This window comes from Sycon ciliatum, unplaced genomic scaffold (genome assembly GCF_964019385.1).
Source record: "Sycon ciliatum unplaced genomic scaffold, ocSycCili1.1 SCAFFOLD_624, whole genome shotgun sequence".
Lineage (NCBI taxonomy): Eukaryota > Metazoa > Porifera > Calcarea > Leucosolenida > Sycettidae > Sycon > Sycon ciliatum.
Genome location: NW_027044667.1, coordinates 7,501 through 71,000, shown reverse-complemented (window position 1 = coordinate 71,000; position 63,500 = coordinate 7,501). Strand labels below are relative to the sequence as shown.

Here is a 63,500-nt window from a genome sequence, read left to right as displayed (position 1 = left end):
TGGATTAGTTTCGAAGAGTTTGGAATAGCCACGTCACGTAGTACGTGGAAATAGTCGATCTGATCGGACGTCATCATCGCCATGACAATTCTACTGAAAAACTCTAAAATGATAGAAACCGTTCTAATGGGACACTTCAACTAATCTCTTTATAAAATTTGTTTGAACAGTTGATGAAGACAATTCGAACGCGCCCTTAGTGAGGATAAGGAAGGCATGCTTGTCTACATGTATGACTGTATATTCTTGGTGGACACGTTGTAGAGGTTGAGAGAAGAGTACAAGTACTTTGAAGTACGCGTGTGGATGGAGTCGTGGGAGGCTACCCTTCCTAGAGCTACATGACTGTATGTTCTTGGTGGACACGTTGTACTTGTAGAGGTTGAGAGAAGAGTACGAGTACTTTGAAGTATGCGTGTGGATGGAGTCGTGGGAGGCTACACTTCCTAGAGCATTGCTAGAACAATAAACAATACACGCTAGAAGTACATGATTGTACTCGGAACAGCGCAGCGGGAATCATTACAGTGAACCCTGTCTAAGACGACCACTCATGGGACCTTCAAAACGTGGTCTCTGTTACCAGGTGGTCTCCCTATCCAGGGTCATTTTCACGTAACTGGAAATAGCGTGCGTCTCTTGATCCTGGTTTCAGTGGTCCTCTTGGACTGGTGGTCGCCTTATCCGAGTGGTCGCCTTGACAGGTTTTACTGGACCCATGATGTGTGAGGTATTGTGCTTTTCTCCAATGTCATGCAGTCGTATTTATTCAGCTTTTATTTCTTGTGTACTTGCATACTGGTATTAGTTTAGTCTCACAACCTGCGATGAAATGATCCGCTGTAGCACCTACTCCACTTTTATGTTTATGTATCTATGTCATTCGGATCTTCCCAAGTTGTACAATGTACTGTTGAGATACCGAATTCAAATAAATCAATACCAAAAAAAAATTGAAGGCAAAGGTCGGGCATTTAGACCGCCAAGTACTGTAGTACTTGAAGTAAGTTGAAGTAGAGGAGTTGACAACTACTGTGTGTGGCACTGGGGGTGGGGGACAGAGAAAGCGCACTCTCGCGAGTCTCTGCAAGCTTGCACCTTAGGTGAAGCCAACGCAAAATCTTTTGAAGCCTGCAAAGGCTGCATGTCACGTGAAGCAACGAGCCAAGCGCAAGCATACGGTTTGTGCATGTACATGAAAGTGCTACGTCACAGCATAGCAACAATTTCAAAAATTCAAGGTGATGTAGCCAATGAAACTGACTGATTTGGCTACTGGGGGCGGGGTGACAACTGGTGGCGAAGTAAAAGTCACACCTGCATGCGACACGAGTGGGTTGCACCCACATACTGAGGCAATAGCAAAGTCACACCTCCTTACTTAGTGGATCCAAAATAGAAATCTGATGTCAACTTACTACTCCCTTGCCGATTTTGACGTCATCACTTTCAAGCCCACCTAATCCAGTACTACTAGTACTAGTACTACTATCAAGAGTACATAACCCCTGGGTTATGTACTCTTGATCTTGCTACAATGTCTATGCATTAGAGGTGAAGTCGCATGACCTACCACTGCCACTGGCACTGGTGACAGTGGTGTGTAGCGCCTCTTCAGTGTACTTAGTCTGAAGAGGCGCACCAGTCACCATGGTCACCGGTGCACCGTGCATGCAGGGCCTGGGCCCTGGTAGTGGTAGACTAACTATTGAGTATTGACTATTGTAATGTACGCGCTGTACACAGTCATCATGGTCATGTATTACCAAGAACATCGGTGAGTTTCTTTCTAGAGTTGACGTCACTCGAGTTGAACCGGCTTTGAACCTTTGTGGCTTCGAGTTCGAGTTTTGGGTTGAACTATACTCAATCTGCGGACAGCATGCTGTTTCGTTCTTTGTGAACTCATCAGCGCAGCACAGAGGAAATGAGGCCGAACCTGACATGATAGCAATGGAAATAAAAACTATAAGTATTAATATTAGTTGAACTATTAATTATTTGTTACTTCCTTGGTCAAGTACAAGTTGGTGTGAAAGACAAGTAAAACAGTAGTTACTTGTTACTTGTAAGTTGTAGCGCGGTACGGTGCATGCACAGGTACTACTACTAGGTGACCAGGCGACTGGGACCATATCCATGCTGTAGATCTACGCTGGAGACGTGGAGTTGTCGAGAGAGCAGACGTTGCTTGTGTAAAAGAAGCTATCCTTTGCTTTTGTCCATTTGCCTTTCGCAACCACTGTGTCCTTGGTGGTGTAGGCTTGAGCACAGATTTTCCGCCGCTAAATATATTGAAACGGTACGGTCCTTTCCAAGCTCTCCCGCTAGCCAGCGGGTGCAATGGAGACTGAAGAGAAGCTAGACTTGCAGTCCAGCGAAGGAGACTGCGCCGTGTTGTGTGCGCAGACCGAGGCTGAAGCCAGCCTGGATGCAATGCTAAGCCTGGCGTGTCGGCAAGGCAAGCAGGACATCGTGGAGCTTCTTCTGGAGAGCGGTTCTCTTGTGAATCACCGAAACAAGGCAGGGAATACTCCTCTGCTCGAAGCATGCAGCCAGGGTCATGTAGACGTGGCCAGGCTGCTTTTGGACCGAGGTTCTGTGATTGATGCTCCAACGGAGTTGAAGTCAGACAGCGCGCTAACTTGGGCGTGCACGCTTGGAAAGAAACTAATCGTACATTTGCTTTTGACTCGCGGAGCGAACGTTGAGCACAGGACCAAAGATGGTTGCACAGCCCTGATGTGCGCTGCGTTGGCCGGACACGAGCAAGTGGCTAACCTGCTGTTGGACTACGGCGCTGAGATCAACGCGCAGTCCGACTCGAACAAGGACAGCCCGCTTACGTTTGCCTGCAGGAAGGGCCATCATGATGTTGTTGAGTCGTTGCTGAATCGCAGCGCACATATTGAGCATTGCACGAAGGAGGGCTTCACTCCTTTGATGTTTGCTGCACTCTGCGGTCATACCGCCGTCGCCGATCTGCTGCTGGTTCAAGGTGCCAAGGTGAATGTGCCGTCCGGTTCCAACAACGACATCCCGCTGACACATGCGTGCTGTAAAGGCCACCACTCGGTCGTCAAGTCGCTGCTCGAGTATGGAAGCAACTTGGAGCACCGCACCAAGGATGGCTGCACGCCGCTGATGTTAGCGGCACGCGAGGGTCACTTGAGCGTGGCCATGCTGATACTGGAGTACGGCGCCAAGTTGAACAGCCCGTCCGGCAACGAGAACAACATTCCACTGACGCTGGCTTGCTGGAAAGGCCACTGCGAAGTGGTGGAGTTGCTGCTGCATCACGACAGCGATCTTGAGCACCACAACAAAGCTGGCTGCTCACCGCTTATGCTGGCTGCCCGAGAGGGCCACGTTGAGGCAACTGAGTTGGTGCTCGAACATGGCGCCGAGATCAATGTGCCGTCCGGTTGGAACGATGACACTCCGTTAACGTTAGCATCGTGGAAGGGACATGCGGAAGTCGTGGAGCTGCTGCTGTCCAATAAGTCCAATGTGGACCACCAGACCAAGACTGGATGTACGCCGCTCATGGAGGCTACACGAGAAGGACATGCACTCGTAGCGCAGTTGCTGCTTGAGTATGGTGCTGAGGTAAGCATGAATTTGTGTGTCTCTGTGTGTGTCTGTAGGTGTGTGTGTGTGTGTATGTGCCTGTGTGTGTATGCGTCTGTGTGTGTAATCTGTGTATGCGTCTGTGTGCGTATGTGTGTGTATGTGTGTGTGTGTGTGTGTGTGTGTGTGTGTGTGTGTGTCTATGCATGTGTGTGTGTGTGTGCGTGTGTGTGTGTGTGTGTGTGTGTATGTGTGTGCATCTGTGTGTGTCTGTGTGTGTGTATGTGTCTCTGTTTGTTTGTTGATTTATTCATTAATTTTTTCATTCCAAGCAATACATGGCTGGGGTAGCCAATGACCACTTTGCGTGGCGATTGCAGGTTTTTATAGCCAACCATGGCTAACAAGGAAAAGAGTAAGAAGTCAAAAAGAAAAGGAAAAGAAGAAAGAAGCAAATATGGACTAAAATTGTGGTCTATTGGTAAAGCATTTTCCCTTCTGTCTGTCTATCAATTTGTCCGTATGTCAGGGTTCTAGCTTAGCGCAATCTTATTTTTAGCGAACACAGCAGTTTCGTTCTTATTCGATGGTACAGTCTTACATGTACCGTAATCTCACGCGTTTAAGGACGTACTCGGATGGAGAGCCAAGGATTATTTATAAAAAGTAAAAAGGACCAAGGAACTACAAGTTACACTATACTGTCCACTAACACCACCAGTTACTAAACAATCAGCACATGCGATAACATTGCACGACACTGACCGACGGTACTGACGTTCTACAACTAACTGGCTAACAGCTCTAGCACATCTTGGATGTGCACTCCAACAGCCTTCCAACTGGGAGGGTTCTAAGTTATAGAAATAACATAAGGAGTATCGTGAAGGATCGTCCCTCTAATGATCTCGCCCCATATTGGGGCGAGCGAGACTCAGACAATCACAACATTCGCAATAAGGTAACTTGGTTTACATAATTATTAGATTGAAAATATTACCAGAAACTTGAAGAAGACGCCATATCTATACACAAGTGCATGGCGGTACGGTGCGCACTGCAGAATAGCTGGTTGCGCATGCTCTAAGGGGCCGTCCGTAAATATCGAACTTTTTTCACCAAACGAATTATTTTAGTTTAGACCCAACCCCTCCCTCCCTCCCCCTCAGAACGTAAAAAATGTTGATATACATGTATATACAACGGCCATGTACATGAATCAATGTTTTCTGAAACGAAATTGGTCAACCCCCTCCCACCCCATAACGAAATTATTTCGTTTTGTGAAGAAAGTTCGATATTTACGGACGACCCCTAAATTAGTACTATGGAACAGCTCGCAGCAGTAGCATCAACAAATTGGAGCTCCGAAATGAACACAATGTCATGCATGATAAATCATTGATTAATCGCGATAGCTTCGCGACACTCCAGCCTGCAAAGTGGGATGGAAACAATCATAAAAGTTAAACCAAAGATTTGAAGTGTCGCCTTGAAACTGTTCCGCATTACAAACTATTTAAAGCAAACAAAGAAAACGAATTAGCTGATACTCTCATAGATCATAGGGTTGCCATGACACTGCACATCTCATAGATCATAGGGTTGACATGACACTGCACATCTCATAGATCATAGGGTTGACATGACACTGCACATCTCATAGATCATAGGGTTGACATGACACTGCACATCTCATAGATCATAGGGTTGACATGACAGTGCACATCTCATCAAGATGGAGAAAACAAAACTGAGTAACGTCACCCAGTCTATTACTACTAATTACTGCGCAAAATTGACTGAATCATGAAGTTATAATCGAGCGGATAAAGAAAACATTCGCGAATTCTCCATGAAGAAATGTATTATTGTATTCGTACAACATTGTCTATACTATAGTCAGAAGTGATTCCTTGCAGATTTCCATCAGCTGCGAGTTGTTGGATCAAGTTCCGGCTTGCCACTGCTGTGCGCCGTACTGATCGAGCAGTAACAGGAGGAGTGGGCTGCGGCACAGTCTCAGCGCTTGCACTCGGACTGCACTGCTTGGTGCTGGAAGTAGGACATTCTACTGGGTACAGCAGGTTCAATGGACGCTTGATCACATGACCAGCTTGATCACATGACCAGCTTGATCACATGACCAGCTTGATCACATGACCAGCTTGATCACATGACCAGAGGGCAGACGTACAGAGGCAGAACGCGTCTCGTCTTCAGTGCCTACATGCAGCGTCTCGATCGCGCCTAGCAGCCATGTTGCACGACGTTGACCTTCTTCATACACTAATGCTACATGACCGAGTGCTGGTTCTTCACTGGCACGGATTCGGTGCTGACGCAGCTTGTGGTCTCCTCTGCTTCGTAGCCTGGCTAGGTATTCATCTTACCAGGTTCTCCAGAAAGAGAGGAGCTGACGCTGACCCATTTCGAATTTCTGGAGTAACAGCTCAGCAGAACTGGCAGAGAGAACAAAAAATGGATCCACAGGATCAACAGGGTTAGATTCAACAGGGTTAGATTCTGGCAAACCAATGCATGGATTGAGAGACAAGAAGTGTGCAGGTGTAAGAACTTTCGTATCGCATTCGTCATCAACATAAGTAAGAGTGCGTGAGTTGAGAACTGCCTCGACTTCCATGAGTAAGGTTTCCAATTCAAAGTATCCGAGTACATTGCGGCCAAGGCATTTACTTTGAAGTACGTAATGAGCGTTTCACAAGCTGCACCATTCGCTCATATACACCGCCTTTCCATGGTGATAGTTCAGTGATGGAACGCCATTTGATGTTCTGACTACTAACATACGATTGAACATCATCATTGATCACCAAAGCATTCCAAAGTTGTTGTAAACCTTTAATATCCGCTAGGGGGAATTGCCTAGCATTATACGATAATAATTATTTGAACAGGTGTGCCTCTCCTAGACACAAACCTACGAAATGCCATTAAGAACGAGTGTGCTGACATGTCTGGAACTACTTTGAGATGTATTGCACACGTTACCGAACATGTAAACAGCGCCACCCACACCTTTGTCTTTTCATTACCATTACTCAATTTTAACTGGTTTTGAGGGAAAGAGACAAACGGGAAAAGTCTGAAGAAAAAACTCAATTTAGCAGTGAATGGACCAAAGTAATCAAGAACGGTGTTAGAGAAAGGAGTACAGTCAACTTCGCTTATAGCGACACTCGGCGGGGCGTCAGAAAAGTGTCCTGATTCGCGAAGTGTCCTTATAGTCGAAGTCTCATTATAATGTATTACAGTTGGATGGGACTTTGCTCTGGGCATGGGAAATCTGTCGTTATTAGCGAATTTGACTGTGCAGGGTGTAACGCGATCTTTCGGTAATGGTGCAAGCTTTGGCATTCTGAATGGTCCACCCTCATATCTCTTGCACATCTTACATTGCTTCAGACATCGTTTCACTGTTTCTCTGCCGCGTGTATTACCCAAAATCGTTTACGTGACTCTGCTAATGTATGCATGCAACAGCTTCTTGTGACAGTCGAGCATGACCAACTGTGCAATAGTTGACGTGTGCGAAAGCAATTTTGGGTACTTAGCAGCATGGTCCAGCGAGGCATGCTCCAATCTCCCTTTGCAACGTAATACTCCATTTGAATCCATTACAAGACCCAACTTGCCCACCAGATCGCATTTGGTCTTCTCATTGGCTCCTGTACCAGCTATGCATTTCAACTCCTCTGCGTGATAGACAGACTGTGCCTGCTTAATCCAAAGGAGTTCAGCTTCAGCTATTTCCTCTCTTGTAAGACATGTTGACGCCTGCAGGGATTTCACTTTCCTCGTACGATTGGTAAACCTCTTGACCCAGGCTGTGACTCGAACTAGCTTAGAGAGTGAGGGAAATTGGTCAGGATTAATGCCAGCGGGGTTATCCAGAGGACCCTCCCCCACTAGATTGCTGTGAACCACAGTAAATGCATTCTCCAATTCCCATTCACCACCAGTTTGCAACCACTGCGGTCCCTCCCACCATAGTGAGCTGCGCAAAAGTGAGGTTGCCGATGACCCACGGGACAAGACATCAGCAGGGTTGTGATCCGATAGTGTGTGTACTTGTGCATCGCAAGTGCCCACAGTGGTGTTGGCTGCTTTAAAGGGCTTCGCTCCAGCATTATATGCCTGTCTGTTGGCCTGCCTGCCCGTCTCTGTCCCTGTTTTTCTGACAACCTGACAACCTACTTGTTAATTCGTGCGGTTGTTTTCAGACGTAAAGCCATGCTGTAGAGGTCTCAGCCCTAATTTGTTAGTCTCTCCCTCTCTCCACCCCCCCCCCCTCCCTCCCTCCCTCCCTCTCTCTCTCTCTCTCTCTCTCTCTCTCTCTCTCTCTCTCTCTCTCTCTCTCTCTGTTTTTGGTGGACAAAAACATCTCTGGCGTTGATTGCTTTCTTGCTTCGACTTCTGCCGCGCCTTTGTTCTCATACTCCCCTTTATGTACAAGTGTTGTGCAAGCCCTCCTTTAATATAGTCTGTCTCATTTTGCCCTGAGATGTGTTGATGCACAATGATTATGACGCTCATCATTCGCTCCCTTGTCACTGGACAGTTCTGTCCGTTCCGTTTTAGCGATTCAAATAAAGAAAACAACAAACACATTCAACGACGGACCAGACGGTTTGAATTTCACTGGACACAATGATCTGTGATGTGAATTTCTGCCGCAATGAAGGTGTCGTAGGTTGTGCATTCATCGATGGGGATTTCTGCAAAACCAGCAGCTAGGTTGGCATTTCTGTACATTATTCAACAGTGTCTCAGCTGGCACCGCTCCGTTACCCTCAGACCCTGACGTAGCTGCTTGTGAACTGTGTGGCTTCCCAGCTCTAGTAGTGTGCGTCATGCCACCCTTCATTTGTTCCGCTGCTTCCCTTGCTGAAATATTATATTCTTTCAGGCTTTTACGCAACCTGCTAAGCAGCAGGGAGTAGTAGAGTACTGTACTGTGCTACTCCCTGCTGCTAACACGGTCCATGGAGTGGCACTGCTTTTTCTCATTTCAAGCTGTGTCAGGACATCCGTTGGCGCTTTTGGAGAAGTCAATGGGAGCATCAGATCCTGCGTGTCGGTGACAGTTTGTCCAGACGCATCAAGGCTTCTCAAGTGTGTTTCAACGGCATTGTAGAAAGTCCGCAAAGACTGTGTGTTGACTTCAAGTCTTGTGCAGTGGGAAGGTCGACTGGTGCAAGATACCGTCCATATGCTACTACTTGTTCCGTCCCAAACCGTTCTTTCAGAGTACCCAGTGCAACTCGATAACTTCCATTCGTGATAGGTAGTCCAGCTATTGTTTCTGCTGCAGGCCCAGTGATTTGGTGTTTCAAATACGACAATTTTCCCGGGTTTCGGCACCAAAAATATCGTACACATACATGTACATGTCGACATACATGTTGACATAATAATATAATATGAAATGCTTACTGTGCAATTGGTTGTCTTTGTAGCTACAGTCAACTTCGCTTATAACGACACCCGGCGGGGCATCAGAAAGGTGTCCTTATTCGCGAAGTGTCGTTACACCCGAAGTCTCATTTTATGTATCACAGTGAGATGGAACTTTGCTCTGGGCATGGAAATTCTGTCGTTATTAGCGAATTGTCATTATATCCACAGTCGTTATTCGCGAAGTTGACTGTACATTAAAACTGCTGTCTGCGAAACGCTTGTTCACTTAAATAACATAAGAAGTGTCATAGTCGAAGTACAGTGCTGTTTTACTGAGGCCTTGCTGAGGCGTTCGGTTTTTCATGATTCTTGTTCGCATAGCTTCCCCTTTTCTTGATCTTTCCATCTTTTGAGCCACACAAGTTGTGTGCGGAATGTTGCTTTGCGTCCTTGAATCGTGGTTTGACCGTATTGTCGAATGGTCTTGCCAGTATCGTCATCGACATGCATGAACATCCGCCAAAGTCCTTCACAGCTTTCAGCTCGTGCTTATCTTGTTTGCGCTCACCTTCCCCTCCTTATGACCAAGTTATTGTTATTTGGTACATAACTTAAAACCTTCCAAGTTGGAAGGCTGTTGGTGTGCGCATCCAAGATGTGCTAGAGCTGTTAGCCAGTTAGTTGTAGAACGTCAGTACCGTCGGTCAGTGTCGTGCAGTGTTATCGCATGAGCTGATTGCTTAGTAACTGGTGGTGTTAGTGGACAGTATAGTGTAACTTGTAGTTCCTTGGTCCTTTTTACTTTTTATAAAATCCTTGGCTCTCCATCCGAGTTCATTAATATACTATTACTATTATGTATTCAACGGAGGACAATTTCAGCAGCTAACAACATGCATGCATCAGCATCAGCCAAAACAAAGCAAAATATGAACAGACGGGGGAAATTGTGAATGGACGGGGGAGAGGGGGGGGAGAGGGGGGGGAGAGGGGGGGGGAGAGGGGGGGGAGAGGGGGGGGGGAGAGGGGGGGGAGAGGGGGGGGGGAGAGGGGGGGGGAGAGGGGGGGGGAGAGGGGGGGGAGAGGGGGGGGAGAGGGGGGGGGAGAGGGGGGGGAGAGGGGGGGGGAGAGGGGGGGGAGAGGGGGGGAGAGGGGGGGAGAGGGGGGGGGAGAGGGGGGGGAGGAGGGGGGGAGAGGGGGGGGGAGAGGGGGGGGGGAGAGGGGGGGGAGAGGGGGGGGGAGAGGGGGGGAGAGGGGGGACAATCACACTCGCACCATACTATGAGTATTATGTGGAGCAGAATTCGAGGAATTGCCCGCCATAAGGTTTGTATGATTCTGCCAATTTCACTGCTTTTCGAGCACAATCTGCCACCTTTTCGAGCATTATCCGCCAATGCCTGCCGGCCTGTAGCTCTTTGGTCCTCTTTTCTTCTTATAGTAAGTTTTAAAATCAGTAGATTCTACATCATACTGTTCTGCTTTGCTAGCAGTGACGGCGAGTACGCCTGTACTGCTGCACAGTAAAACCTGTCAAGGCGACCACTCGGATAAGGCGACCACCTGCCCCAGAAGACCACTGTAACCAGGACCGAGGGATGCTATTTGCGTCTTAGACAGGTTCCACTGTAGTTTGTATGCTATGCAGATGAATTATTCTCTTCAACTTAGTATTTGTAAGCTACTAGCTTCAAGTACATGTACAGTGGAACCTGTCAAAGACGACCGCTCCCTAGGCCCTACTTTGAGTTTGACCTAGGTGTTGGCGGAAAATGCTCGGTAATATTGGATATAATGCTCTCAGTAATGCTCCACAAAAGGCCATATAATGCTCCAAATAATGCTGATAATGCTCCGCCGGATGGAATATAAACACCTGAACCTTCCGGTATTGTCCCGGGGCTAAGAAAAACGCTAAATAGTGCACCCATGCTATGATAAACACATAATACAATATCAGGTAAACATGTACGCTATGTACAAACACATACAGTCATATTGAGGCGGCACAAAGAGGATACGCCAAGAAGGACTTCTTGACCAGCTTCTGCCTCTGAGTTTCCCTCTCCAAAGTTGAAACGGGACTTTCCTTGTTTATGTCTCGCGGTTGCAATATGGGACATGATTATGCTCTTCTTCCCTGGCAATGTTGTATGGCATGCCAGGCACACTACCTTGCCACCGTCGCTTTTGAGCGGCTCATCTGGGAACTCCCGCACCCGCGTTTTGGCACTGATGGCCACTTCAGTGCTCTGTCCATGAGCTACTCGCGTCCTTTTGGAAACATTTTCAGACTTGGGGCTCCCCGGTAGTACATTGGGTACTGCACTTGCCTGCGACCCGAGAGGTCGCGGGTTCGAGCATCGCAGTCGCACATCTGACTGCAAAATCCCCACGACGCAGCTCACCAGATCAAGGTGTGGGTCCTCTGCACTCAGTAGAGTCAAGTCGAGCGAGCTTCAACTCCCGGTGCCGAAAGGCGGGCTAACGCCCCTACATGGCTACTTCCCCTTGTCTAACCCGCAAGACGAAATGATAGTACTATTAGTAGCAGACTGGCCGAAATTAAAAAAAAAAAAAAGACTTCGTAATAGCTGTTTTCTGAAAAGACCGCTTCCTCGCTATCGCTGCGGCAGGATCTGCAGTTTCCAACTCGACGACGGCACTATCATCAGAGGACTCCGCCAAAAGCTCATCTAGAGAAAGCCCAGCTTCCTCCCAATCCCAAGAACGGCATCGCGGCTAGTCAGCCATCAGCGTTGGCTGCTAGTTAGCTGCTATTACACAATGGTCAACGTCCGGTGAAAGTCCAGCGTTACTCTTCGACAAAGACATGGACTCTTGCTTCGATGAAGAATGTTTTTTTGTGGACCATGTGGACGGTAACCGGGTAAGGTCTGGAATGTGTGCGTGTGCGCACCTCCACCGTTCCATGCTGGCTCACATTTCTTTCGTTGGTTCGGCGTTGTTACCTGGATCTTCAAAAATATTATGACAAAAAGTAACTGGCCGAAGATAGACTTCCGGGACCGGAAGTTTCTGCGAGAGTTTCCACACTGTGCTGGACCACAGCACTACTGTTGTACTTGGCACTGCATGCCACGATCTGTATGGTAGATCTACCAGCAAGAGTACACATGGTAGATCTACCCCCCCCCCCCCCCCCCCCCCCCAGAATGTGCAACGCCGATCCAGCTCTGCATAGGGTCTTGGTCGAGCGGAATCGGATCTTCTGATGTCATGCGTACACTCCACACCAGCGCAAGGCCGGTCTCGAGGCAGGGCACCATTGATCCGAGAGTACCCGCGAATTCCCGGGTTCCTCTCAGATGTGTACGGTATTATGACGCAAAGATCCGATTCCGCTCGACCAAGACCCATATGCACAGCTGGATCAGGCGTTGCACACTCTGGGGGGTTATGTACTCTTGCTACCAGGCATGGTGTGTACGGTGGCCTATCGCTTGTAAGTAACCCAACGCAGTGTCTGCTCCAGGATTGTAGGACAGCCAGGTACACGTGTACCTGGCGCAACCGTTTCAACCGGGTCGGAGTCGGGTACACATGTACCTGGCGCTGTCTCACCAGCCGAGTCACATGCTTTAATTAAATGGTTGGTTGGTTTATTTTAATTCGGACAATAAACGGGAACTAGGCCCAATGATATAAAGGCGAATGGATAAGCCGCACTTAGAAAAGAGAGGACAGGAATTAGAAAATTACGAAAGAAGAAGTATCTGACACATACACGCCATGTAGTCAGTCCTTTCAAACTCAAAGTTCGAAAGTGTAAAGTACCAACCGGGTCACAGGTGACCCGGTACTATATTTTCAACCGGGTCCAAGCGCCGCCCAACCGGGTGGATTACCCGGCTCACCCGGCGCTGGAGCAGACACTGCAACGCTAGATCTACTGTGCAGTCATGTAGAACGTCGTATAATGCCATTTTTGGCCTCGTTATGCTTTATAATGCTCCGGGTGGTGTATAATGCTCGATATTGCCGGCATTATCCGCCAACACCTAGGTCACTTTGACCCCTACGTTACGCCAGCTGTACAGTCTAGTAGGGCTAGGGAGGTTAAAGCGGGATTCACAGAAGCTTTTTTGCGATGCGACACGCGATGCGACAGCCGCGAAACCGGGAAATCCCCAAATCGCAACCATCGCGGACCCCACGCAACTGCCGCAACAGGGCCATCGCAGGCCATCGCAGAAGTTGAGCTTGGCTCAACTTTTGCGATGCGATGCGATGCGACAAGCGATTTGGCGTACGATTTTGACCTTTTCTACAGCAAAGTTGTACAAAGGTCCAAGAGTTGCCTATAAATTTGTACAAGTTGTATCAAACCGCGCGAATATCATGGTGACGTAGCCAAATCAGCAAGACTTTGTCGCAAAGCTGACTTCTTCTGTGAATGGTATTTCGCGAGTTCGCATCGCACGCATCCATCGCAGATCGCGTCGCATATCGCGTGTCGCATCGCAAAAAAGCTTCTGTGAATCCCGCTTTAGTCCCACGTAATCCGTGGGTACTTTACGTGTGTGTACCGCGTGATATCACGCGGTACACGTGATATACCGGTATATCTCATGCATGAGCTCAGTGACCCACGTACAGACGTTTTCTGATTCACGACATATACCGTACAGAACAGCATTTCTTTACGTTACGGGAACGCGAAGAAAGTTCGCGTGATTCTTTGCGTCGCGTTCCCAAAACGTTGAGCAGAACCTCCCTACTGAGGGAGAAGGTGAGCTGAGTGAGGGTGAGAGTGAGTGTGAGGGTGTGCGCGTGAGTCGAGATTGTGTGCGTCCGTCTCGTAATAACAAGTCTTCAGTATACAATCATTTGGTTTCTAGTACTGACTGTTGTCGTACTTATTCTGATTCCTGTTTTTCTGTTTTGTGCCGTGCTCGTCATGGTTATCTTTTGCAGTTACAAGTTTTGGAAGCTGTTTGTCAGCGCATTCATAAGCCGAATTTGTGTGTCCAGAAAGATAGTGTTATTACCCTAAAATTGTTCAAATAATGTTCTTTTGTGTAGTGTGGCAACGTTGTTGCCACTTGTGCCTAAATGTGTTTTGTCACCTTCTTGTTTATTATTGTTATTATTATCATTCGTTCTCACTTTTTTGTTTTTGTTGCTGATACACACTTGTCACGCTTAGTTCTTACTTGTATACCCTTGTTTTGTGCACACTTTTGTGAGAAATAATAATAATAAATTATAACTAGTCTTTAGTCTTTATAAGCGAAGTCAGTTGACTGTACTGTACGTAGTAGCTAATATTGACTGAGTACGAGGTCAATATAGGAAATAAAAGCCGAGTAAAAGACCGAGGCGAAGCCGAGTTCTTTCACGACGTTTTTATTTCATACTGACTAAGTACGAAGTTAGTATTAGATTTATCACGACAACAGTCCGTATTTCAAATTCCAGAGCGTTAGTATTGACTCCCATAGATTTTTGCCATACCTAAGCAGTCAAATATTCCTGCATATTTCACTCCTTAGGGCTATATTGACCGCTTACTAGTATATTTGACTCTTTTTTAACGATTGAACACAGGCTTTGGCTAGTCGTGATAAATCTAATATTGACTTCGTACTTGGTCAGTATTTTTTTTGCTATGTTCACATAACCAGCCCCGAAGTGCTGCACGCGCTGTATATGACTGGGAACAGGTTGTCCTTCTAAAGCCGATGATTGGCAGGACTGCAGTCTGCTGCTGCATTGGGTTGGCTGAAGCTTACATGTACATCTTGTTGCAATGGTGCAGCATATTTTCTTTTCTGGCTGCAGGTCGGTGGAACACTCTTCCTCCAAACTGTCGTCAGGCACAATCTGCTGGTACTTTTGCTCACCTCACAAAGATTCACCTAGGGTTCCCTGTAACAAGGCCATGCCTGCAGTGTTGGGACTCCCCTAGTCAAATACTAAATACTACTACAGTTGCGCTCGATGAAATCCGGCCTGAAGTGCAAAGCCTGCGCCGCGAAGCCAGCTCCCATTACATCACTGGCGATTTGTGTGTATGAACTCAACTGTACGCACCTCGTGTAAAAGTTCGGAGTGCACGTGTTGCATGCTAAAAACAGTTCAAATTTTCTTTCATTCACTTCACTCAAGAACAGCAGGATCTTCTCGATAGCGGAGTACCCAACATCCTGTTTCAACCTCCCTGCTCGCCGGACATGAATCCAATCGAGAATGTGTGGGCTCTTCTCAAGAAGAGAATAATTCCACATCGCTGCGAGAATGCTGACCAGCTGGTGCAGGCACTGCACCTGGAGTGGGACTCGTTGGGTCCTGACACGGTTTCCCCATACGTGGAGTCAATGTCACGTCGTGTTGAAGCCCTAATCGAAGCTGACGGTGGCCACACAAAATATTGAAGCCCTGCTGTTCTGTGTATGAAATAAACTGCTTCGAAACGATCTCCGTCTTCTTTACTTGTGCTGAACTGAAATGAATGTTACACTTGTCTTTGTTTGGCGCGGTTTTTTACACTTTGGTGTAAGCATGCATGCGTATGAGTACAGCACATGCACAGTTCATACGGCACACGCGCACACTAGCACTTGTAAAACTTTGAGGGCGTCAAGGGCCGCACCAGTACTGGGCGCCAGTTATGCACTTCGGGCCGGATTTCACCGAGCGCAACTGTAGTACATGTACATACTACTACTACTCTTGAACGTCTGGTCGGCAAACCTTATAGTTTTCTGGCTCATGTTTCCTGCTCTTTCCAATGAGACTAAAATCGACGGGAGCAGAGCAAATTACTTTCAAAATCGTCCGAACACCCTAACTACAGTGCTGGCAACTGAAATCCGACCACCTGAGCGGTGGGTTCACTTTGCGATGTGAGCGCACCGCTCCGGGGGTCGGATTTCAGTTGCCAGCACTGTACATGACGTGAGGTGCACACGATGGTACAACCGTACACTGTACAGATGGATACGTACAATCAAGAGTAGTAGTAGTAGTAGAATTTATTATTTTGATAGGGAAGGCCCTACAGACGTTGCCGTCTTGTTACAGGGAACCCTAAGTGCTCTTTACAGAGCGAAACAAAAACGGATAGATGCTCAACCTGACGACACGAGACAGGCAGAGAATTCCACCTATCAGCGCCAAGGAAAGAAATGGAGAACATGCCATATCTAGTGGTAGCAGCGGGCAAAGAAAGTGAAGAGAATGATTGCCCTCTAGTGCGCCTCTCGGTGCAAGTAGCAGCCGACTGGAGAGTACATAACCCCCCAGACTCCAGAGTGTGCAACGCCGATCCAGCTCTGTGTAGGGTAGTGTCAGCCCAAATTTGCCGGCAATTCTTTTGGCATAATATCGAAACATTTTAGAAAAAGAATTGCCCGGCATATTTGGAGCATAATTTCGAATTTTTTGGAGATTTTCACCGTGATTTCGCAGATACTCGAAGTTTCACGTCCAGCGCCAGAGGTACATGCGTGTATTGTACTAGGTCCATGCTCAAAACTAAATTCCTTTGCACGGCAGCTTGGAAATGAGCATTGTGAAGTCAATCTTCACACTTTAAAATGTTAACCCAGCAAAACCGAGCAAATTTCGATGTTTTTCTGAAATTTTCTCCAAAATTTGGTCCAAATTTGGCGTTTTTGAAGCTGTCATTGAGCATAATCAGAGCAAAATATCGTCTTCGCCCGGAAATGCCAAGCATAATATCGAAAGAAGCGCAGCAAAATTATGCGGCATAATATCGAAAAGTCTCGAGCAAATAATTTGGGCTGACAGTGTAGGGTCTTGGTCGAGCGGAATCGGATCTTCTGATGTCATGCGTACACTTCACACCAGCGAGTACCCGCGACTCCCCGGCCGGGTTCCCCTCAGATGTGTACGGTATTATGACGCAAAGATCCGATTCCGCTCGACCAAGACGTTGCACACTCTGGGGGGTTATGTAGTCTTGGTACAATCATGGTACGGTGTGTCATGTAGATCTACATGACGTATCCAAAGCCAAGTACATTGACTCTTGAAAGAGGAGTCGAGTCCTACTCCTAGACTAGTCATACTGTACTACTACTAGTAGTAGTCCATTCATCATAATCAGCGGTCGGAACACCCCAGCTTGCAGTCCCCAGGGCCACGGCTGACTCGCGCTGTGCATATGGCAAGATGGCGTCTTTTTTACCCTAGGCCGCGCTAGGGGCAGGGTACCGGGTGCTGGCCATGCTGCCGTGGATAAGTGGCACACTATTTTATGCGATGCAGCGCGTTGGTCCCTGGATCAACAACAACTACATGATGCACTGTACGTACGTACAGCTGCAGCTAGCTACATCGATGACATGTGACGTCGCGACAGCGCGTTCTGGACTGTAGATCTACGCGCTGAGTGAGGGCGCCGGCCGCGGCCGGTCGACTGGATTTCCATGTCCGCTACAACGACGTGTGTAGTGTACATGCAGTGACTGACAGTCTGTACAGGTGTAGGGTCATGTACATGACGTGTTGACTGTTGACTCTTGTGTACACTACTACCCGGTACTACTACATGTAGTAGGATCTACTACTAGTACTAGCAAGAGTACATATAGCAATAAAAACTGCTTTATGGCAGTTTTCTAAAAAAAGTTATTGTGTTCTAGTCCATGGACCCCGTCTAAAAAGTAAGAAATTAACGAAATGTGATAGCTGAAAATTAAAATTTCACACAAAACCTCACAATAATCACAACACTTGAAATGCTGCTTTCAACCAGGGAGTAGTACAATACTACTCCCTGCTTTCAACACTAAACTTGTACTGCACCAACAATTGGCAACATGCATGCATAGGAAAGAGGATCGCGAGGGGAAGAGGTCTTCTGCATGTAGCTTTTCATTCTGTGTGTGATTATTGTGAGGTTTTGTGTGAAATTTTAATTTTCAGCTATCACATTTCGTTAATTTCTTACTTTTTAGACGGGGTCCATGGACTAGAACACAATAACTTTTTTTAGAAAACTGCCATAAAGCAGTTTTTATTGCTATAATTTCTTTTGTTTTTTCTGTCACCAATCAATGGAATGCCCTATATCAATATGTAAATGATGGCCTTCACATCATATCAATACCATATTATACGCATTGATGTGCAAGCCTTTTCTTGCAGAAAATGGCACTAGCATAATGCATGTTCTTCTGCGGGTAAACATGTGAGCATGCAGTGGTGGTTATACTTTTTTTATACGGAGGTCATTCTGTGCATGTTGCTGTTGCAGAATTTCATGACTCTGTCATAAAATTGTCTTGCCTTTCAGATATTTCAGATTTCTCCACCCTCAATCAGATTTATTTGAGAAATGTAGCCATGCGGCAGGTGCGTGTCGCAAATGTTTTTGTTGATTCTGTGTTTATAATGGTTTATAGTCATGGGTTATCGTGATAAGGTCATCCAGCATCATGTTGAAACTGAAATCGTAATCCTGTTGATGTCGATACAACTTTTGGAAGTAGTTCAATGACTTCAAACTGTTAGTCCACGATTGTCTAAAACAACACAGCAAAGGAGGAACAATAAACATGTATTAAAATGTAAACGAATACATTGCTGAGTCCAAAACCTCGTTCCAACAACTACACTGATCCTGAGGAGAAAAGGTACAAGGCTATGGTTGGAGGTACTGAGAGATAAACAAGGCACTCCACAATAATAAAATCTTACACATCTTTTGGTGAGTATGAATGATATCCAGTCGAACCTCTTTAGGACGAACACCAAGGGACCGATGGTATTTATTCTGTGAGCTTAACCTATTTTATAACCGGAGAATACAATTATATCTCCAATAGACATACGAATAGATTTCTTCTACGGCGAAAGATTCTAAGCCACACCAACTCATTGCCTCGTCTCGTATGAAACAATTGAGTCACTAGGGAGATTCTGCAAAACGAAAATGCGTACAAACTTTCGCTCTACATCATGAAGTGCGAAACTTCGCACCTTTGGACGCGAAACTTGCAGGGAACGCGAAATGAACTGTCGTAGGAAATTTCGTGAGGTCGGGTCATGGCGTAAGTGCACTTGGCCCGCGCAAACTACGAAAATGTGCAGAACGCAAAGTTCGTGCAAAAATTCGCACACACTTTCGCAAGGACTGTCGCGAAACTTCGTTCGAATTTTCGTTTTGCAGAACCTCTCTACTGAACCTTTCTTTAGCAACATGACGGCAACTCAAACAGCAACAGAGAAAGTACGATACATGTACTCCACATTCTTACAGGTACTACAAACAGATTGCAGATCGTAATTCTTGCTTTGGCGGCACGAAACTTTATTTGAGGCAGTGCAATCTCGGCGGTACTCACAAATCAAACAGCCCAGACTTGAGTAAACAAATCCAATCATACAAGTACGAGATTTTCACGAGACGAGACTGCACCCATTGGCTTGTTTCGTATGAAACAAACAAGTTACTGAACCTCTCCACAATAGAGATTTCCCCTGATATGCGAATTTATTTTGCAAACTCGGTCAATTGGTACTTGAACCTTTCCCTCCAGATTGGGAACTGCCAACGATAGTATGCCACTGACCAGTGCCTTACTTGTAACGTACCAATGTACAATGAATATGAGTATTTCGACAACACATCTAACATAAGCCTTACCGTCAAGAAGTTGAACTCGCGTTCTTCGCACACTGCAGACAAGGGCAAAGAGATAAAAATGGATCTAAATCCGAATAAAATCAGCACACGTTTCCGTAAATGAAAGGTGAACATAAGCAAATGAATTGAAGGAAACCGGTCAACTTAGAGATCACCTGTCATCGAGTATTCCGTAAAAGGAGGCCTCGCAGCTCGGCAGCAGAAAAGCAAAATTTAGAAAAGAGATCCTGTCAACTTTTCCATTATTTATTGCATTCCGCCCCAAAATCAGCACACTTTTCCTGAATGAAAGAGTCAACACAAGCAAATGAATCAAAGGCAACTGGTCAACTCACCTGTCATTGAGTAATATTCCGCGAAAGGAGGTCTCAGCAGCGCCGAAACGAAATAAGCCAGGCCATGAGACGAAATATCCGAAACAGCTCATGCATGCAAGAAGCAGTTCCAAAGAAGGAAGTTCCTCGCGCATGCACATCCGAACACGGATCCGCGGACTGCATGCACTGAACACAATGTCTGCCGTGCACGTGCACAGCACACGGCTACCACGCGTTGGTAGATCTAATACCGAGCACCTTACGTAGAGACTTACGTAGCCTAAGTGAAATACCGAGCACCTTACGTAGAAACTTACGTAGCATAGCGGTGTCGTTTTTTCTGCCATGTGAACACAATAATAGAAAAGCTGACAGGATCGCTTTTCTAAATAAACCCGCGAGTGTGCAACGCCTGATCCAGCTCTGCATAGCTACAAGTAGGCCTAGGCCGCTCGTACTAGTACTAGTAGTAGGGTCTTGGTCGAGCGGAATCGGATCTTTGCGTCATAATACCGTACACATCTGATGGGAACCCGGGGAGTCGCGGGTACTCTTGGATCAAAAACAATGGTGCCCTGCCTCGAGACCGGCCTTGCGCTGCACTGGTGTGGAGTGTACGCATGACATCAGAAGATCCGATTCCGCTCGACCAAGGCCTAGCGCTATAGCGCCTATGGCTATGCAGAGCTGGATCGGTGTTGCACACTCTGGGGGGTTATGTACTCTTGCTACTAGGGCCTAGGGCCTAGGGCTAGGGCCTAGGGGGCCTTCTGCTCTACGTTTCACCAAGAGTCCATAACCCCCCAGAGGGGTTATGGACTCTTGGTTTCACCTAGAGAAGTCACGTGGAATTATAGCAATAAAAACTGCTTTATGGCAGTTTTCTAAAAAAAGTTATTGTGTTCTAGTCCATGGACCCCGTCTAAAAAGTAAGAAATTAACGAAATGTGATAGCTGAAAATTAAAATTTCACACAAAACCTCACAATAATCACAACACTTGAAATGCTGCTTTCAACACTAAACTTGTACTGCACCAACAATTGGCAACATGCATGCATATGAAAGAGGATCACGACGGGAAAAGGTCTTCTGCATGTAGCTTTTCATTCTGTGTGTGATTATTGTGAGGTTTTGTGTGAAATATAAAATTTTCAGCTATCACATTTCGTTAATTTCTTACTTTTTAGACGGGGTCCATGGACTAGAACACAATAACTTTTTTTAGAAAACTGCCATAAAGCAGTTTTTATTGCTATAATTTCTTTTGTTTTTCTGTCACCAATCAATGCCCTACATGTACAATATCAATAATATAAATGATGGCCTTCACATCATATCAATACCGTATTATACGCATTGATGTGCAAGCTTTTCTTGCAGAAAATGGCACAAGCATGTTCTTCTGCGGGGAAACATGCAAGTAGTGGTTGACCGTGGTGATACTTTTTTTTATACGGAGGTCATTCTATGCATGTTGCTGTAGCAGAATTTCATGACTCTGTCATAAAGGTGTCTTGCCTTTCAGATATTTCAGATTTCCCCACCCTCGATCAGATTTATTTGAGAAATGTAACCAGGTGCGGGTCGCAGATGTTTTTGTTGATTCCGTGTTTATAATGGTTTATAATCATGGGTTATCGTGATACGATCATCCTGCATCATATTGCACTGAAATCGTAACCCTGTTGATGTCGATACAACTTTTGGAAGTAGTTCAAAGACTTCAAACTGTCAGTCCACGATTTTCTAAAACAACACAGCAAAGGAGGAACAATAAACATGTATTAAAATATAAACAAATACATTGCTGAGTCCGACACCTTGTTCCAACAACTACACTGATCCTGAGGATAAAAGGGGCAAGGCTATGGTTGGAGGTACTGAGAGATAAACAAGGCACTCCATAATAATAAAATCTTACACATCTTTTGGTGAGTATGAATGATATCCAGTCGAACCTCTTTAGGACGAACACCAAGGGACCGATGGTATTTATTCTGTGAGTTTGTCGTAACCTATTTTATAACCAGTGAATACAATTTTTTCTCCAATAGACATACGAATAGATTTCTTCTACAGTGAAAGATTCTAAGCCACACCGACTCATTGACTGGTCTCGTATGAAACACTAGAGAGGTTCTCCAAAACGAAAATGCGTACAAACTTTCGTTCCACGTCATGAAGCGCGAACCTTCGCACGAACTTTCGCAACTTTGGACGCGAAACTTGCAGGGAACGCGAAATGAACAGTCGTACACACTTTCGTGAGATCGGGTCATGGCGTGCGTGCACTTGGCCCGCGCAAACTACGAAAATGTGCAGAACGCAAAGTTCGTGCAAAAATTTGTACACACTTTCGCAAGGACTGTCGCGAAACTTCGTTCGAATTTTCGTTTTGCAGAACCTCTCTACTGAACCTTTCTTTAGCAACATGACGGCAACTGAAACAGCAACAGAGAAAGTACGATACATGTACAGCACATTCTTGCAGGTACTACAAACAGATTGCAGATCGTAATTCTTGCTTTGGCGGCACGAAACTTCATTTGGGGCAGTGCAATCTCGGCGGAACTCACAAATAATAAATCAAACAGCCCAGACTCGAGTAAACAAATCCAATCATACAAGTACGAGATCTTCAAGAGACGAGACTGCACCCTTTGACTTGTTTCGTATGAAGCAAACGAGTTGACTGAACGTCTCCACAATGGAGATTTTCGCTGATATGCGAATTTATTTTGCAAACTCGGTCAATGGGTCCTTGAACCTTTCCCTCCAGATTGGGAACTGCCAACGATAGTATGCCACTGACCAGTGCCTTACTTGTAACGTACCAATGTACAATGAATATGAGTATTTCGACAACACATCTAACATAAGCCTTACCGTCAAGAAGGTGAACTCGCGTTCTTCGCACACTGTAGACAAGGGCAAAGAGATAAAAATGGATCTAAATCCGAATAAAATCAGCACACGTTTCCGTAAATGAAAGTGTGAGCATAAGCAAATGAATCGAAGGAAACCGGTCAACTCAGAGATCACCTGTCATCGAGTATTCCGTAAAAGGAGGCCTCGGCAGCGGAAAAGCTAAATTTAGAAAGAGATCCTGTCAGCTTTTCCATTATTTATTGCATTCCGCCCAAAATGAGCACACTTTTCGTAAATGAAAGAGTCAACACAAGCAAAAGAATCAAAGGGAACTGGTCAACTCACCTGTCATTGAGTAATATTCCGCGAAAGGAGGTCTCAGCAGCGCCGAAACGAAACAAGCCAGGCCAGGAGACGAAATATCCGAAACAGCTCATACAAGAAGCAGTTCCAAAGGAGGAAGTTCCTCGCGCATGCACATCCGAACACTGACTGCACTGCATCACAATGTCTGTCGTGCACGTGCACAGCACGTGGCTACCACCCGTTGGTAGATCTAATACCGAGAGACTTACGTAGCCTAAGTTTTTTTTCCGACTGTCGACACTGCATTTATTCGCACAGCAGAAAAGCAACCAACAGAAAATCACGGAGTCATAGCAAACAAAACAAGATCATCGGATAATAAAAAGTGTGGCTAGACACGGCTACTCCGCAAGAGTCTCAGTCACGCAACTGACAGTCGTTGACTGCCAGCACAACAGGAGTGGCAGCATCCAAACGACTGCGGTAGGGAGAAGCACGGTGACCACGGAGGCTCATGTTGCAGGATCGAACCAAAGCAAAGGAGACAAGAGAGCGGATCCAGGACATGACGGAGGAGTAGGGTTCATGCCGCTTCTCCGAAACCATATGGCCAAGACGCTTCAGGAAAGCGTGGGCTACCTTGCCGCACCCACCAGATGCACTGAATACCAGTGGGAGAAAGGAAGCATGCTCCACCTCCCTGACGCGTTCTTCGTAGGCCCTTCTCTTCGGCTGTTCGTGCTTGGCATAGGTGGACGCGGGAGTTGAGGAAGTGTTCGAGCGCGCATGAGGGTTAAAAACCCGAACATCACAGAACGTGCGCTCAAAACGACTTCCCCAGACACCAGATGCCGCCACATCAAGACGAGCACCATCTTCCAAGATGGCAGAGCGATACCGGAGCCTTTCACCCTCCAGGGCAAATACCGAGCACCTTACGTAGAAACTTACGTAGCATAGCGATGTCGTTTTTCTTGCCAAGTGAACACAATAATAGAAAAGCTGACAGGATCGCTTTTCTAAATGTGTACTGGGAATTTCCCTTCCATATTTGGCAGTTTTCTGCATGCAGTTGATCGATACCCAGCAAATCCGTACGCATTTTCTCTGCGTGTGCCACAACGCAGAGAACCCCATCTCCGCGTAGAAATCTGGAGCCAAAACACGCGAAGCCGTAGACTCTAACCCAGACACCTGCTCTCTACGTGATTTCTCTACGTTTCACGTATAGCAGAACCTCCCTACTGTCCGAATCAGAACCTGCTCCGTCATCCACAGCGGTTTGACTCTCCTCCTCACTTGCATCGTCCTGCGTCTCACCTTCACCACCCACGCCAACCGTGAATGCCGTTGCCTTCATGTCAGTCGTCGTCCTTTCCGATTGTTTCCTTTGTATTTTTGCCGCTCCCTCTCTGACATCTGTGTTGGACGGGCTTGAGCTTGGCAGCTCTTTGGAGGTGCGTGCGGAACTGCCATTGGTGCAGCCCTCGGGTGTGCCTAAGTCTGTGCCTCTGGGTGCTTTGCATGGGGCTGTGCCTCGAGTGGTGACAGCACCTCTGCCTCCCCCTGACCCTCCTCCTTCGAGGTCTGTGTTGGTGGGGAGCACCCGCGGCGGTCGATTTGTCCCACCGGAACCAGAGCTGGATTCAACAGAAAGACCAACAACCATGGCTGCGACAACAACACCAGCTTCACATCCAACAACAACACCAGGTTCACATCCAACAACAACAAAAACTAATCCACAAAACAAAGCAGCAAATGACAGACCACGGCGATCTACAGCAGATTACAACCGGACCTATGAATTCACGGTAAAAATACAAAGGAAATTATTTATTTATTTATTGCAGCATCTCATAGCACAGTGAGAACACCGGCCAATACAAAGAGAGAGGGTGTTAGCCAACCACGGCAAGGAAGGGAGAAGGGGAGGAGAAGAAAAAAGGAACCGGCATGGATAAGTAGTGATTGCAACAAAATGAGAAACGCAAAATCAAAGTCAAGGCGCGACAAGGCTCTTAAAAAGGCGGAGGGAAGAAAGGTCCTTAGCTTCTTGGGGAAGTGCCAGCCACGCAGAGTACGCAGTGAAAAGGGGAGAGTGAAGTAGAAAGGAGGACTTGGGTTTCGGAAGGGAAAGGGAGTTTCTCGTGCTACGGGAAGAAAACCAGTTGGAACAGTGGAGGTGAGGTGGACACAGATTGAGTTTGAGAGAATGGATAAGGGTGACAAGATGTGAATTACGTCTCTTAGACAAAGGGGTAGTGTGAGCAAGGGCATAAAGGGTGGAAGATGGGAGCATGCGGGGTTTCCGGAGGAGGATTTTTAGAACTTTTTTGTGCTGAATTTCGAGCTTTTCAGCACGGGTTGTGGAAATTCCAGCCCAAGCAGTATCTGCATAATCAAAAATGGGGCGTATGTAAGCTGAGTAAAAGAGGAGTTTACAAGAGATTGGGAGATGGTAACAGTGAGAAGAGAGGATTCCTAAAGATGAACTTGATCGTTTACATATGTAATCGATGTGGGGGTCCCATGAAAGATTAGAGTCAATGAAAATGCCAAGATGCTTATGGCTGGAGACTATGTCTATAGGCTGGGGGAAAGTGGGATGGAGGAGGGGCGGAACATCAGGCTGAGAAGGAAAGAGCATGATTTTAGTTTTAGACAGATTGGGCGATAACCGCCAAGACGACATCCAGGAAATTACTCTTTGAATCCCGTTAGCTAGGTTACTCATCAGGCCAGTGATGTTAGGAGATGCCCGTAGGAGCGTTGTGTCGTCTGCGAATAGTGATGTGCCCGGGGCAGCTGCGGGCAGATCATTGACGTATAAGATAAAAAGAAGGGGGCCGAGGATGGAACCCTGGGGAACTCCGGATAGTACTGTTGTGTCGGCTGAGGACGTCCCATGTACCGTGACGTACTGCGTTCGCCCAGTTAGGTAAGATGTCAGCCATAGCAGGGGATTGCCGTCTACAGTAAACGATCCACGAAGCTTGGCCAAGAGCCCCCGGTGCCAGACGGTATCGAAGGCCTTGGCAAGATCGAAAAAACAGATCCCGACTAGGTCTCCAGCATCCCGATGTCGACACACTAATTGCACCAGGCGCGTCAGCTGGAGGGTGGTAGAATCGCCTCTGCGAAATCCGGACTGAGCTGAACTCAAACGTGACGAGACATGACAGTACAATTGGTCGTAGAAAACGCGCTCACAGAGTTTGGAAACACAGGACAGTAAAGATATCGGACGGTAGTTTGATGCTTCGTGGCGGGACCCTTTCTTGTAGATCGGTATAACATTAGCTGTTTTCCATGCAGAGGGAAAACGACCAGTGCGGAATGATAGGTTGAAAATCAGACATAAGGGGTATGCTATTGAGGGCGCAAGGGACTTTAATACCAGATTAGTGATGCCGTCTGGGCCTGGCGCCTTGTCAGACGGGAGCTTTCGAATGTAACGTCGGATGGCAGCAGTCGTAGTAAAGACAGATGTGAGGCGGTCAGCCTCACCCGACTCCTCGGCAATGGGGGGAATGGGTAGAGAAGGGTCATCAGGCACGGCCACTGAGGCGAACTGAGAGTTCAATGCAGTGGCTTTAGCTGAAGAGGTAGTAGCCTGCTGTGTAGAACTAATGGTGAGTGTCGGGATGTCACGAGATACTTTATGATTTTTTAATTTGCTCACGAACTTTTATGCCAACAAATATGCTGAATTATGCTGAATTATGCTCGGTTCCACTATGTATTCACGCTGCACATAGATGATTGAGAAACTACGCATACACACACGGCCATGCCCTAAGCATAATTTTTGTCTAAACCGAAAGTTTATGGCAAGAGTACTATAGTACAGTATAGAGTATAGTTTTACGGGCAAGCAGAATACCGGTACAGACAGTGGCATGGGTCGATGGCGAACGTCAGACAATGCATGACATCATGCACGTGCGTCATGCATGACATCATGCACGTGCGTCATGCCAAGAGTACATGAAAACCAGAGTGTGCAGCTCGGTGTGTCCTCTTCAAGGAGGCTCTTGCCTTGGTTATATCAAGAGTACATAACCCCCCCGCCAGAGTGTGCAACGCCTGATCCAGCTCTGCATAGCCTAGGCTAGGGTACCGGGTCTTGGTCGAGCGGAATCGGATCTTTGCGTCATAATACCGTACACATCTGAGGGGAAACCCGGGGAGTCGCGGGTACTCTTGGATCAAAAACAATGGTGCCCTGCCTCGAGACCGGCCTTGCGCTGGTGTGGAGTGTACGCATGACATCAGAAGAGCTGGATCCACGTAACACCAGACTCAGTCGTTGCACACTCTGGGCCGGGGGGTTGTGTACTCTTGCTAGTAGTACTGAGTTTTTTTCAAAGTACTGCAAAGTACATACGTTTTTGGTTTATTCTATGATCGATTACATGGAGACTAGAAGACAAGTAAATCCACGGAACAAGAACAAGGAGACACGAATACAGTGGCATGCATGGGTCGATGGCGAACGTCAGACAATGCATGACATCATGCACGTGCGTCATGCGGAGGTCCGCTTTGTCACGTGTACTGCGTTCACGTACACAATGTGTTGATATAAATAATCAAGAGTTTCAAGCTTTCGCTAGTCAGTCTACATTCACACTTCTGGCAACTGGTTTTGCCAATGTTTTCTCCTGAGACTGTTCTGTGTTCTTACTACTTCCTGCTATTGTGCCATTCACACGGCTGTAGCATTGTGGCATTGTTGGACTGATAAGACTGGTCACGTAACATGGTGGCAGCTGGATACCGAACTCCGCTCTAGCAAGTAATTGGTTAGTATTTCCGTAGCTACGTTTTGTGTGCTTGCAGTAGAACATTTTTTTAATTTTCGGCGTAAGTACGCCAGTCGACAATGTCTAGCTCGAACAGTTCAGCCCCTGCGCGCTCCTCAAGCGGCAGCAGCGGCGGCAGTATTAGTAGTAGTCAGTCTAGCGGCAGCAGTTCTGCTGGCTCCTCAAGCGGCAGCAGTAGTGGGGGTGCACGCGCCGGAAACAGTCCGTCATTCCCAGCCAAATTCCGTTTCTACGTGACAGGAAACAGTGCCGACAACTGGAGGCTGTTCAAACAACGATGGCTGAACCACGTCATCCTCAACGAGTTGACCAGCCGCCCAGACGTTTTTCAGGTAGCCATGTTTCTAAGCTTGATTGACGACGACGCGTTGAAAATCTTCAACGGTTTTGAGTTTTCTACGCCTGAGAGTGATCGTACCGTGGCCGAGATAATTGCCCAGTTCGATGCGTACGCCGTTGGGGCGGTAAACGAGACCTACGAGCGTTTCGTGTTCAACAACCGCAGCCAAGGGCCAGACGAGCCGTTCGACACGTTCTTATCGTCGATTCGCGTCCTGGTAAAGTCGTGCAACTATTGCGAAAATTGCACTCCCTCGATACTACGTGACAGAATCGTTCTTGGAGTCAATCGAGCGTCCAGTCTGCGCTACTGAAAGAGCCTGGTCTGACACTGCAACGCGCAGTCGACGCCTGTAAAGCGTCCGAGAAGTCGTCGGAACAGCACCTCTCCATCAAGGGTGATCAGACAGACACGCGCGCTCTGTTCACCACGTCGCGTCCAAGAGCTGCAGGTACTGTGGACACAGTCACCCACCGTGGAAATGTCCTGCATTTGGTAAGACCTGCAAGCAGTGCGGGAAGCAGAATCATTTTCAATCAGTCTGTCAGCAGGGCAAACCCAAGACCTCGTATCGCCCACCAACCGGCCAGAAAGGCAAGAACGTCCTACACACGCGCCAGGTGTATGCGCCTAGCAGTGATGATGATGATTGGTTGGATGCGCTCCATGGCCGCATGAAGAAAGAGGTGGAGACGAGGATGCTAGTGGATGGTCAAGAAGTTGTGTTTCAACTTGACACAGGAGCTTCTGTGAATATGATACCACAGACGTACGTTGGCCAAGCAGCAATCAGGCCATACCGTGGCACGCTCGGGACATGGGACAAGGCTGACGTCAAGCCCGTGGGTACGTGCCGAAAGACCCTGACGAATCCTCGCAACAACAAGCGGTATGACGTCGAGCTAGTGATCTTCAGCGATACAACATGTACTCCCTCACTGTCACTGGAGACATGTGAGCGGATGGGCCTCATCACAGTCAATGATGACCAGTTCGACCACGTTGCGCTAATCAAGGATTGGACTGAGGACTACAAAGACGTTTTCAGCGACGACAAGCTTGGCAGCCTGCCCGGCAAGCAGACTTTGAAGTGCGACGAGACGGTCAAGCCCGTTATTATGCCCAACCGACGTGTGCCTGTAGCTGTTCCCCCAAAGCTCAAGGAGGAACTGACTCGCCTCGTAAACCTCAAGGTCATACAGCCCGTCGACCAGCCCACACCTTGGGTCAGCCAGATAGTCGTGGCGAAGAAAAAGTCTGGAGCCCTACGAGTCTGCATCGACCCAAAGGAACTAAATAAAGCCCTACAGCGCGAACACTACACCCTGCTGGTTATCGACGACAAGCTGCATGAGCTGAGGGAAGCGAGGGTGTTCAGCAAGGCGGACCTGGCATCAGGCTATTGGCACGTCGAGCTAGACGAGGAATCTAGCCTGTTGACGACGTTCCAAACATGCTTTGGTCGATACCGCTTCCTCCGACTACCGTTCGGCACCAACGTCTCATCCGAGATATTTCAGAAGCGTCTGCAAGATGTGCTTGGAGACCTCCAGGGCATCATCGTTATCGCGGACGACATTGTTATACATGGTTGAGATCAGGCTGAGCACGACGCTAACTTAGCCAAGTTCCTGCAGCGATGTGATAGCATCGGAATCCGTCTCAACAGCAGCAAGTTCGAAACTGGTCTATCCAGAATCAGCTTCCTGGGACACCGCATCACCAAGGATGGTTTGGAAGTCGACCCTGAGAAAGTCAAGGCCATCAACGACTTGGCAGCTGCAACCAACCTCACTGAACTACGCAGGTTCATCGGCATGGTGAACTACCTCTCTCGTTTCGTTCCGAACTTCACCGATGTCATGCAGCCACTCCAGAACCTGCTGCAGAAGGACGTGCCATTCGTGTGGTCTGACACGCAGCAATGCGCGTTCAAGACAATCAAGCAGATGTTGTCCACCACACCAGGTTTGGCATTCTTCGACCCGAACAAGAAGATCATATTGGAGAACGATGCCAGCGAATATGGCCTGGGCTCGGTCCTGATGCAAGATGATCGCCCCATTGCTTTCGCCAGTCGTTCGTTGAAGCCTGCCGAGCGCAATTATGCACAGATAGAAAAATAAATGCTAGCCATCGTGTTCGGTTTGGAGAAGTTTCACCACTACACATATGGTGCGCACACCATTGATGTCATCACTGACCATAAGCCGTTAGTATCCATCTCACAGAAGTCGCTAAGCAAAGCGCCGAAGCGGCTGCAGTCACTGCTATTGCGCGTCCAGCCGTACGACATAAAACTCTCCTACCAACCAGGCAGCGAACTGAACATTGCTGACACACTGTCCAGAGCTCCACTTCCCGATGATAGTAACGACGAGCAGGTGTCTGGCAACAATCTTGAGCTTTGCCCTGTGAGTGAGCGTCGGCTCAATGAGATTCGCCTCGCTACACAGCAAGACCCGAGTTTCACCAAGCTAATGCACCAGGTCATGTTGGGGTGGCCAGACGCTCCCCATCTAGTAAGCCCAGAAATACGGCCTTACTTCAGCTACCGAGATGAAATCACAGCACACGACGGCCTTCTGCTCCGCGGCGAGCGCATCGTCAATCCACTATCCATGCGCAATGCTGTGAAAACCAAAGCACACGCCGGACACATGGGAGTCAACTCCTGCATACGGAGAGCCCGTGACCTCGTTTATTGGCCTGGAATGTCGAGTGAGATTCGTCAGTTCGTCGAAAACTACGACACCTGTGCTCGTGATACCAGCAAGCAGCAGCCCGAGACACTCTTCCTACACCCAGTGCCAGATCGCCCGTGGCAGAAAGTAGGAATAGACATCTTCACCATCAAGTCAAGAAACTACTTAGTTACAGTTGACTACCTGAGCAACTTCTACGAGGTTGACTTCCTTCCTGACACCCTGGCCAGCACTTGCATCAGCAAGATCAAGTATCACTTCGCCAGGCATGGGATCCCTGATGTAGTCATCTCCGACAATGGTCCCCAGTTCTCATGCCGGGAATTTAGCGCCTTCGCCGCAAAGTGGGAATTCTCGCACGAGCGCAGCAGCCCAGGCAACAGCAAATCGAATGGTGCTGCTGAGGCCGCCGTCAAGGATGCGAAGAAGTTCATGAAGAAGTGCAACGAGGAGAAGTCCGACCCATACCTCGGGTTACTGAATGTCCGCAACACACCCACTGAAGGTCTCAGCACCAGTCCCGTGCAACGGCTATTTGGTCGCCGAGCCAGAACTGTGTTGCCAACCCTGAATGATCGCCTCAAGCCCGCTGCAGCCGACATTCAGAAGAAGGAGACCAGAAGACAGAAGGCAGCTGAGCACCTTGACCACCGAAGGAAAGACCTTCCGCCACTCATGTCTGGCGCAAAGGTTTTCATTCAACCGATTGACGGCAAGTCGAGAGAATGGCAGCCTGCAGTAATCACCGACAAGACGTCGAACCGCAGTTATGAAGTCTCCTGCAACGGAAGAGTCCTGCAGCGGAATCGACAGTTTATCCGACCCGCACCGCCGACTGCAGCTGACGGACCAGACCGGGCATCATCCCCACCGTCGAGCCCGAAGCTACCTGGACCGTCAACGCCTGTCCCCAAGGCCACGCCATCCAAGATCCCGGCGCTGGTGCAACGCACGCCATCTAAGATCCCGGCGTTGGTGCAACGCACACCATCCAAGATCCCGGTGTTGGTGCAACGGTCGCCACAGTCACAAGGCGCCCGCACTGACATCCAGACAACGTGATCTGGAAGAGTGGTCCGGATCCCTAAGCGTCTCATCATGGACTCCTGATTGATCAGTAGTGTCTGTTTACGAGTCGTTTCATTATGTATGTGCGTGCTGCATTACATATGCTCAAGCCAGCTCATCATGTTGAGCTCTTCATTTGAGTCTTATTATGCCGCCGTACGCATGTATTTGATTTGCTCGGACACTCTTATATCAAAGAAAGGGAGATGTCACGTGTACTGCGTTCACGTACACATGTGTTATATGTGTGCCCCACGCATGCGCAGGTGACGTCATGCGTGGATTGGGTTTTGGCTCTTTGCTGGCGTTTCAGGCTTTCGCTAGTCAGTCTGTTCTCTACACTTCTGGCAACTGGTTTTGCCAATGTTCATATCACGTTGGAAATTTCAATTTGGTCCTGTTTGGGCCTGTGTGGATCTTTTACCGGTACGTACCTAGTACCTGTAGAATACTTAATAGTTGAACAAATTTAATTGTTTTTGCCGTATACTGATGTTCAACATAACACGTATAAAACTTGTTGGGAAAATCGGTAAAACCAATAAATCGATCGTTAGTGTTATTGGTTGATCGTCAAGGCACAATGGGCAATCGTTTCGGCCCCAATATTAATTATGTATTACAGTTGGAAGGGACTTTGCTCTGGGCATGGACATTCTGTCGTTATTCGCGAATTGCCGTTGTATCCGCAGTCGTTATTAGCGAAGTTGACTGTATAATCATTATTATCATAAGGCCACCTGGAGTTAATTCGTTGTTTCGGGTCACTTCACTCATCCGTACCAGGCAGGGTTTATTTTATATTTTATATTTTATTTTGGTTACTGCCATGTGCATACATATGTACATGTACGTCACGTGACACATGTACAACTGTGCATATCGAATATCCAAGCTTTTGTCCATCAAGCCAGTCGATCAAATTATTTGTCTGTAGACGATCCAGCTCAGTCCCATCACTGCATCAGGTCCAGGTCTCCTCCAGGACCAGATCTTGGCCTCGCTGACAAACGAGTCTGACCAGCAGCTCCCACCAACACTTCTGTCAAGGAGCAACATGATGGCGGAGCTGATGCTGTTTCAGGACCAATTGCTGATCAGGGATAATAGAAGACGACGTCGGCACCAAGCGCTGCATCATGTCAGTTGGCTGCTCCCGAGGTCGAAGTCGATGTCTGGACTGCTGAAAATCGATCGCGATCCGTGGATCGGGAATGATCTGCATTTAATAGTTTTCGACGCGAAAGGCCCTCCCGTCGTGTTCCTGAGGCTTTCAAAAAACGCGGCCAAGGATTCAAAATTCTGCGGCAAATTCCACGGGGGAAAAGGGGGGTTTTCTGCGGCACTTTCTGCTGTAAAATCAAAAATCTGCGGCACTTTTTGCAAGTAAGTTTTTTCATACTACTATTATGACAACTATGCATGAAGGAGCACTTTTCATACTATCCTTTGCAGTCACCATGGTCACGAACTGAATAAGAGTGAAGAATCTTGGAGAGACCTGCACTGGCAAGAGAAATGTGCTCAAACAGATCGCAAAGTAGTTTTTCTGCTACTTTCTGAGTAGTAATTTTAGTAATTTACCCTAAAAAATTCAGATTCCGCGGGCAAAAGTGTGGATTCCGTGATTTCCGCGGATGATGGCAACTTCTGCGAAATTTGCCGCGGCCGCGGAATCGCGTTTTTCCAAGGGGACAGAGTGTTCCGTCCAGGCGCGGTCCGGAACGAAAGCCCACCGTACATGCGCGCACGTACTGCGACGTAGGTCTACACGGTATCCGCTTTCCGCGTTCAGAGCATGACATGACATCGACGTACATTTCTTGCATAATAATAATACATTATTATTATAATGTTCGCGGGATCCGTGTCGGACTATGTACGTAGTAGGGCATTCGGGTACCCGAACATGAAAAACATGGAACCGTTTCACCCCTAGTAGATCTACGTAGTAATAATAATAAACAATGGACCCGGCCGTACCCACGTAGCAGAGAGTCGTAAAATACCGGTATTTTACGACTCCCTGCCACGTAGATATCTACGTCTCTCTGGGTTCGAGCACCTCTAAAGCTAAAGTAATAGAGTCATGTCATGTACGCATGCAGCAGCTGCTGTACGCATACTGCTGTATTACTGGGTATATTATTTTGGTTTAATTTTTACAACACTCGACAGAGAAATTTGACAAGGACTCGTACAATACAATAGCGCTAGTCCTCGTGCTACGCTACAGTACTCGGAATTGGCTCTCGTTGTCGAGAGAGTGGAGACTGCTTGTGTAAAAAAAAGCTAGCCTTTGCTAGCCTTTGCTAGCCTTTGCCTTTGTCTATTTGGTTTTCGCAACCAGTGTGTCCTTGTGGTGTCGGCTTGAGCGCAGATTTTCCGCCGCTACATCTTTTGAAACGGTTCGTGCGGTCCCTCCCAATCTAGCTCGCCCGCGCGAGCCAGCGGGTACAATGGAGACTGAAGAGAAACTAGACCTGCGGTCCAGCGAAGGAGACTGCGTCTTGTGCTCTGTGACCGAGGCTGAAGTAAGCCTGGATGAAATGCTAAGCCTGGCGTGTCGGCAAGGCAAGCAGGACATCGTGGAGCTTCTTCTGGAGAGCGGTGCTCTTGTGAATCACCGAAACAAGGCAGGGAATACTCCTCTGCTCGAAGCATGCAGCCAGGGTCATGTAGACGTGGCCAGGCTGCTTTTGGACCGAGGTTCTGTGATCGATGCTCCAACGGAATCGACGTCAGATAGCGCCCTAACTTGGGCGTGCACGCTTGGAAACGACCTAATCGTACATTTGCTTTTGACTCGCGGAGCAAACGTTGAGCACAGGACCAAAGATGGTTGCACCGCCCTGATGTTCGCTGCGTTGGCCGGACACGTGCAAGTGGCTGAGCTACTGTTGGACCACGGCGCTGAGATCAACGTGCAGTCCGACTCGAACAAGGACAGCCCGCTTACGTTTGCCTGCTGGAAGGGCCATCATGATGTTGTTGAGTCGTTGCTGAATCGCAGCGCACATATTGAGCATCGCACGAAAGAGGGCTTCACCCCTTTGATGTTTGCTGCACTCGGCGGTCACACCGCCGTCGCCGATCTGCTGCTGGTGCAAGGTGCCAAGGTGAATGTGCCGTCCGGTTCCAACAACGATATCCCGCTGACATCTGCGTGCTGGAAAGGCCACCACTCGGTCGTCAAGTCGCTCATCGAATATGAAAGCAACTTGGAGCACCGCACCAAGGATGGCTGCACGCCGCTGATGTTAGCGGCACGCGAGGGTCACTTGAGCGTGGCAATGCTGATACTGGAGCGCGGCGCCAAGTTGAACAGCCCGTCCGGCAGCGAGAACAACATTCCACTGACGCTGGCTTGCTGGAAAGGCCACTGCGAAGTGGTGGAGTTGCTGCTGCATCACGACAGCGATCTCGAGCACCACAACAAAGCTGGCTGCACACCGCTGATGCTGGCAGCCCGAGAGGGCCACGTTGAGGCAACTGAGTTGCTGCTCGAACATGGCGCCGAGATCAATGTCCCGTCCGGTTCAAACGACGACACTCCGTTAACGTTAGCATCGTGGAAGGGACATGCGGAAGTCGTGGAGCTGCTGCTGTCCAATAAGTCCAATGTGGACCACCAGACCAAGACTGGCTGTACACCGCTCATGGAGGCTACGCGGGAAGGACATGCACTCGTAGCTCAGTTGCTGCTTGAGTATGGTGCTGAGGTTAGTATGCATTTGTGGGTGCCTGTGCGTGTTTGTGTGTGTGTGTGTGTGTGTGTGTGTGTGTGTGTGTGTGTGTGTGTGTGTGTGTGCGTGTTTGTGTGTGTGTGTGTGTGTGTGTGTGTGTGTGTGTGTGTGTGTGTGTGTGTGTGTGTGTGTGTGTGAGAGTTAAACCCTTTACCGGCAGCCCCATACTTGAATGCGTCAACGTTGACGCATTCGACATGCATACAAAACCATGCCTGGCATGACGGGAAGCATCTTTTTACGGGGATTTCCCGTGGCCCTCACACAGCCAAGGTATGATCCTATCGGTAGCTGAAGAGATCCACGCGTGTCCCATTTGATTTCATTGAGAACTGCGCGATCGAAAACTTACGGAAATGCATGCGCGCCAACAATGCCGTCCGCCCCCGTCAAAACATCGCCAGGTGCATATTCTCTTGCGCAGTGAGTTCCTTTCGTCCTCGGATGACTTCTCCTGCGAGGACTTAGCAGTCATTCGCTCTGGGACCGACGACAGATAAATTAATACTTCGTTCCAGCCGCCGATGCAAGCGAATTTCAAATTACGGACCGGGGCGCACACGAAGTAAATTCTCACGCAAATGTGGGGAGCGCTAGCCGCTGAAGACGATGTCGCCGTGCTGTACCTGGAAGAATCCGATGGTGCTTATGGTGGGGAAGCCATGGAGAGCGATCCCCGTGTCGACAGTCTCCCAGAGACGGAATTTAGGCCATCGACTTTCTACGTACCTGAGTGACGGCAGCGCAGCGCGGTGTGCGTGCAACCGTACGGAGCTTTCCGACAGCGACTCTGGGGCGATGCTGCTCTCATTTGCGAGCGAGGCATGGCCACTGAAGTTTGTGATGGCTATGGCGTTTGTTTCCGCTCCGAAGTCGACTTGTTTTGGCAGTATCATGTCAGTGTCGGAATCTGACGATTTGCACTATGTACGATTTCCGTGTTTAGACGTAGAGGTGCCAATTTAGCAGCGTATGTGTGTGGTATGAGAAAATAAGTTTGTCCATGGTCAAGAAGTAGTACTAGACTTCCAATAAAACATAACTATTACTTGCACATACAAAATGTGGCCTCGTTGTGAGTTATTGGCATCCATCTAAATGTTATGGATTTCATATACAAAAGTAACATTACCGTACGGTCATCAGAGTACCATGGCAATCATGGGTATTGAGCAGTCTTCGGACAGTGAATCACACCACTTGACTACAACAGGAAAACCTGTGAAGGCGACCACTCGGATAAGGCGACCACCTGTCCAAGAGGACCACTGGAACCAGGATTAAGGGATGCTATTTCCGGTCATATGACCCTGGACGAGGAGACCACCTGGTGACAGAGACCACGTTTTGAAGTCGTCTTAGACAGGTTTCAGGGTAGTTACCTATAACAAACCCCAGTGCACTAAGGTCCACTTTGCCCACTCCCCGTCCTTTTGTTTCACGTTAAGGTAGTTCGGGACATTTAGGCTGACGTGTTGAAGTTGGGCATACGGATGTAAGCACAGCACAAACGTCTAAGGGATTTGAAATTATAATTGTATAGGGTCTATTGGACCTCTCGCTCTTCAGGAAGGGTGAATAGCCAATGTTAATTTGCAGCTAATTTGGGCAATTTTTGCTAGAAAAGGAATATCTTTAGAATGGCTGATAACATACTCATAAAACTTTGGGAAGACGAAGTACACGCCATATAGATGGCATCAAGAGTACATAAACAAGAGTGTGCAACTCGACGACCCCCAGCCCACTGCGGAATATTTTTTATGACATGCGTCTTTGGCGGCTTTTTGGCCCCGCTGATGCCATCATGCGTCGCCAGAGATCAAAGTACGAATAATTTGCACATTACAGCTACGGTAGTGGAAGCAGAACAACGGACGATAGACCGATGTGTCTTGAACCTGATGAACTCCACCGTATCTACAAAACAAGCGCGGCATCCTGGCATGTCCAGGATTTGGCTGAGGGGGGGGGGGGGGGGGGGGGATGACATCATGCTACTGTCCCAGGTCAGCCATTTTGAAAACCGATGTCAAGGAGCCGTAAATCTCACACACCACGAGCAGTATTTCTGTACACGCAGCAGCATTGTACATTGTAAACTACAATTTGCCGTTATGTGAGCCAATCAACTGCAATTGTTCATGCGAGTCCAACAATGTCTCACCGCTCAAAGCATCCTTTACATAGGCAGCGGTACTATGTCCACTCGTCACTGTGCGCTGTTCTACATGTTCTGGCTGCTCGCTGACAACAGGTTGTAATAGATTGACTAGTAACTGTTGACGCCACCTCATCTCTCTCTATCTCTATTATTTCGTGATATGTAACGTATTTACTGTTGATCACTACTACATATTATTACTGTTGAACTAACGTGTTACTTCGTATTATTTATTCACGCTGTGTTTGTGACATTCTTCCTTTTTCCAGTATTATTGTGCGTGCACACGATGACGCAGGTCGCCATTTTGTCCGTGTCATCTTGGTGCGCGAGCCTTGATCCTTTTTCTCTAGCTCTTTTAGTTTTAGTTCTTCTTGTGCAAAAGCAAGTGATTAGTCCAATGTCGAGTGGGCTGTGAGTGTGTTTTCTTCGATGTTTGTACGTTGAAAACGCGTCGAGCGCGCCTGCAGGGATCACACTGTACAACAGTACGAGTGTACACAGTCAGGTCACCCTCCGTGTTTCTGTAGCCGTGCATGCTCACTGTACTCTGTAGACTGTAGTGTGGACAATCAACACCAGCGCAAGCACCATACTCGTACCGTGCAACCGCTTAGGCCGCGCGCGCGCCCCGAGCCTAGCAGCTAGCTAGCCCTGCCTTTTATTTTTCGAAACCAAGGTCGAAACTTTTGAGGGGGAGGGGGCGCGCGCCCCCCCCCCCCAAACCCGCCATTGTACGGCTTTTATATTTTTATTTTTTCTTAAATTTTTTTAAAACTTTTTTAAAAAAAAAATTCAACTTTTTTTATAATTTTTTTTAACTTTTTTAAAAACTTTTTTCAACTTTTTAATACTTTTTTTTTTTTTTGTAACTTTTTTAACTTTTTTTAAAACTTTTTTTTATTTATTTTTTACTTTTTTACTTCATACTTCTGCATTCTGAGATTGTTGAAAAAAGAAAGAAAAAGAAGTCAGAAAGCCTTTTTCTTCACTTTGTTATGCCTACTGAGCAATCTAAAGCAAGAATCATCGTGATTGAAAGAAGAAGAAAAAGTTGTCCAGCAGGGGATTCGAACCGACAAACATCGATCACGACGGAAAAAAAGAAAAAAAGTTCGTCAAAAGTGGGATTCGAACCTACAACTTTTTTTCTTTTTGTTCTCAAACATCAAGATTCAAATCCAAAAAAAGGACTGTCATTAAAACAGAAACAGAAAAATAATAAGGCACCCATTTTGATAGTCCAGGGGATGGCCCACGCCTGGTAAAGAGAATAAAATAGAGAAAAGAGAATAAACCTACAACTTCTGGTTTACGAAGTCTGAAGAGAATGTTGAACGGCCTCTGCTGGGATGACGACTACACCATAGCTCAGTGGTTAGAGCATCGCTGGCTACAAGCGAAGGTCCCTGGTTCGAGTCCTGGTGGTGACAGTCAATTTTTTCTTCAGACTTTTCCCGTTTGTCTCCTTCCCTCAAACCAGTTAATACTTGAATTTTTTCAAGTATTATAATCATGCCTACATGCGTGTGTACGTTGGTGACTGTGTGTGTGTGTGTGTGTGTGCGTGCGTGCGTGCATATGTGTGTGTGTGCATGTGTGTGTGTGCGCGTGCGTGTGTGTGTGTGTGCGTGTGTGTGTGCGTGTGTTCGTGTGTGTTTGTGTGTGTTTGTGTGTGTGTGTGTGTGTGCGTATGGCTACACTGTGTAGGTTGAGACTCCTGACAATTACGGCCAGTCACCGTTGTTTATGGCTTGCTGGAAAGGGCACGCGCGTGTCGCCCGCCTTCTGCTCGAACTCAATGCAAACCGCGACTGTCGTACCAAGACTGGTATCACACCACTCTTTCAGGTTAGCTGTCTGTGGGGTAGATCAATCATATGGCTGTCCTGCTCTCTCTCTCTCTCTCTCTCTCTCTCTCTCTCTCTCTCTCTCTCTCTCTCTCTCTCTCTCTCTCTCTCTCTCTCTCTCTCTCTCTCTCTCTCTCTCTCTCTCTCTCTCTCTCTCTCTCTCTCTCTCCCCTCCCTCTCCCCGCTATCTTGAATGCTGTCTCTTCCCATCAGGGTGTTGGTGCTGGCGGTGGTGCTGGTGGTGGTGCTTGTGGTGGTGCTTGTGGTGGTGCTTGTGGTGGCGGTGCTTGTGGTGGTGCTGGTAGTGGTGGTGCTTGTGGTGGTGGTGCTTGTGGTGGTGCTTGTGGTGGTGGTGCTTGTGGTGGTGGTGCTTGTGGCCTCCTCCTCCTCCCCCCCCCCCCCCCCCCCCCAGCTCTCTCTCTCTCTCTCTCAAACAAGAATCATTAATGTTTCATGGAAGATAAGAAAATGTGTGATTTTTCTGGATTGATCGATCATTGTCTTAGCGCCCTAGTTTGGATTCGGCACGTTAGCCGTGAACGAGGACGCTGTTTGTTTGCTGTGTCTTTGCCCCATGGTGTTGTCAGGCGTGTCGCGAGAACCACATTGAAGTTGTACGTCTGCTCCTGGAGTACGGCTGCTCTGTCAACTCGCCGTTCCCGAACAGCAGCAAAGAGAATCCGTTGACGTTGGCGTCGGAGAAGGGCCACGTGGACCTGGTGAAGCTGCTGCTTGAGCGCGGTGGGAATGTTGAAGTAAGTGTTTTGGTCTGGGACCCTGGGTCGTTGCCGTGTCCACGTACCCAGGATGGCTGTCTGCATTCATTCCTTAGAGAGGTTATGGTGCACGTCATTTTTGATTTGATGCGAAAGTTCACATAGCCAGCAATCGCATGTCATCACGTACATTGAAAATCAACATAATTTTGCGAATCGACCTTTTTTCTGGATCACTTTTCAACGAGGACGAAGCAAAGTCGGCCGAATGAAGCCTAGCTCTTAATTTGCTAAATCCTATATATAGGATTTTGGTCATATTTTTCAACTCAAAATGGGTGTGGCACGAGCATAGAGAAAAGTATGTGACCAATTCTTCCTTGCTAGGTCTTAGTAGATATCGAGAGTTGAATAAGATAATTTTTTCAAACACTAACATCTCAGGCTCATCTCCTTCCCAATATTACTAAGGCCTGTGCCCTATTTTTCGAATCCTATATATAGGATTTGAGATTTTATTGGACCTTGTTTTATCCTTAAAACTGGTAGTTTCATGACGGCATGTGCGATATGTCGTCATGAAACCACACCTGCAATGTTCTTCTGCACATTCACTGCTTCAGTCCTTTCCATGACAGCAGCTGAACAAATATGCTCAAATTTCCAATTTTTGCTGAAAATGGGTATTCATCAGAAATATTATCGCCCTATGAATCTAAAATGTGAACATTCATGCCTCAAACATATTTACAACTTCCATGAAAACCATTATGCCGTTATTACTGGTCGTGATGACCAATAACAACGGCATAAAAGGCACACATTTTCAAATCCTATATATAGGATTTTGGGCCAGCAAATTAAGAGAGAGGAAGAAAATCACCCTCTCCACTTCACCATCACGATACTGACATAGATACGAGATGAAACAACTAAAAAATCCACAAGAAAACTGTACGGCCATCATCGCGCTGACTTTGGTCTGACTTTGGTCTGAGAATTTCTATCACGATCAAAAATGTACGAAGAGCACTCAAAAATAAGCCACAGACGTACCTTTATCGCTCTCTACTCCTTTTTCAAGGCACAAAAGTCGACTCTCCACTTTCAAACCAGGAAGCAGACATACCAGTGGTCCTTTTCAGCTGCTCCACAAGCGCAGGAAATGTTCACCAAGGGGCGCAGAGCAGCATCCATTCCAGAAAAAAGAGCTAAAATACGAGTGAGACTGCATGCCTGAGTACATGAGTACATGTATGAGTACATGCAGAAAATAGTCAATTTCAGCGTTTCTGCTCCAAACAGCAACTAGCTTCGACTAGAAACAAAGATTACACCAAAGGATCAAACAACAATCATTTTCTGCAGTTGTTTTTGCAGATGGCTTCCTTGTGCTTGGCCCAGCACGCCAAAAATCACACCTCGGAGGAGTACAAAAATTACAACTCTCAGATGTCCTCGATTGCTGGCCATGGCTCGCTTTATTTGGCTCGCGCGCGTTGGAAACAACGCGAGTTACCTGCATCGCGAGTTGAAATTTGGAGCTGAAATTGCGCGTTCCGTCAAAAATAACGTTCAGCTTAACCTCTTTAATCATTCATCTCCTTCTCCCCCTCTGCTGTATCCCTGATCCACTGACCGATCACACTAGCTGCTTTCGCCGCGGTGCTGATCTCCATTGCAGTTTCTAGCATACCATAGTTCCACTACATCCTTCTAAGCACCCAAATCCTGAGCATCCAGAAGACTGCACGAAACCCAAAGTGTGCAGCTTGTGACTTTTTCTCCATGGGTGACTGTCACGGCGAAATTCCGCAATTACATCATACTTGGTGCGGATAGGAGGCGGGAAGTGGCGTTTTGCGTACACTTGAGCTGCAGTTGTGCAGAAAGAGACCTGCTTGAATCCTGCGTGTACGCCGCACTGCATTGTTGTAGTGCGCTATTTTTGGGTACGTCGTGTGTACGTGGTCTTGGTGCATGCGCGCGCGTTGCTGTGGTGTGAAAAGCAGTCTTCGTCTTGAGTTCGTCATGTCTAGTTGTGTTTCCGTAGTCGTCTCTGTAATAAACAGTCTTTCCAAATGTAGTTATCGTCGTCCAATTGTATAAGTGTTGAGATGACATGGGGCTGGGAGCGGGTGGAGAAAAGCTATCTACAACTGCATCACTAGAATGGTGGATTTCGCGAAGTAAAACAAAGTTTTAAAGAAATGTGATCACGGAATTTTGCTGTGACCGCAACCCGTCACATGATCAGTCTCACAGAGCTGCACACTCTGGGTTTCATGTACTCTTGCCATCCAATATGCTGTCTGATGATTGACTATATCGTCGTGGTGACATCCACAGCATTAACAGGACAAAGCTTCCTGCCAATCTGAAAAAATCTGGAAAAAGCCTCCCAATGCTGTAAGGGTTTTTGACTTTTTGTAGAAATTGTACTGTGCGTGGGGTGCACGTGTGTGTGTGTGTGTGTGTGTGTGTGTATGTGTGTGTGTGTGTGAGTGCGTGCGTGCGTGCGTGCGTGCGTGCGTGTGTGTGTATGTGTGTGTGTGGTGCCAGCTAGTTCGGTTGGTGGGTACACTTATGCCTGATTGTGTTGGGTCTGTTGCCAACGGGCTCGGCTACTTGAAGGTGTAATGTTGTACCTGCCACCTTTGTTGGTTCCAGGGTTCATATACGTTCTCTTTGAAGTATACATACCTGTTAACCATGGACTACTTCTAGCTAGATTAACTCTTGTGTAATCAACGGTACTAGTGAAGCTTATATCAGATCCACTCTGATTTAGCCACCCACACTAGTAGCAAGTATTACCTTCACTGGGGGCAGGGGTAACTGCAGTTGGATCCCAGGACGGATACCCTGATGCCGTCAATCCTTTTTCTGCACCTTGTCCTCACCCACTTACTGAGGTGTGGTGAGCCCATAAGTGGGATCATTTTCCAAGTCCACCCAGAGTTTTGGGGATTTCAGGGAGTGTCGGCCGTTGGACGGTTCAATGGCCAATTGAGTCATCTTTCCAAGATTCCTTTTGAGTCTCTCTCCCCTCTCCCGAGGAGACCCACGTGACCAGTTTTGGTAGTGAGCAACAAGTGCAAGTACAAGTGTGTGTGTGTGTGTGTGTGTGTGTGTGTGTGTGTGTGTGCCGGCATTGCTGTCTGCTTGTTTCCGCCGTTGCATCGTTGTGCAGGTGCGCACAAAGAAGGGAGCCTCACCGTTCTTCTTGGCATGTCGCGAGGGTCACATGGGAATCGCCATCATGCTATATGAAAAGAGAGCCGATACGGAAGTGCCGGATTCACGCAGCGTCACGCCTTTGCTTGCGTCTTTCCGCAATGGTCATGTTAAAGTGGTTGAGTGGCTCCTTAACTATGTCAAGGCGTTCCCGAGTGACGACGATTGTTCGGTAAGCAACGATGCACGTTCTACGCACTCTACACTATGTGTCTTTGTGTGTGTGCGTGCGTGCCTGTCCGCCCGCCTGCCCGCCCGCCTGTCTGTCTCCCTGTCTCTCTGTCTGTCTGTATGTGAATATGGCTGATCCGGTCATGGTCTGTTTTCTTGTTGTTGCTTGTCACGTGTGTGTGTGTATCTGTGTTGCCACACCTGCCGACATGTCAGTAGCCTGCTGGTTTTGGAGGCTTGTCACAACCTGCCGACAATTGGTCTTCTCCTGCCGACAACAGCCATGATAATATCCAATGTTGCCCTTCTGCTTGGTTTAGAAATCATGATCCAGATTTTGTTGCCTACACTGGTCATCATGAGTTTTTCTGTAGCTCTCTCCTGCCCTGCTAAGCAAGATCATCATCAGTCTTGGGAAAAGATGGAAAACTCAGTTTGAGTCTCACTTAGAATCGCGAAAATATTGGCGCCTGTATGCATGTGTATACTGGGGTTACTATGATTGGGGGTCTGGAGGCGAAGCCCCCAGATGATGCATTTTCTTTTTCTATCCCACTGGTATTTGGCTAAAATGTTGTGGCAACACTGGTGTATGCGTGTGTGTGTGTGTGTGTGTGTGTGTGTGTGTGTGTGTGTGTGTGTGTGTGTGTGTGTGTGTGTGTGTGTGTGTGTGTGTGTGTGTGTGTCACACGTCTTTCTTCTCTTTCTCGGTCTCTTCCTGACTTTTCTTTCATTCTCCTGGGTGGTTACCAACAGCCAGTGTATGCCGGAGTATGTGGTGTGGTGTGTGTGTGTAGAAAAAAAGAAGAAAAAAATGGAAAAATGAAAAATAGGGATTCACTGGCCAGAAAAAGTCACTTCAATCAGCTGTGTGGTGGATACCAGGCTAAAAATAGTGGCGGTCAATTCATCAGCCTTGCAAGCTGTTGAATGGTGTAATCCCAGCACAAGTTGCTATGTCTAACATAGCTGCTCGCTATCATCGCTTCCGCGATGGGCAGGTCTGAGGTCTGAGGTGTGTGTGTATATGTCTATCTGTCTCAGTGTGTCTGTGTGTCTGTATGTGAATATGGCTGATCCGGTCATGGTCTGTTTTCTTGTTGTGTCTTGTCACGTGTGTGTGCCGGCATTATCGGGATCATCCATCTTACGTCACAACAGAAAGCCCTGTCGGCCCCTTGTCCACCTGATTCGAAAATGGATGAGATCAGGACATTGCGGGAGCAATGTACTGAGTTGATCATGGCAGCCAAAGCGAAGAAGACGCACGCAGCAGAACGGTGTGCCGAGGTACACAATGCATAGTTGATTCCTATTTTGAAATCTGTTATTCTCACCATGGCGACCTGTGGCCACTAAGAGAAGAAGAAATACGGGAACGGGGATTGGATAAAGATGGTTTTTTTTTAAATTCTTTATTCTCACGATGGCCTCATCGCCAATAAGAGATACGTTTATGAGAAGGTGAGATGCTGTGGGTTATGCAGTTGGAAAGTAATATTTACATCACTTTGAATTTTACAAGTATGGAAGAGGGTGAGCGCTGCAGGAGCAGATTGAGTTAAACTGCAGTGAGTAGACTAGTTGTTGTTGTTGTTGTTGTTGTTGTTGTTGTTGTTGTTGTTGTTGTTGTTGTTGTTGTTGTTGTTGTTGTTGTTGTTGTTGTTGTTGTTGTTGTTGTTGTTGTTGTTGTTGTTGTTGTTGTTGTTGTTGTTGTTGTTGTACTTGTTCTTGCTGCTGCTGCTGCTCCATCTGCTCCATCTGCTGCTGCTGCTGCTCCATCTGCTGCTGCTGCTGCTGCTGTTGCTGCTGCTGCTGCTCCTGCTGCTGCTGCTCCTGCTGCTGCTGTTGCTCCTGCTGCTGCTGCTGCTGCTGCTGCTGTTGCTGTTGCTGCTCGTATTTGTTTAAACCCTTTCAGTGCTAATGACGAGATATCTCGCTCTGTAAAGTGTACCTGAACGGCGGAAGACGAGATATCTCGCTCCACGGTCCGCGCAATAGTACAAAGTGCATATATCACTGTACAAACTGTCGTAAGTCATGTCAACGAAGGCCGTTGGAAAGGTATTGAGCTCAGCTTTCCAGTGATATAAAGTTCATTGCGATAGGACTAGATTTGAGTGAGCGATGACGAATAGAATTGCAACAAAATCAAAATACGCTTTCTGGCCATCAGTTCAAACCTTTTGCTCGCAACTCGCTTTTTTTAGGGGATTTCCCTTTGCTACAGCGCATGCGTGTTGGGCATCAAACAAAGCGCTTGCATCTCAGCTTTGCAGCACAGTTTGAATCGTGAAGTTTGGTTTAGTTTGAGAGAGATGGCGAACGAAAATGTATTATGAAGTTGTTTAGCGATTCTGATACATGTAACGGCTTCTTATAGAGCACATAGAAGTGGTGCTCGCATGCCTTTGGAGCTGACAATTGACAGAGAGCCTTCGCTTGGCTCTGGGCTTTCCAACCAGCCATAGATCGTGGAAGTCCACCCATAAATGCAAACGGCAAAAGATTTTGCTCGGCGACGTGCTTACAGGGTCTAAAATGAAAGCAAGTGCGCTGAAAGCTTAGCCGGCAGGGGGAAACTAGGCCAGCAGTGAAAAGGGTTAATATTCGTTCTGGGAATATGCACAATCAACTTTGCTAGTAACGACATCCAGCCGGGCACCAGAATTACCGTATATTCTTTGTTACCGTAAAATCCCGCCAGAGCGCCCCTCCCTCCTCGACGCTTGGGGTGCGGAGGGGCGGATGGGCGAGTCCTACTTACCGCATTCAGAACTGTATATGAACAAGTACTCACCCTACGAGAACTGTTTGTGCATCTCGTAAACCCACCAAAGGTTAAGAGCCAGGAGTCGTACAGACCCGTCAAAACTCAGGTTTTGTGCGATCCCTGGTCAAGAGGGTGGGCACTGTTGCGTACATTTCCAATGGGGTCGGGCACGCGTCTGCAGTACAGTACGGCATCACAGACTGTGACAGAGTCATACGAGGATACAATCAATCATGTCCCTGACAAGAAGTCAGGGAGGGGCGGATGGGAGAGACGGGGCGCTCTGGCGGGATTTTACGGTATAAGCGCTGAGCTGATATTTTTTCAACACCCTTCTACCCCGTGCTTATATTGGAGACCGCGCTTATATGTTTTCAACCAATACATCCATACAGAGCAAGAAGAAATAATATGCTAGATAGTGGATATCATGCATGCAGCATTGATTTCCACCAAGACCGTGCTAATAATAGAGACTGTGCTTATAATGTTTCGAAAGGTGCTCACAGTGTGCTAGTATTAGAGACTGTGCTAGTAATGGAGACCTGTGCTTATAATAGAGAATATACGGTATGCCGTTACTGGCGAAGTGTTCTTACGAACGAACGGCCCCGTTTACATGTATATTAACCCATATTTTGTATAGTATGACATAAAGTGGAGTAGCACGGGTAGTCGATACCCGTGCTACCCGTGAGGACCTCGGGTAGACGGGTACAGAATAGTTAGTGGAAATAAAATAAAAAGGATGAGAAAGACAAGAGTTCTTGATGCAGGTTATTGAAAACACAGGAAGCACATGTATTATTAGTATATTCTGTTGGTAGTGGGACGATGCTCAGGCAACAGTCCATCACACCAGACGATATGCTACGGCTCTGGGTCAAGGCAGTCAAGCAAGCTGCCAAAAGGAGGACAAAGAAGGACAGGACAGTGCAGATAACGAGTGGCTACGCTCGAAGACTCTTCAAAGTGGAAATGCAGTCCTACCTTGATTGCAGTTATTTCTCCACCCGGCGCTGAACAGCCGTCGGAACTGTTTTTGCGAGGTGAGCCTCCGCAACAGCCTTCGCAACTCCGACGGTATGGAGGCATATGTCCGCAGCAGACAATTGTACTCTGCATGTATCGACTCGGCTCCTTGTTCGGCGAGAAGGCCCAGTCCGACGCGTACGCGCATCATGCTGGGAGCAACATGCTGCTCTAGCAAATGCATCTTCGGTGTTATGTGGGCCATTTTGCGTGCCACCAGCTCGGACCTGACGAGGGCGATGAAATCTCTGATGTTGCCACTCAGATCTTGAACTTCTTGGTCAGTCACCTGTATCAGAGCAGATAGAACACAGCGAAGCTCTGCACTGGATATTTTGGATCAAGTCGACTTCACGAGCAAAGTCTCCATGAAGAATTCCCAAAGTCACTTGTGAACGGTATCCACGTGCGAGCAAGTTATGGTATCATGTCAGCGGAAGTAGAACTGTGAAGTCTCATAAGATACCACCATGGGCAGCAGGAAAATGGTCTTAGTATCTGAGGTATCCAGCATAATTCAGTATGGATCAATACACTGCATAATTCAGTATGGATCAATACACTGCATAATTCAGTATGGATCAATACACTGCATAATTCAGTATGGATCAATACACTGCATAATTCAGTATGGATCAATACACTGCATAATTCAGTATGGATCCATACACTCGTGCTCGGGACAATGTGTGTTTTAACCAAGAGTATGGCAGAGTGCGTACTAAGTCCACTGCTCTCTGCCGGTGCTGAGCATGGAGCTCGGCTAGCTGCACCATTTTTTCACTGTCACCTGGCGCTAGCGCAGCGCCCGCTGTCGTGACCAGCTGCGCATCAAGCGAACGAACATCACGGAGGAGGCAGTCAAACAACAGTGAGTGAATTCCAAAGTCGAGGTGGAGGGCAGGCAGCACTGTGTCCTCGACTGGGATTGGCGGGATAGGTGACCGGATAACATTGTGTAATGTTTGGCGTTGCTGATGTTGCCGCCTGCAGCTGTAAACCTTGCGAGGTCGGCTCCCAGTGACTCCAGGGATCCAGGAGTTCTGTCGTTCTCATCCCGCTCGTTGCTGGGCAACTCCGTGGCTTTCTTTGTGCAGTGGCAGTGGAGGCAGGGTCGCACACCACTGGAGCCGGACAGGCCGTAATTGCTCGTTTGAAACTTGTAGTCTCCAAACAAATAGAAATACAGCCTCTTGCCGTTCCACTCCCCGCTAGCTATCAGTTCCTCTAGCTGTGGGCGGTAGATTTTCAGTGCTGTTTCTGTGTTGGCTGCTGTGTCCTTTGCATTAAATATGCAGAGCGGAATTGTGCGCTTCACTGAGTTCGGGTGCTCGACACTTGCAATCTGCAGCACACAAATTAGAACAGCAGCAGATCTTCTTTTCAACTTCTCCTTTTTGAATTTTTTTCAAAATATGCCATGCCACAAACTTTCTCTTTCCATTTTTATAAATGCAAAAGTGCATGCGTGTGTGTGTGTATATATATTTACCTGCATGCAGAACTTGAAAGAACCTCCTCCATGGTCACTTCAGCTTGACGTATATCCTGTCATCAGAAATGGCACCATTGTGCCATGTCGGCAGGTTATGCTTCGCGTACATGTCAAGGTAGTGGTGCACTGTAGCAGGCAAGTTGGGTAGTTAGACCACCGCCACAACCGCGAAGGATGCAGCCTGACTTCTGGCCCATTGGAATAGTTTCCGCTACATATGCTGTCAATGCTTCTGACAGTGTGGCACAAACACGGTGCTCTGATTCCAGGTTGAGGCCATACGTCTTCAAGCAAGAGCGCAGGACGCGAAGCTTGTTCCAGGATAGATTTAGATCAGCCTTGAGAGAGAGAGAGTGCAAGGCCATCCTGAGCTGGAGATGGAAGTACGCCGGCCTGTTCCAGTACGTCTTTCTTGTCTCATCACTCGTATTAGCCAATGACGTCGCTGCTTGTGCCCTAGCACCACTGGCGCCGACGCATACGGTCTCATCTGAAACAATGAAAATACCAGTTGAAGAGTAATCAATCATCGGGGCGGCATAGCCAGTTACTGGCAGCTGTGCACAAGGTCAAGATCAAGGTGTGTGTGTGTCAGGTCAGGTGCGTGTGTGTGTGTGTGTGTGTGTGTCGTAAGGCGAAATAGCACGTCATAGTACATTTGAGATCAGCGGGAAGAAGATGACGACGTCCACTAATTTAGTATCTGTGCACACGAATCTGCTGTGTGTGTGACTCTGTGTGTCAGCTATGATATCATCTTTTGTGGTTCCATGCCTCGCATGTACGTCTGAACCATCCTGCAAAGTTTGAATGACGTAGGTTGAGCGATCGCTCCGCGAAACATACTTTTTGAAATTCTCTCCATAGTATATCTTCCACCATTGAAATTTTGAATTTCTTCAAAAAAAGTACTGAGATGGGTGGCTTGCAACCTCGATATGGCTTGTTCCAGGCATGGTTTGGAGCCATCTTCTGTTGAAGTAGTGGCGGGGAACTACCCTGCAACTGCTACAACAAAAAATGATTCGATCTGAGAAAGGGTGAGACCGCGAATCTCGGTTGAATATTGAGTATTTCAAGCCTTTTCACGACGAAGATGGGGTTCTTTCTGGAGATGGACGACGCGGCAAGGGACATGGTGTCCGACTTCTGGCGTCTGGTGAAGCCAGGGATCATTTGTGCAGTCAGGTCGGCAGCCTAACCGTCGGTAAGCTTGTGTTTGGATCCCGTTCTGCTCGATGTGGTAGATCACAAACAATTTGATATCGCACAAAATGATCTCAGCATCGTGCGTACGGTATTTTATATTCAGAAAATCCCAAAGTGTCTGTGTGTGGCCGTCCTATGCCACGAGAAACTCCAATCAGGCTCCTATGTCCTCTGCCTTCATGATTGAATGTCCACTTCGTTTGAACAACGAACACAACAATCGAGGACGGCTTTGCAATGAAAAATACAGCTATACTGGAGCTGAAAAAACGGAGAAAAAAAGTGCTCAGGATGAGACTCGAGTACACGCATACTCTCCCCGCAGGTGAAACGCAATTTTTTGTGAAAAATGCGTGACGCCGACTGACCAGTAATTTCGCCTGACGGTGTGCACGCCATATGCATGCATGTGTGTGTGTGTGCACGTCGCATGCATTTGTGTACACGCCGCATGTACATGTGTGTGCGTGTGTGCACCATTGTACTCAAACAAAAAGCAAATACTGTAAATAATGTATTCTGAATAATGATGCTCAATGCCTACCTATCTCTCTCAGCTCGGATGTTCTCCCAGGGCTGTAGCAGGCGGTCCGGCAGGTCCGGCAGCTGCCGGACCAATATTCGACCAAAAAAAAGAAAGAAAAAAAGCGGGACCTCACGGATGTGAGCAGCTCAGGATGTCCACCCGGTACCATTGATGAGGATGTGTGCAATGAGTAGCATAGAGGTAGTACATAGTAGTGCCGGTAGTAGACCTACATAATACATGTACATATCCACAAAGGCACACAATGAAAACCTTAGCAAATTTATTCCGTTGTGACTCCGAGTTTCATGGCTGAACCAATCATCAGACAACGATGATTGTCTGATGATTGGTTCAGCCATGAAACTCGGAGTCACAACGGAATAAATTTGCCAAGGTTTTCATTGTGTGCCTTTGTGTACGCCGCTCTGCCTGAATCAGGCATTGAGCACTCTTGCAGAACCAAAGCATATTGCCTCTGTACATGTACATATCATCACTTTCAGGAGTATGACCCTGCTGAAGGTCATGTGGACAGTCGTGCCTGTGAATGTTCCTACACTGTACTTCTTGAAATGTATTGATTCTTTTCTTCCTCCGAAGTCGGATCTTGCCGGACCAACCAAAATGGGGCTGCTACGGGCCTGTCTCCTCCTTTTCGTACGTTCGCTAGCGGATGTTGACGACACCTCTCCAACCGTTACCCGCTTATAAACTTGTGCCCGGCCACGTTGACTCTGACGTACTGCAAGGGTTCCGTCGCACTGTCTTGCCTTGACCAAATTCCCAATCAACTGGACACTGGTATCGCCTTTCAGCTTGGATGGTGAGGAGGCCAACACTTGGGCAACCGTCGATGAGCGCGATACCGTGTTCAAGCGGGTGGTAAGCAGGAGGCTCGGGTGTGCTGGGACGCACGGGGGGGGGGGGGGGGGGGGGACTAGTTGTGTTGCACATGTACTCGTATTTGTCACTGACATTCCTACTGCTGTGGTTGCTGTCGTTCCTATCGCTGTTGTTGCAGCGGTGATGGTAACGGTGGGTGCAGTAACGGTTGCTGTCGAAACAAGCTCGCTAGATTTCTGGCGTTTTGTGTCCGCAGTGACAGCTCCACTGATTTTATATCCTGCTTTCCGCTTCGGAGGTCTGCCTCCTTTCGATTTTGTAGCATAACGGGTGCGTACTGTGCACTTTGAACGTGTGTGTGTGTGTGTGTGTGCAACCCATGTTACAAGCTCGCCACACGGCCACCACCACAAGCCTCGCTGACCCGCTACAGCGTCTCTAATGCTGTGTACGGATAGTGACGTTTCACGCTCGCAAGGGTCCTGAGCAGCCAGTTTATCTCTTAGAATCTGCATTGTTTGTCCATGGGTACGTTGGTGAATAAGCTCTTCACATCGAAAGTAGCCATCACGTGGCCCGTGCCTATGGCAGTGTCCGTTATTTTTTTTGCGATGAATTCCTGAGAATTTGTCACGTGAGTTCCGACGGAGTCTTGCCTGTGAGTCGGTCCGGATTATTTTTGCCAGGAAACGTGCTAAGCGGTGGAGTGGTGAACCAATAGCCGCTACTATGGGTCTGAGAGGGATGTCGTCCTTATGAATCTTAGGGCGACCGTAAAAGTGAGGACGCCGTGCACGTCCATGGGTTGTAGAAAGGTTTCTGAGAACGAGATATTTCCTCTCTTCTCTCCATTGGGCGTAGGGATTTATGTAGTTTTTCTACTAACCTATCCGTTGGATTTCGCGGGAGGAGGGAATACGTCGTACTGCCCTTCAAATGGTCTTGAATTTTGTTATAATCCGCTAAGTCCATCAGCACAACCGCTCGTCCCTCATCAGCTGGTAGTGTCTTTATGGTTAGAAGTTGCCGGAGGTCACGTAGTGCCGCTGTAGCTTGCCGTCTTGTTAGATTCTGGGAAGGTGTAACGGCGTTGTCAAGGGCTTCTTGTACCTTCTTGCAGGTGACGGCGATCCTCTGGAAGTGAGTTGGCCCACATCGCTGTTCTTGTGATTACTTCTTCCTTCGAACCTTTTTGGGTGGAAGAGCAAAATCCAAGCCCAGTTGCAAGAGGTCAGTTTGGTTTGTTGTGAGGTTGTGAGAGGAAAGGTTAAAGATATTCCGCTTGTTTGAAGTAGCGTCTGTAGCTTTGGTCGGTGAAGCAAGTAGTTTCTTTTAAGTTCTCGTTTGTGCAGTGTTGTGGCGTGTTGGAAGGAAGATACACCGTGTGCTTCGATCCACTTCCATCCAACTGTGAATGTCTAACTGTTTTCCTCAAGCGTACTCCAGGCTTTGGCTGCTTCTTCTGTTCTGTTCTGTTCTGTTCTGTTCTGTTCTGTTGCTGGTTTTGCTGGACAAGTAGTTTAAACCGTAGTTTCTTTGTATGCTCTCATAGAAGTGTCTGGTGGACGCGTACCATTGAGGCTTTGACTTGCTCAGAGTCGTGTGGACTATTTCTTTTGAGATACTTCTGTGTCACCTTACTAGTCTTGCATTGGGTGAAAAACTCCAGCCTTGCAGGCCCGGAGCCAGCTCCTGGGGGTTGATACGGCCCCAGGTCGGCTACAGGACCGACTATTTCCACGTGCTCAATTTCAAAATCCTGGGAGGATACATCTCTACCTCTATGCATTATCTGTTTGTTTCAGCTGCACACTTCCTCTAGCAACAGAGATGACATCTATCACAGTAGATTTCACAGGACAAGAAGAACAGTTGAGGCTGAGGTAGAGACTCCAGCGAGAAGTGTATGAGGATAGATTACTACTGGTACAGTTCCAGATAATCAAGTGCACACTGAGCAGCCCATGATCACATGGACACTGGAATTGGTGAAAACTGGTACGGCCATGGCCGCACCAGCCGTACCCGTGGCGCCGGCCCTGCCTTGCCAATGGTTTTTTTAGAATGACCGTTGATTTATGCCAATGTTGCAATCCTCTTTGAGACTGGATCAGCAGTGTCCTGCGAATACTAAGTGGAGGATGGGTAGACATTTTTTTAACTGTATGGAGAGAAACATGTAATGCTGTAAAAAGATACGCAAGTAAAAGGAATAGCGCGAGCTCCAGTGTGGGAGCAAACCCATTCCTAAAAAATCATCGCCGAAGTCGCAACCACTATATCACAAGTATCCTGGATGTCAGTCCCTCTAGGGCCTCTTAGAAAACCCTTGTTTGTCAGGGGAAAGGAAGTCTAGTCCTTAGGTTGGTTGAGCTTCGCCTGCTGTCGTGGCAAAGGATAGCATGGTATGGCAGGCACAAGAAATAGCTGTCAAATGCCCAGAGAGTCGTTACTCAAGCAGTGCACTTGACCTCGGGGCACTGAAATCACGTCACTGCTCGCGAATTGTCGTTACCCAGACACAGTCGTCAGTTATCCAAAGTTAAATTGCACAGTTCGGCGGGACTTTGCTCTGGGCATGGAAAATCCGTCGTTACCAGCGAACTGTCATTATTGCCGCCGTTGTTACTCACGAAGTTCAATGTATCTGTGGACATACATGTATTCACACAATTATTATTATTATTATTTGTTTTACAGCGGAAGCTCAACAGTGCAGCTGCACAAATATGAAGAGGCCGATGGGACCAAGAAAATAAAAAAAATAAAAATAAACAAATAAAAAAAAGTGTTTGCATACCACTCCCCTTATTCATGGCTCACACATGACGGGTTTACGTGGCTCTAGTAAAAAAAAGAAGAAAAAAAGGAGAAAAAAAGAAACCCCCACCACCCAACTCGTAGGGTTTACCGGGTGTTAGCGGCCGTCGTGAGTTCCCTTCGGGCAACGGACACAATAAAGTACTCTTTTCTTTTTTTTTACCCAACTCACGCAATCATTTTAATATTCACCATATCAAACCGGATCATTCATTCGCGCCATGATCCAAGCTTGCAGCCTAAATCAATCACATCTTCTGAAAATCTTACTCAAGTTGCTGTCTGGTGATCGGTTAAAACCGTGAAACTCGAGAACTATGGCAGAAACGTTTTTGATTCCTTTCAAGTGTGCATACAGTCAACTTTGCTAATAACGACTGCGGATATAACGACTGCGGATATAACGACTGCGGATATAACGACTGCGGATATAACGACTGCGGATATAACGATAATTCGTGAATAACGGCAGAGTTTCCATGCCCAGAGCAAAGTCCCATCCCACTGTAATACATAATTATAATGAGACTTCGGGTATAACGACACTTCGCGAATAAGGACACTTTTCTGATGCCCCGCCGAGTGTCGTTATAGCGCCCACGCCATGTACATAACCCCCCCTGTGTGCTCCCCAACGCATTCACGCTGCACAACTTTTACTTTCCACTACTTTCACTTTAGCTCATACGTGTACATGCACACCCTTCAAAGCGGTGAACCCCTTGATAGGCGACAAGCCTCTGGGTCATCCTAATAAAGATATTATTATATTATAACTTATAAGCAAAGTTGACTGTACATGTATTTACATCTGCTTTTCTGTGACTGTGTGTGTGTGTGTTTGCTTAGCTGCTGTTTAATGAGCTTGATGCCGAGAAAGCATCCAAGGAGACCAAGCGGCAGGCAGCCATTCGGAAGCGCGACAAGCGGAAGAAGCGCAAACGCGAGCAACAGGAAGAGGAGGCTCGCAAGGAGTTGGAGGCCAAGGAACAGGAGGAAGCTAGTCAGCAAGAAGCCGTCATCGAGAGGACGGTGGCCGCCACCACTCTTCGTTTGACAGCCAGCCCGGAAAGCATCCTATCGGCGCTGAAGTTCCTGACAGCGACACCATCAGCGCCCACGACCACCACGATATCGACCAGCAGCTCCTCCTCACGACAGGCGAGCAGCACTCGCGAACGGCGCAATCTCGGCGTTGATGATGTTGTTGCAGCTGCCGCTGCAGGTGTTAGCGTCATTAGCCCCGCGCGAAAAGCTAGCGTACCGGCAGCAGAACGCGACCGAACAAGCCAGCAATCGAGCACCGACTTATCCGCTAGCGACGACGATCGCAACCGGAAGAATAGACGGCGGCGCAAAGTCAAGACTCCGACCACCACCGCTCTTACTGGTCCGTTCTCGGCCATAGCGTTAGCAGCAAAACCCCTGCAGCTCACAGCCCTCTTGTCGAGCACGCAGGCCTCGTCGAAATCGTCCTCGTCGTCCGTGACCGGGGATTCCGCACGTCACCACGGCAACGCAAGCAGCCAGCCCTGGCCGCCCCGGTCCGACACGCCCGGTGAAGCGCGCAGCAAGACTGGGACCAAATCGTCATCCAGTGTCATCGCTGCTGCGTCTGCCGGAGCAGCAGCTAGACCTGGCAGTAGCGGTAGTGCCAGCTCCTCATCTTTCGACGGGAGCGGTAGCAGTGGGGAAACCACGACGACGACTAGTGTGATCAATGTAGAAGACGTCCGGGTGAAAGCAGCCGCTATGTCTCTGTCGGCGCAGCGCTCCGCACGCACCCCGCCGCGCGCTCCGAACCCGCGCGCTCGCACCACCGCCGAGACGTCCCATCAGCAGTCGACGGCCCAGAGCAATGCGTCGCGCCTCAGCTCGGGGAGCGATACGGCCGTCGTGTACAGCAGTCGCTCCTCTGCTTCGTCAAGTCGCGCCGGTGTTGCATCCACGGCTGGAGCTCAGGGTAGCTCCGGCTCGGCAAGCACTGCAGGCGCTTCGTCATCGCTAGCGGCCGCGACCAGTGCCGTCAGCTCAGTGCGCTCTTCCGCTGGTGTTAGCACATCATCCCAGGTGGGTGTGAGTATGTGTGTGGGCGTGTGCAGCGTCCACGCAGTGAACACTCAACGTGAAACGTGTTCAGTCTTTTGAAGTACAGTAAAACCAGTACTAGCACCTCATTGCCCCCGATCGTTCCTCATTCTTCATTCCGTTTGGCCTAAGCGTCGACATCGCCAAGCAAGCTTGGCGATGTCAACACGAAAAGGCTGATAATAATAATAATACGAAGTCTGAAGAAAACGTTGAACGGTCTCTGCTTGGATGACGACTACACCATAGCTCAGTGGTTAGAGCATCGCTGGCTACAAGCGAGGGTCCCTGGTTCGAGTCCTGGTGGTGACAGTCAATTTTTTCTTCAGACTTTTCCCGTTTGTCTCTTTCCCTCAAAACCAGTTAATAATAATAATAATAATAATAATAATAGTAACTGGTTTGAGGGAAAGAGACAAACGGGAAAAGTCTGAAGAAAAAATTGACTGTCACCACCAGGACTCGAACCAGGGACCCTCGCTTGTAGCTAGCGATGCTCTAACCACTGAGCTATGGTGTAGTCGTCATCCCAGCAGAGGCCGTTCAACATTTTCTTCAGACTTCGTAACTCACACTTCCTGTGAATCCACACAGGCGGGTGGGACGCAGCCCTCACTGTAACCCACACACTTCACGTACAAACTAGAGTGCTGAGGCTGGGAAAAAGGGAAAATCCCTTCTCAGTGCTGCGGTGAGAGTTGCACAACTTACGTAACGGTAACGTTAGTTTATCGGTAGTGTGAATGTCCATCACTGTTTATCGCCATTCACGGTTTGACGGGATTCACGGTAGTCTGGACGCACCGTAAGTGGGTATAGGTTTGCAGCGGTTCCTGAACTTTGTGTCATCCGCGTCTGTGTGTGCCCGTGCGTGCCCGCTTGTGCCTGTGTGTGCATGCGTTCACTTTTTTCTCTCACCCATCCACTCACGCACACTTGTACACACACACACACACGCACACACACACACACACACACACACACACACACACACACACACACACACACACACGTACACAGAGTGTTGCCGAGTCGTTGTCCGGAGAGAATTCAGCTCGAGACGTAGGTCCTGCTGCGTACATGGAGGATGACCTGGACTGGTTTGAATCCTCCACGTCAACTTCGGTGAGAACTCTCTAAGCTTTATCAACCGATACTGTAGGGCTTAATATGGCTGGACTTTTAACTTAGATCTGCACTCGTCCCTCTTTAATCCAACACTTTAAAAACCAGCACCCCCTATGAAGATGCATAATTTCCAGCAACCAGAGTATCCTGTTCATGCACAGTGCAGCAGTAAATCAGATCTTCTAATCCAGCACCCTCCCTAACCCAGCACCCTCCCTAACCCAGCACCCTCCCTAATCCAGCACCATCCCTAATCCAGCACCCTCCCTAATCCAGCACCCTCCCTAATCCAGCACCCTCCCTAATCCAGCACCCTCCCTAATCCAGCACCCTCCCTAATCCAGCACCCTCCCTAATCCAGCACCCTCCCTAATCCAGCACCCTCCCTAATCCAGCACCCTCCCTAATCCAGCACCCTCTCTAACCCAGCACCCTCTCTAACCCAGCACCCTCCCTAATCCAGCACCCTCCCTAATCCAGCACCCTCCCTAATCCAGCACCCTCCCTAATCCAGCACCCTCCCTAATCCAGCACCCTCCCTAATCCAGCAGAATTCCTGTAGCACACCTGGTGCCGTATTGTAGAGGGACCACTGTGAAATGAAAGTACAGTTCACGTTATACTTGCTCAGCCTGAAATTTCCGCATCTGCAGGAGTGTCACTAACGCCAAGGATCAACGTGTGAAGCAACAAGAAACCTGTCAAAAGTGTTTGGTTATATTGGGTGCCTCATTTTGTTGGACTAGTGTCTGCGTCTGCGTGTGTGGCAAGATCAAGTTATGTTGCCCTCCACGCTGTCAGGGGGTACCCTCCACGCTGTCAGGGGGTACCCTCCACGCTGTCAGGGGGTACCCTCCACGCTGTCAGGGGGTACCCTCCACGCTGTCAGGGGGTACCCCCCACGCTGTCAGGGGTACCCTACACGCTGTCAGGGGGGTACCCTCCACGCTGTCAGGGGGTACCCTCCACGCTGTCAGGGGGTACCCCCCACGCTGTCAGGGGTGCCCTACACGCTGTCAGGGGGTACCCTCCACGCTGTCAGGGGGTACCCTCCACGCTGTCAGGGGGTACCCTCCACGCTGTCAGGGAGTACCCTCCAGGCTGTCAGGGGGTACCCTCCACGCTGTCAGGGGGTACCCTCCACGCTGTCAGGGGGGTACCCTCCACGCTGTCAGGGGGTACCCTCCACGCTGTCAGGGGGTACCCTCCACGCTGTCAGGGGGTACCCTCCACGCTGTCAGGGGGTACCCTCCACGCTGTCAGGGGGGTACCCTCCACGCTGTCAGGGGGTACCCTCCACACTGTCAGGGGGTACCCTCCACGCTGTCAGGGGGTACCCTCCACGCTGTCAGGGGGTACCCTCCACGCTGTCAGGGGGTACCCTCCACGCTATCAGGGGGTACCCTCCACGCTGTCAGGGGGTACCCTACACGCTGTCAGGGGGGTACCCTCCACGCTGTCAGGGGGTACCCTCCACGCTGTCAGGGGGTACCCTCCACGCTGTCAGGGGGTACCCTCCACGCTGTCAGGGGGTACCCTCCACGCTGTCAACCGGGGGGGGGGGGGGGGTAGTATGATGGTTTAGTTGCACGTTCATTGTTGGAGCTGTCTGTGGCTGTATATATGTATTCTGGCTGTATGCCTTTCGTATAAGTAGGGACTGAGATCTAATTCAGGTCTCTAGTGAGGTTCCATACTGTAATGTTTGTCCTAGTCTCAGTACCATTGTCCTTCTTTATTATTTTCCAGCTTGGGAATGTGAACTTCAGTAGAAAAAAAGAAAAAAAGAGAAGCATAACTTAGAAGTACGTCCATGTTGTATTCAGTCCAGCAGGAGAAGGATTGAGTGTGGAATAAGTTACACTGTGAGCGCCCACACAGTAGGCATTGGCGGATTCTGCTCGAAAACGTGGCAGATTCTGCTCGAAAAGGTGGCAGATTCTGCTCGAAAAGGTGGCAGATTCTGCTCGAAAAGGTGGCAGATTCTGCTCGAAAAGGTGGCAGATTCTGCTCGAAAACGTGGCAGATTCTGCTCGAAAAGGTGGCAGATTCTGCTCGAAAAGGTGGCAGATTCTGCTCGAAAAGGTGGCAGATTCTGCTCGAAAAGCAGTGAAATTGGCAGAACCATACAAACCTTATGGCGGGCAATTCCTCGGATTCTGCTCCATTTCTTTATCCACATACCAAACATGCATGAAACTTACCAGAAAAGGTACCGAATTCTGTCAATTTTTCTGCCGGCAGAATCCGCCAGGCCCTACCACACAGTGGTTGTCATCCCGGGAGTATCCTTACAGTGAAGAGTTGCCCAGCACCTCTTGGCCCAACTTGCAACTTACATGTACGAGTAAATGCAAGAGTTCATAACCCCACAGGGAGTTATGGACTCTTTGTAAATGTGTTGAAAACTCAACTTCTGCCATAATCCCGAATAATCCCATACGTAAAGCAACAGGAGACGGAACAGGTAGGTGGAACGACGACATTTATAGGGATAGACGAGAGAGGAAACGAAAGGCTGCATTGTGACGGCGAGAGAGAGAGGGCGCATGAGAGAGAGAGAGAGAGTGTGTGTGTGTGCGTGTGCGTGTGCGTGTGAGAGGGAGGGAGGGAGGGAGAGAGCTTGAAGGGCCTGGGTAGCTATGGCAATTATGGCCGCGCAAGTAGCTACACAGACCAACGGAACAAAAGGTATGTGAGGGTAAGTACGGAGTACCCACAGGCCAGCAGGAGGAGGTAGCAGGAGGCAATGCACGGGAGAAGGTACCTAACATACCTCCCCTGCATGAAAAAAAAACAACCACTGCCTCGCGACAAATAATAAGATGATGAGGAGATAAAGAAAAAAATGACTGAGGAAGAAGAAAACAAAACACACACACATGCACACACACACACACACACACACACACACACACACACACACACACACACACACACACACACATGCACACATGCATGCACAACTCACCAAAGTGTAGAAACAGTGCACATTATTATTTCTAAGTCGAAAACAACCCGTCGCACATTCACTTAATATGTAGAATGCATGGCCAGGTACGCCCTCAAAAATTCGCAAAGCGTAGAAACTAGTCCGAATTATGTAGTTAGAGATATACAAACACTTAGACAGGACTCAGATGGAGAGCCAAGGATTAAAATTGGAAAAAGAGAAGGACCAAAAGTTTACTAGACATGATGCAGCTAAGCATCAGGTCGTTGAATGTCACTATCACATCAGTCAGTACGAACTTAAAAACTTCCTCAGCCTACTCAAGCTCAACTGGTGAGGGGTGAATTCCCCGAAACACTATGTATTGAGCAGGGAGTGGTGCGTTCTTGCAGGTTTGCCGAGGGGAAGGTGCGACGTACTCCTCGTGTGCTCCGGATGGCAGTCGTGAGTCAGTCAAGTGTCAAGTTCGGCAAGAATCGTGTGTTCCTAGTTGGAACAATCAACTTCATGACATCAGTCAGTGTTGTGCTAATTGTTGCACACTCTGACTCACCGGTATCTTGCTTGTATTTGTCAGTGTTGGACACAAACAACGAAACCTTGTAAGCTTTTGGTCCTTCTCTTTAACACTTAGACACTTCTATTTAGAGAAACCACGGACCTCAAGAACAGCATCTGCTTGTTGGAGGTGGCTGCAGTCGCAGCTGTGGTGGTGAAACTGGAGTAACTGCCGACCTGATGTCTTGGCGTCAGCGACACTTCAGTGCACCAAAAAGTGGGGAGGAGTAGGCACAAGGGAGGGGGGAGGGGGAGTACATTTGTACAGAGGGTGAAAAATGGGAGAAAAAATGATGATACATATAAGGGAGCAAAAAGGGGAACCAGGGTGAACGTGGAGATGGTGTTCAGGGAGGGGGTTCAGGGGCAGCTGTGGCTGAGTGCCAGTCTCGACTTCCTTGAATGCCTGCATTCCCTTCTGCATTGGAAGATCGCGACGCAGGGCAGATGGGAGACGATTCCAGTCTTGGATCGTTGCGTGGGGGAATGATCGGAGAGCTCTATTGCAGGCTCGGGCAGGCAGTGTTGGTGCTGGTGCCGCTCCTCTTGCTGGTGGCGAGTGGAGTGCCGGTGCTGGTTAGCAACTGCCCTCGGCGGTGTCGTGGTGGTCAGGATTGGGGGACTCTCAATCCAATGCAGCTTGTACAGGCATGTTAGTGCTGCGACTTGACGCCGAACAGTGAGGCTTGGGAGGTACGACCCCGGGCCGATGAGCTTTAGGGCTTGGTGCTGTACCTGGTCCGGCCGGTTCAGAGTAGACTGGGACGCACCCAGCCCCAGCCATGAAATAATTGGTCAGTACTCTAGTACTCTAATTTCAGAAATTTTCGGTGCTCAATATTTTCGGTATGAGGGCAACAGGCCAGGTTAGGTGAACAGAAATTTTCGGTACAGAGAAGCAGTTCCCTATTGGATTATGTGTGTTAGTGTTTGTTCGGTGTATTGAAATTTTAGGTATGAAACAGACGCACCGAAAGTACCGAAAATAAAAGTACACCGAAAATTTGTGAAATTACAGTATATGATTGTACTGGGCGGACGAAGCCACGGTACACGGCATACTTGGCTTTGTTGTCGAGGATTGGCAGAGCCTTCCTCATGAAGCCAAGACGTTGGTGACCACGGACTGCAACTTGTCGAACCTGGGAGCGGAAGGAGAGGCTCCGATCGAAGAGCACTCCAAGCAACTTCAGCTCCTCCACTTGCTCTATGGCCACCTCATTGAAAGTGGCTGGAGGAGTCGGCCAGGATTGACGGTGAAGAGAAATCGTCAAGACTTGGGACTTTGTCGGCTCGAATGTGATCCAGGCTTCCAGCTCTGGTCCCATTCTGCGAGGGCATCCACAGCAGTCTGGAGCTGCGCTAGGCCAACTGGGAGAGCGGTCAGGGACGAGATGTACTGATATAGCATAGTGCCGTCTGTATGTATGGTGAGCTGGGTGGAATCCGAATTCCCCTTTGTCCAGCCTCGCTCCCAAAGCCATCTCCTAGGTATCCGCTTCCGCCCTGCTGAGGTCCGAAAATTGCAGAGGACCCTTGATCCTTCGAAAGTGTCAGGCCCTGATGCAGTTCTGGGCAGAGTCCTCAAAGCCAATGCTGAGCACCTTGCAGTGCCACTATGCTTGCTCTTCCGCCAGTTCATGACGTCGGGGACACAACCACAGTCTTGGAAAGTGGCAAGTGTCGCCCCAGTCCATAAGAACCAGTGAAAGTCAGCCCCATCGAACTATCGGCCCATTTCCCCTCTGCCACTCATCTCCAAGACAATGGAAGCAGTTGTTAAGAAGGGAAACAATATACTCTCACTAGCAACACCCGGCCAGCGTTGCCTGGCCGAACGTGGCATGCGGGTGAAGCAAGTACATGAACAGCACACGTGCTCAGCACGTGGTGGTGGCTACACGATTCGCACGCTTCGCGTGCTCAGTGCTTCTGTGGCTGCTTCCGCTAGCTACACGATTCGCACGCTTCGCGTGCTCAGTGCTTCTGCGGCCGCTAGCTACACTGTTCGCACGCTTCGCGTGCTCAGGGCAGCGCTGCTCCGCAGCGCTTCTGCGTAACACACAGACAAACACACGTCACAGGTGCCTCTTCTTTATAGTATATATATGGCCAGTTTGGTT

At 48.3% G+C, this 63,500-nt stretch overlaps 4 protein-coding genes across 4 annotated transcripts; all 4 read left to right on the top strand.

Moving 5' to 3' along the window:
- The first annotated feature begins 2,156 nt into the window (after nt 1–2,156).
- Nucleotides 2,157–14,291, top strand: LOC135830513 (ankyrin repeat domain-containing protein 17-like). Its single transcript, XM_065342761.1, has 2 exons — nt 2,157–3,609; nt 13,930–14,291. The coding sequence occupies exons 1-2, from the start codon at nt 2,344–2,346 to the stop codon at nt 14,020–14,022; spliced, it is 1,359 nt and encodes a 452-aa protein (XP_065198833.1). The 5' UTR covers nt 2,157–2,343; the 3' UTR covers nt 14,023–14,291.
- A 13,720-nt stretch (nt 14,292–28,011) lies between these two features.
- On the top strand, nt 28,012–30,418 carry LOC135830514 (uncharacterized protein K02A2.6-like). The gene is made up of 3 exons (XM_065342762.1): nt 28,012–28,509; nt 28,793–29,827; nt 29,894–30,418. Exons 1-3 carry the CDS (start codon nt 28,012–28,014, stop codon nt 30,416–30,418), a joined length of 2,058 nt encoding a protein of 685 aa, XP_065198834.1.
- LOC135830512 (uncharacterized protein K02A2.6-like) lies at nt 30,419–32,305 on the top strand. The gene has a single exon (XM_065342759.1). It carries the CDS (start codon nt 30,419–30,421, stop codon nt 32,057–32,059), a length of 1,641 nt encoding a protein of 546 aa, XP_065198831.1. The 3' UTR covers nt 32,060–32,305.
- A 1,923-nt stretch (nt 32,306–34,228) lies between these two features.
- Nucleotides 34,229–58,210, top strand: LOC135830511 (ankyrin repeat domain-containing protein 17-like). The gene is made up of 7 exons (XM_065342758.1): nt 34,229–35,787; nt 39,686–39,826; nt 40,413–40,580; nt 43,735–43,950; nt 45,111–45,239; nt 55,500–56,720; nt 57,759–58,210. The coding sequence occupies exons 1-7, from the start codon at nt 34,525–34,527 to the stop codon at nt 57,876–57,878; spliced, it is 3,258 nt and encodes a 1,085-aa protein (XP_065198830.1). The 5' UTR covers nt 34,229–34,524; the 3' UTR covers nt 57,879–58,210.
- The last annotated feature ends 5,290 nt before the right edge of the window (nt 58,211–63,500 follow it).

Excerpts from the sequence above, each read along its gene's own strand:
- LOC135830513 (XM_065342761.1), top strand. The coding sequence starts at position 2,344 with ATGGAGACTGAAGAGAAGCTAGACTTGCAGTCCAGCGAAGGAGACTGC. Across the intron at positions 3,610-13,929 it reads TGCTTGAGTATGGTGCTGAG|TTACAAGTTTTGGAAGCTGT; the intron begins GTAAGCATGAAT and ends TATCTTTTGCAG.
- LOC135830514 (XM_065342762.1), top strand. The coding sequence starts at position 28,012 with ATGTCTAGCTCGAACAGTTCAGCCCCTGCGCGCTCCTCAAGCGGCAGC. Across the intron at positions 28,510-28,792 it reads TATCGTCGATTCGCGTCCTG|ACCTGCAAGCAGTGCGGGAA; the intron begins GTAAAGTCGTGC and ends GCATTTGGTAAG. Across the intron at positions 29,828-29,893 it reads TTCAGAAGCGTCTGCAAGAT|GCTGAGCACGACGCTAACTT; the intron begins GTGCTTGGAGAC and ends GGTTGAGATCAG.
- LOC135830512 (XM_065342759.1), top strand. The coding sequence starts at position 30,419 with ATGCTAGCCATCGTGTTCGGTTTGGAGAAGTTTCACCACTACACATAT.
- LOC135830511 (XM_065342758.1), top strand. The coding sequence starts at position 34,525 with ATGGAGACTGAAGAGAAACTAGACCTGCGGTCCAGCGAAGGAGACTGC. Across the intron at positions 43,951-45,110 it reads CGAGTGACGACGATTGTTCG|AAAGCCCTGTCGGCCCCTTG; the intron begins GTAAGCAACGAT and ends ACGTCACAACAG. Across the intron at positions 56,721-57,758 it reads GTGTTAGCACATCATCCCAG|AGTGTTGCCGAGTCGTTGTC; the intron begins GTGGGTGTGAGT and ends ACACGTACACAG.